The following is a 72,089-nucleotide window of genomic DNA, read 5'->3' on the forward strand; positions in this document are numbered from 1 at the left end:
TATATTCCGCACTGTACCTCTTCTATCTCATTATTATATACTCTGCACTGAACCTCTTCTATCTCATTATTATATACTCCACACTGTACCTCTTCTATCTCCTTATTATATACTCCACACTGTACCTCTAATATCTCCTTATTATATACTCCACACTGTACCTCTTCTACCTCCTTATTATATACTCCACACTGTACCTCTTCTATCTCCTTATTATATACTCCGCACTGTACCTCTTCTATCTCCATATTATATACTCCGCACTGTACCTCTTCTATCTCCTTATTATATACTCCGCACTGTACCTCTTCTATCTCCTTATTATATACTCCACACTGTACCTCTTCTATCTCCTTATTATATACTCCGCACTGTACCTCTTCTATCTCCTTATTATATACACCGCACTGTACCTCTTCTATCCCCTTATTATATACTCCGCACTGTACCTCTTATACCTCCTTATTATATACTCTGCACTGTACCTCTTATATCTCCTTATTATATACTCTGCACTGTACCTCTTCTATCTCCTTATTATATACTCCGCACTGTACCTCTTCTATCTCATTATATACTCCGCACTGTACCTCTTCTATCACCTTATTATATACTCCACACTGTACCTCTTCTATCTCCTTATTATATAGTCTGCACTGTACCTCTTCTCTCTCCCTATTATATACTCTGCACTGTACCTCTTCTATCTCATTATTATATACTCCGCACTATACCTCTTCTATCTCCTTATTATATTCTCCGCACTGTACCTCTACTATCTCCTTATTATATACTCCGCACTGTACCTCTTCTATCTCATTATTATATACTCCGCACTGTACCTCTTCTATCTCCTTATTATAGACTCCGCACTGTACCTCTTCTATCTCCTTATTATATACTCCGCACTGTACCTCTTCTATCTCCTTATTATATACTCCGCTCTGTACCTCTTCTATCTCATTATTATTAATTACTCCACACTGTACCTCTTCTATCTCCCTATTATATACTCTGCACTGTGCCTCTTCTATCTCATTATTATATACTCTGCACTATACCTCTTCTATCTCCGTATTATATACACCGCACTGTACCTCTTCTCTCTCATTATATACTCCGCACTGTACCTCTAATAACTCATTATATACTCCGCACTGTACCTCTTATATATCCTTATTATATACTCCACACTGTACCTCTTATATATCCTTATTATATACTCCAAACTGTACCTCTTCTGTCTCCCTATTACATACCCCGCACTGTACCTCTTCTATCTCCTTATTATATACTCCACACTGTACCTCTTATATCACCTTATTATATACACCGCACTGTATCTCTTCTATCTCCTTATTATATACTCCACACTGTACCTCTTCTATCTCCTTATTATATACACCGTACTGTACCTCTTCTATCTCCTTATTATATACTCCACACTGTACCTCTTCTATCTCCTAATTATATACTCCACACTGTATCTCTTCTATCTCCTTATTATATACTCCACACTGTACCTCTTCTATCTCCCTATTATATATTCCGCACTGTACCTCTTCAATCTCATTATTATATACTCTGCACTGTAAATCTTCTACCTCCTGATTATATACTCTGCACTGTACCTCTTCTATCTCATTATTATATACTCCACACTGTACCTCTTCTATCTCCTTATTATATACTCTGCACTGTACCTCTTATACCTCCTTATTATATACTCTGCACTGTACCTCTTATACATCCTCCTTATTATATACTCTGCACTGTACCTCTTATACCTCCTCCTTATTATATACTCTGCACTGTACCTCTTATACCTCCTTATTATATACTCTGCACTGTACCTCTTCTATCTCCTTATTATATACTGCACTGTACCTCTTATACCTCCTTATTATATACTCTACACTGTACCTCTTCTATCTCTTTATTATATACTCTGCACTGTACCTCTTATACCTCCTTATTATATACTCTGCACTGTACCTCTTATATATACACCACACTCTGTATGTACCTCTTCTATCTCCTTATTATATACTCCACACTCTGTATGTACCTCTTCTATCTCCTTATTATATACTCCACACTCTGTATGTACCTCTAATATCTACTTATTATATACTCCACACTCTGTAGGTACCTCTTCTATCTTCTTATTATATACTCCACACTCTGTATGTACCTCTAATATCTCCTTATTATATACACCACACTCTGTATGTACCTCTTCTATCTCCTTATTATATACACCACACTCTGGATGTTCCTCTAATATCTCCTTAATATATACTCCACACTCTGTATGTACCTATTCTATCTCCTTATTATATACTCCACACTCTGTATGTACCTCTTCTATCTCCTTATTATATACTCCACACTCTGTATGTACCTCTTATATCTCCTTATTATATACTCCACACTCTGTATATACCTCTAATATCTCCTTATTATATACTCCACACTCTGTATGTACCTCTTATATCTCCTTATTATATACACCACACTCTGTATGTACCTCTTCTACCTCCTTATTATATACTCCACACTCTGTATGTACCTCTTCTATCTCCTTATTATATACACCACATTCTGTATGTACCTCTAATATCTCCTTATTATATACACCACACTCTGTATGTACCTCTTCTATCTCCTTAATATATACTCCACACTCTGTATGTACCTCTAATATCTCCTTATTATATACTCCACACTCTGTATGTACCTCTTCTATCACCTTATTATATACTCCACACTCTGTATGTACCTCTTCTATCTCCTTATTATATACACCACACTCTGTATGTATCTCTTCTGTCTCAATATTATATACTCCAAACTCTGTATGTACCTCTTCTAACTCCTTATTATATATTCCACACTCTGTATGTATCTCTTCTATCTCCTTATTATATACTCCACACTCTGTATGTAGTACCTCTTCTATCTCCTTATTATATACACCACACTCTGTATGTACCACTTCTACCTCCTTATTATATATTCCACACTCTGTATGTACCTCTTCTATCTCCTTATTATATACTCCACACTCTGTATGTACCTCTAATATCTCTTTATTATATACTCCACACTGTACCTCTTCTATCTCCTTATTATATACACCACACTCTGTATGTTCCTCTTCTATCTCCTTATTATATACACCACACTCTGTTTGTACATCTTCTATCTCCTTAATATATTCTCCACACTCTGTTTGTACCTCTTCTATCTCCTTATTATATACACCACACTCTGTATGTACCTCTTATATCTCCTTATTATATACACCACACTCTGTATGTACCTCTAATATCTCCTTATTATATACTCCACACTCTGTATGTACCTCTAGTATCTCCTTATTATATACACCACACTCTGTATGTACCTTTAATATCTCCTTATTATATACTCCACACTCTGTATGTACCTCTTCTATCTCATTATTATATACACCACACTCTGTATGTACCTCTTATATCTCCTTATTATATACTCCACACTCTGTATGTACCTCTTCAATCTCCTTATTATATACACCACACTCTGTATGTACCTCTTATATCTCCTTATTATATACTCCACACTCTGTATGTACTTCTTCTATCTCCTTATAATATACTCCACACTCTGTATGTACCTCTTCTATCTCCTTATTATATACACCACACTGTACCTCTTCAACCTCCTTATTATATACACCACACTCTGTATGTACATCTTATATCTCCTTTTTATATACTCCACACTCTGTATGTACCTCTTCTATCTCCTTATTATATACACCACACTCTGTATGTACCTCTTATATCTCCTTATTATATACACCACACTCTGTATGTACCTCTAATATCTCCTTATTATATACTCCACACTCTGTATGTACCTCTTCTATCTCCTTATTATATACACCACACTCTGTATTTACCTCTAATATCTCCTTATTATACACACCACACTCTGTATGTACCTCTAATATCTCCTTATTATATACTCCACACTCTGTATGTACCTCTAATATCTCCTTATTATATACTCCACACTCTGTATGTACCTCTAATATCTCCTTATTATACACACCACACTCTGTATGTACCTCTTGTATGTCCTTATTATATACACCACACTCTGTATGTACCTCTTCTATCTCCTTATTATATACACCACACTCTGTATGTACCTCTAATATCTCCTTATTCTATACTCCACACTCTGTATGTACCTCTTCTATCTCCTTATTATATACTCCACACTCTGTATGTAACTCTTCTATCTCCTTATTATATACACCACACTCTGTATGTACCTCTTATATCTCCTTATTATATACTCCACACTCTGTTTGTACCTCTTCTACCTCCTTATTATATATTCCACACTCTGTATGTACCTCTTCTATCTCCTTATAATATACTCCACACTCTGTATGTACCTCTTCTATCTCCTTAGTATATACACCACACTGTACCTCTTCTACCTCCTTATTATATACACCACACTCTGTATGTACCTCTTATATCTCCTTTTTATATACTCCACACTCTGTATGTACCTCTTCTATCTCCTTATTATATACACCACACTCTGTATGTACCTCTTATATCTCCTTATATACACCACACTCTGTATGTACCTCTTCTATCTCCTTATTATATACACCACACTCTGTATTTACCTCTAATATCTCCTTATTATACACACCACACTCTGTATGTACCTCTAATATCTCCTTATTATATACTCCACACTCTGTATGTACCTCTAATATCTCATTATATACTCCACACTCTCTATGTACCTCTAATATCTCCTTATTATACACACCACACTCTGTATGTACCTCTTCTATGTCCTTATTATATACACCACACTCTGTATGTACCTCTTCTATCTCCTTATTATATACACCACACTCTGTATGTACCTCTAATATCTCCTTATTATATACTCCACACTCTGTATGTACCTCTTCTATCTCCTTATTATATACTCCACACTCTGTATGTAACTCTTCTATCTCCTTATTATATACACCACACTCTGTATGTACCTCTTATATCTCCTTATTATATACTCCACACTCTGTTTGTTCCTCTTCTATTTCCTTATTATATATTCCACACTCTGTATGTACCTCTTCTCTCTTCTTATTATATACTCCACACTCTGTATGTACCTCTTCTATCTCCTTATTACATACACCACACTCTGTATGTACCTCTTCTATCTCCTTATTATATACTCCACACTCTGTATGTACCTCTAATATCTCCTTATTATATACACCACACTCTGTATGTACCTCTTCTATCTCCTTATTATATACTCCACACTCTGTATGTACCTCTTCTACCTCCTTATTATATATTCCACACTCTGTATGTACCTCTTCTATCTCCTTATTATATACTCCACACTCTGTATGTACCTCTTCTATCTCCTTATTATATACTCCACACTCTGTATGTACCTCTTCTACCTCCTTATTATATATTCCACACTCTGTATGTACCTCTTCTATCTCCTTATTATATACTCCACACTCTGTATGTACCTCTTCTTTCTCCTTATTATATACTCCACACTCTGTATGTACCTCTTCTATCTCCTTATTATATACACCACACTCTGTATGTACCTCTTCTACCTCCTTATTATATACACCACACTCTGTATGTACCTCTTCTATCTCCTTATTATATACACCACACTCTGTATGTACCTCTTCTACCTCCTTATTATATACACCACACTCTGTATGTACCTCTGCTATATCCTTATTATATACACCACACTCTGTATGTACCTCTTATATCTCCTTATTATATACACCACAGTCTGTATGTACCTCTTCTATCTCCTTATTATATACTCCACACTCTGTATGTACCTCTTCTATCTCCTTATTATATACTCCACACTCTGTATGTACCTCTTATATCTCCTTATTATATACTCCACACTCTGTATGTACCTCTTCTATCTCCTTATTATATATTCCACACTCTGTATGTACCTCTTCTATCTCCTTATTATATACTCCACACTGTACCTCTTCTATCTCCCTATTATATACTCCACACTGTACCTCTTCTATCTCCCTATTATATACTCCACACTGTACCTCTTTTATCTCCTTATTATAAACACCACACTGTACCTCTTCTATCTCCTTATTATATACTCCACACTGTACCTCTTATATATCCTTATTATATACTCCACACTGTACCTCTTCTATCTCCCTATTATATACTCCGCACTGTACATCTTCAATCTCCTTATTATATACTCCGCACTGTACCTCTTCTATCTCATTATTATATACACCACACTCTGTATGTACCTCTTCTACCTCCTTATTATATACACCACACTCTGTATGTACCTCTAATATCTCCTTATTAAATACACCACACTCTGTATGTACCTCTTCTATCTCCTTATTATATACTCTACAGTGTACCTCTTCTATCTCCTTATTATATACTCCACACTCTGTATGTACCTCTTCTGTCTCCTTATTATATACACCACACTCTGTGTGTACCTCTTCTACCTCCTTATTATATACTCCACACTCTGTATGTACCTCTTCTACCTCCTTATTATATACTCCACACTCTGTATGTACCTCTTCTATCTCCTTATTATATACACTACACTCTGTATGTACCTCTTATATCTCCTTATTATATACACCACAGTCTGTATGTACCTCTTCTATCTCCTTATTATATACTCCAAACTCTGTATGTACCTCTTCTATCTCCTTATTATATACTCCAAACTCTGTATGTACCTCTTCTATCTCCTTATTATATACTCAACACTCTGTATGTACCTCTAATATCTCCTTATTATATTCTCCACACTCTGTATGTACCTCTTCTATCTCCTTATTATATACTCCACACTCTGTATGTACCTCTTATATCTCCTTTTTATATACTCCACACTCTGTATGTACCTCTTCTATCTCCTTATTATATACACCACACTCTGTATGTACCTCTTATATCTCCTTATTATATACACCACACTCTGTATGTACCTCTAATATCTCCTTATTATATACTCCACACTCTGTATGTACCTCTTCTATCTCCTTATTATATACACCACACTCTGTATTTACCTCTAATATCTCCTTATTATACACACCACACTCTGTATGTACCTCTAATATCTCCTTATTATATACTCCACACTCTGTATGTACCTCTAATATCTCCTTATTATATACTCCACACTCTGTATGTACCTCTAATATCTCCTTATTATACACCCCACACTCTGTATGTACCTCTTCTATGTCCTTATTATATACACCACACTCTGTATGTACCTCTTCTATCTCCTTATTATATACTCCACACTCTGTATGGACCTCTAATATCTCCTTATTATATACTTCACACTCTGTATGTACCTCTTCTATCTCCTTATTATATACTCCACACACTGTATGTAACTCTTCTATCTCCTTATTATATACACCACACTCTGTATGTACCTCTTATATCTCCTTATTATATACTCCACACTCTGTTTGTACCTCTTCTACCTCCTTATTATATATTCCACACTCTGTATGTACCTCTTCTATCTCCTTATAATATACTCCACACTCTGTATGTACCTCTTCTATCTCCTTATTATATACACCACACTGTACCTCTTCTACCTCCTTATACACCACACTCTGTATGTACCTCTTATATCTCCTTTTTATATACTCCACACTCTGTATGTACCTCTTCTATCTCCTTATTATATACACCACACTCTGTATGTTCCTCTTATATCTACTTATTATATACACCACACTCTGTATGTACCTCTAATATCTCCTTATTATATACTCCACACTCTGTATGTACCTCTTCTATCTCCTTATTATATACACCACACTCTGTATTTACCTCTAATATCTCCTTATTATACACACCACACTCTATATGTACCTCTAATATCTCCTTATTATATACTCCACACTCTGTATGTACCTCTAATATCTCCTTATTATACACACAACACTCTGTATGTACCTCTTCTATGTCCTTATTATATACACCACACTCTGTATGTACCTCTTCTATCTCCTTATTATATACACCACACTCTGTATGTACCTCTAATATCTCCTTATTATATACTCCACACTCTGTATGTACCTCTTCTATCTCCTTATTATATACTCCACACTCTGTATGTAACTCCTCTATCTCCTTATTATATACACCACACTTTGTATGTACCTCTTATATCTCCTTATTATATACTCCACACTCTGTTTGTACCTCTTCTACCTCCTTATTATATATTCCACACTCTGTATATACCTCTTCTATCTTCTTATTATATACTCCACACTCTGTATGTACCTCTTCTATCTCCTTATTATATACTCCACACTCTGTATGTACCTCTTCTATCTCCTTATTATATATTCCACACTCTGTATGTACCTCTTCTATCTCCTTATTATATACTCCACACTCTGTATGTACCTCTTCTATCTCCTTATTATATACTGCACACTCTGTATGTACCTATTCTATCTCCTTATTATATACACCACACTCTGTATGTACCTCTTCTATCTCCTTATTATATACACCACACTCTGTATGTACCTCTTCTATCTCCTTATTATATACTCCACACTCTGTATGTACCTCTTCTATCTCCTTATTATATACTCCACACACTGTTTGTACCTCTTCTACCTCCTTATTATATATTCCACACTCTGTATGTACCTCTTCTATCTCCTTATTATATACTCCACACTCTGTATGTACCTCTTCTATCTCCTTATTATATACTGCACACTCTGTATGTACCTCTTCTATCTCCTTATTATATACACCACACTCTGTATGTACCTCTTCTATCTCCTTATTATATACACCACACTCTGTATGTACCTCTTCTATCTCCTTATTATATACTCCACACTCTGTATGTACCTCTTCTATCTCCTTATTATATACTCCACACTCTGTATGTACCTGTAATATCTACTTATTATATACTCCACACTCTGTAGGTACCTCTTCTATCTCCTTATTATATACTCCACACTCTGTATGTACCTCTAATATCTCCTTATTATATACACCACATTCTGTATGTACCTCTTCTATCTCCTTATTATATACACCACACTCTGGATGTACCTCTAATATCTCCTTAATATATACTCCACACTCTGTATGTACCTCTTCTATCTCCTTATTATATACTCCACACTCTGTATGTACCTCTTCTATCTCCTTATTATATACTCCACACTCTGTATGTACCTCTTATATCTCCTTATTATATACTCCACACTCTGTATATACCTCTAATATCTCCTTATTATATACTCCACACTCTGTATGTACCTCTTCTACCTCCTTATTATATACTCCACACTCTGTATGTACCTCTTCTATCTCCTTATTATATACACCACATTCTGTATGTACCTCTAATATCTCCTTATTATATACTCCACACTCTGTATGTACCTCTTCTATCTCCTTATTATATACTCCACACTCTGTATGTACCTCTAATATCTCCTTATTATATACACCACATTCTGTATGTACCTCTAATATCTCCTTATTATATACTCCACACTCTGTATGTACCTCTTCTATCTCCTTAATATATACTCCACACTCTGTATGTACCTCTAATATCTCCTTATTATATACTCCACACTTTGTATGTACCTCTTCTATCACCTTATTATATACTCCACACTCTGTATGTACCTCTTCTATCTCCTTATTATATACACCACACTCTGTATGTACCTCTTCTGTCTCAATATTATATACTCCAAACTCTGTATGTACCTCTTCTAACTCCTTATTATATATTCCACACTCTGTATGTATCTCTTCTATCTCCTTATTATATACTCCACACTCTGTATGTAGTACCTCTTCTATCTCCTTATTATATACACCACACTCTGTATGTACCACTTCTACCTCCTTATTATATATTCCACACTCTGTATGTACCTCTTCTATATCCTTATTATATACTCCACACTCTGTATGTACCTCTAATATCTCTTTATTATATGCTCCACACTGTACGTCTTCTATCTCCTTATTATATACACCACACTCTGTATGTTCCTCTTCTATCTCCTTATTATATACACCACACTCTGTTTGTACCTCTTCTATCTCCGTAATATATTCTCCACACTCTGTTTTTACCTCTTCTATCTCCTTATTATATACTCCACACTCTGTATGTACCTCTTATATCTCCTTATTATATAACCCACACTCTGTATGTACCTCTAATATCTCCTTATTATATACTCCACACTCTGTATGTACCTCTAGTATCTCCTTATTATATACACCACACTCTGTATGTACCTTTAATATCTCCTTATTATATACTCCACACTCTGTATGTACCTCTTCTATCTCATTATTATATACACCACACTCTGTATGTACCTCTTATATCTCCTTATTATATAGTCCACACTCTGTATGTACCTCTTCAATCTCCTTATTATATACACCACACTCTGTATGTACCTCTTATATCTCCTTATTATATACTCCACACTCTGTATGTACCTCTTCTATCTCCTTATAATATACTCCACACTCTGTATGTACCTCTTCTATCTCCTTATTATATACACCACACTGTACCTCTTCAACCTCCTTATTATATACACCACACTCTGTATGTACCTCTTATATCTCCTTTTTCTATACTCCACACTCTGTATGTACCTCTTCTATCTCCTTATTATATACACCACACTCTGTATGTACCTCTTATATCTCCTTATTATATACACCACACTCTGTATGTACCTCTAATATCTCCTTATTATATACTCCACACTCTGTATGTACCTCTTCTATCTCCTTATTATATACACCACACTCTGTATTTACCTCTAATATCTCCTTATTATACACACCACACTCTGTATGTACCTCTAATATCTCCTTATTATATACTCCACACACTGTATGTACCTCTAATATCTCCTTATTATATACTCCACACTCTGTATGTACCTCTAATATCTCCTTATTATACACACCACACTCTGTATGTACCTCTTCTATGTCCTTATTATATACACCACACTCTGTATGTACCTCTTCTATCTCCTTATTATATACACCACACTCTGTATGTACCTCTAATATCTCCTTATTATATACTCCACACTCTGTATGTACCTCTTCTATCTCCTTATTATATACTCCACACTCTGTATGTACCTCTTCTATCTCCTTATTATATACACCACACTCTGTATGTACCTCTTATATCTCCTTATTATATACTCCACACTCTGTTTGTACCTCTTCTACCTCCTTATTATATATTCCACACTCTGTATGTACCTCTTCTATCTTCTTATTATATACTCCACACTCTGTATGTACCTCTTCTATCTCCTTATTACATACACCACACTCTGTATGTACCTCTTCTATCTCCTTATTATATACTCCACACTCTGTATGTACCTCTAATATCTCCTTATTATATACACCACACTCTGTATGTACCTCTTCTATCTCCTTATTATATACTCCACACTCTGTATGTACCTCTTCTACCTCCTTATTATATACTCCACACTCTGTATGTACCTCTTCTATCTCCTTATTATATACTCCACACTCTGTATGTACCTCTTCTATCTCCTTATTATATACTCCACACTCTGTATGTACCTCTTCTACCTCCTTATTATATATTCCACACTCTGTATGTACCTCTTCTATCTCCTTATTATATACTCCACACTCTGTATGTACCTCTTCTATCTCCTTATTATATACGCCACACTCTGTATGTACCTCTTCTATCTCCTTATTATATACACCACACTCTGTATGTACCTCTTCTACCTCCTTATTATATACACCACACTCTGTATGTACCTCTTCTATCTCCTTATTATATACACCACACTCTGTATGTACCTCTTCTACCTCCTTATTATATACACCACACTCTTTATGTACCTCTGCTATATCCTTATTATATACACCACACTCTGTATGTACCTCTTATATCTCCTTATTATATACACCACAGTCTGTATGTATCTCTTCTATCTCCTTATTATATACTCCACACTCTGTATGTAGTACCTCTTCTATCTCCTTATTATATACACCACACTCTGTATGTACCACTTCTACCTCCTTATTATATATTCCACACTCTGTATGTACCTATTCTATATCCTTATTATATACTCCACACTCTGTATGTACCTCTAATATCTCTTTATTATATGCTCCACACTGTACGTCTTCTATCTCCTTATTATATACACCACACTCTGTATGTTCCTCTTCTATCTCCTTATTATATACACCACACTCTGTTTGTACCTCTTCTATCTCCTTAATATATTCTCCACACTCTGTTTTTACCTCTTCTATCTCCTTATTATATACTCCACACTCTGTATGTACCTCTTATATCTCCTTATTATATAACCCACACTCTGTATGTACCTCTTATATCTCCTTATTATATACTCCACACTCTGTATGTACCTCTAGTATCTCCTTATTATATACACCACACTCTGTATGTACCTTTAATATCTCCTTATTATATACTCCACACTCTGTATGTACCTCTTCTATCTCATTATTATATACACCACACTCTGTATGTACCTCTTATATCTCCTTATTATATACTCCACACTCTGTATGTACCTCTTCAATCTCCTTATTATATACACCACACTCTGTATGTACCTCTTATATCTCCTTATTATATACTCCACACTCTGTATGTACCTCTTCTATCTCCTTATAATATACTCCACACTCTGTATGTACCTCTTCTATCTCCTTATTATATACACCACACTGTACCTCTTCAACCTCCTTATTATATACACCACACTCTGTATGTACCTCTTATATCTCCTTTTTCTATACTCCACACTCTGTATGTACCTCTTCTATCTCCTTATTATATACACCACACTCTGTATGTACCTCTTATATCTCCTTATTATATACACCACACTCTGTATGTACCTCTAATATCTCCTTATTATATACTCCACACTCTGTATGTACCTCTTCTATCTCCTTATTATATACACCACACTCTGTATTTACCTCTAATATCTCCTTATTATACACACCACACTCTGTATGTACCTCTAATATCTCCTTATTATATACTCCACACACTGTATGTACCTCTAATATCTCCTTATTATATACTCCACACTCTGTATGTACCTCTAATATCTCCTTATTATACACACCACACTCTGTATGTACCTCTTCTATGTCCTTATTATATACACCACACTCTGTATGTACCTCTTCTATCTCCTTATTATATACACCACACTCTGTATGTACCTCTAATATCTCCTTATTATATACTCCACACTCTGTATGTACCTCTTCTATCTCCTTATTATATACTCCACACTCTGTATGTAACTCTTCTATCTCCTTATTATATACACCACACTCTGTATGTACCTCTTATATCTCCTTATTATATATTCCACACTCTGTATGTACCTCTTCTATCTTCTTATTATATACTCCACACTCTGTATGTACCTCTTCTATCTCCTTATTACATACACCACACTCTGTATGTACCTCTTCTATCTCCTTATTATATACTCCACACTCTGTATGTACCTCTAATATCTCCTTATTATATACACCACACTCTGTATGTACCTCTTCTATCTCCTTATTATATACTCCACACTCTGTATGTACCTCTTCTACCTCCTTATTATATATTCCACACTCTGTATGTACCTCTTCTATCTCCTTATTATATACTCCACACTCTGTATGTACCTCTTCTATCTCCTTATTATATACTCCACACTCTGTATGTACCTCTTCTACCTCCTTATTATATATTCCACACTCTGTATGTACCTCTTCTATCTCCTTATTATATACTCCACACTCTGTATGTACCTCTTCTACCTCCTTATTATATATTCCACACTCTGTATGTACCTCTTCTATCTCCTTATTATATACTCCACACTCTGTATGTACCTCTTCTATCTCCTTATTATATACGCCACACTCTGTATGTACCTCTTCTATCTCCTTATTATATACACCACACTCTGTATGTACCTCTTCTACCTCCTTATTATATACACCACACTCTGTATGTACCTCTTCTATCTCCTTATTATATACACCACACTCTGTATGTACCTCTTCTACCTCCTTATTATATACACCACACTCTGTATGTACCTCTGCTATATCCTTATTATATACACCACACTCTGTATGTACCTCTTATATCTCCTTATTATATACACCACAGTCTGTATGTACCTCTTCTATCTCCTTATTATATACTCCACACTCTGTATGTACATCTTCTATCTCCTTATTATATACTCCACACTCTGTATGTACCTCTTATATCTCCTTATTATATACTCCACACTCTGTATGTACCTCTTCTATCTCCTTCTTATATATTCCACACTCTGTATGTACCTCTTCTATCTCCTTATTATATACTCCACACTGTACCTCTTCTATCTCCCTATTATATACTCCACACTGTACCTCTTCTATCTCCCTATTATATACTCCACACTGTACCTCTTTTATCTCCTTATTATATACTCCACACTGTACCTCTTCTATCTCCTTATTATATACTCCACACTGTACCTCTTATATATCCTTATTATATACTCCACACTTTACCTCTTCTATCTCCCTATTATATACTCCGCACTGCACCTCTTCAATCTCCTTATTATATACTCCGCACTGTACCTCTTCTATCTCATTATTATATACACCACACTCTGTATGAACCTCTTCTACCTCCTTATTATTAGGGGTGTGCACCGGCCACTTTTCGTGTTTTGTGTTTTGGTTTTGGATCTGGATCTTTCTTCGTGTTTTGGATCTGGATTGGTTTTGCCAAAACCACCCTTCCGTGTTTTGGGTTCTGGGTTTTGTGTTTTGGATCTGTATTTTTTTGAAAAAAAGCATAAAAACAGCTAAAATCACAGAATTTGTAGGTTTTTCTGCTCCTATGCTATTATTAACCTCAATAACCTTAATTTCCACTCATTTCCAGTCTATTCTGAACACCTCACACCTCACAATAGTGTTTTTATGTCCAAAAGGTTGCACCGAGGTAGCTGGATGACTATGCTAAGCGACACGAGTGGGCGGCACAAACACGTGACCCATCTAGGAGTGACACTGCAGTGGCAGGCAGGATGGCAGTTAGAAAAACTAGGCCCCAAACTGTACATAATGCAAAGAAAAAAAGAGGTGCAAGATGGAATTGTCCTTGGGCCCTCCCACCCACCCTTATGTTGTATAAACAGGACATGCACACTTTAACAAATCAATCATTTCAGCGCCAGGGTCTGCCACACAACTGTGGCTGAAATGATTGGTTCGTTTGGGCCCCCACAAAACAAGCTGGCAATTAATGTGTCCCTGCACAAACTGGCTCTACGGAGGCAAGATGTCATCCTCATCCTCCTCATCCACCGATTCCTCACCCTCTTCAGTGTGTACATCCTCATCCTCACAAAGTATTAACTCGTCCCCACTTGAATCCACCACCACAGGTCCCTCTGTACCTTCTGGAGGCTGGTCTCCCTGGAAGAGCTGATAATTCATTTTGATGAACATCATCTTCTCCACATTCTGTGGAAGCAACCTCCTACGCCTTTCGCTGACAAGGTTCCCGGCTGCACTAAACACTCTTTCGGAGTACACACTGGAGGGGGGGCAACTCAGGTAAAATAGAGCCAGTTTGTACAGGGGCCTCCAAATTGCCTCTTTTTCCTGCCAGTACAGGTATGGACTGTCTGACATGCCTACTTGGATGCTGTCACCGATGTAATCCTCCACCATTCTGTCAATGGTGACAGTATCATATGCAGTGACAGTAGACATGTCAGAAATTGTTGCCAGGTCCTTCAGTCCGGACCAGATGTCCAAACTTGGTCCTGCCTGCCCTGCATCACCGCCAGCGGGTTGCTTAGGATACCTAAGTTTTTTCCTGGCAGCCCCAGTTGCGGGAGAAAATGAAGAAGGAGCCGTTGACGTGTCACGTTCCGCTTCAGCTGACAGTGTGTTCACCAGCAGGTCTTTGCACCTCTGCAGGCTTGTGTCGGCCGGAAAGAGAGACACCACATAGGCTTTAAACCTAGGATCGAGCACGGTGGCCAAAATGTAGTGGTCTGATTTCAACAGATTGACCACCCTGGAATCCTGGCAAAGCGAATGAAGGGCTTCATCCACAAGTCCCACATGCCGAGCGGAATCGCTCCGTCTTAGCTCCTCCTTCACTTTCTCCAGCTGCTTCTGCAAAAGCCTGATGAGGGGAATGACCTGACTCAAGCTGGCAGTGTCTGAACTGACTTCACGTGTGGCAAGTTCGAAGGGCTGAAGAACCTTGCACAACACGGAAATCATTCTCCACTGCGCTTGAGTCAGGTGCATACCCCCTCCTTTGCCTATGTCATAGGTGGATGTATAGGCTTGTATGGCCTTTTGCTGCTCCTCCATCCTCTGAAGCATATAGAGGGTTGAGTTCCACCGCGTCACAACCTCTTGCTTCAGGTGATGGCGGGGCAGGTTCAAGAGTGTTTGCTGGCGCTCCAGTCTTCGGCACGCAGTCGCTGAATGGCGAAAGTGGCCAGAAATTTTTCGGGCCACCCAAAGCGTCTCCTGCACGCCCCTGTCGCTTTTCAGAAAATTCTGCACCACCAAGTTTATTGTGTGAGCAAAACATGGGACGTGCTGGAATTTGCCCAGATGTAATGCCCGCACAATATTGGTGGCGTTGTCAGATATCACAAATCCCCAGGAGAGTCTAAGTGGGGTAAGCCACTGGGCGATGATTTCCCTCAGTTTCTCTAAGAGGTTGTCGGCGGTGTGCCTCTTACTGAAACCGGTGATACACAGCGTAGCCTGCCTTGTAACGAGCTGGCGTTTCTGAGATGCTGCTACTGGTGACGCTGCTGCTGTTGCTGCGTAAGGTGATACATCTACCCAGTGGGCTGTCACAGTCATATACTCCTTAGTCTGCCCTGTTCCACTTGTCCACATGTCCGTGGTTAAGTGGACATTGTGTACAACGGCATTTTTCAGGACACTGAGGACACTTTTTCTGACGTTTCTGTACAGTCTCGGTATCGCCTGCCTAGTGAAGTGGAATCTAGACGGGATTTGGAACCGGGGACACACTACCTCCATCAATTGTCTAAATCCCACTGCACTAATTGCGGATACCGGACGCACGTCTAACACCAACATAGCAGTCAAGGCCTCAGTTATACGTTTTGCTTCAGGATGACTGCTGTCGTACTTCATCCTCCTCGCTAAGGACTGTTGGAGGGTCAATTGTTTAGTAAAAGTAGTGGTGTTCCTACTTCCTCTCTGGGATGATGAACGACTCCCAGCAGCAGCAGCAACAGCAGCAGCGGCAGCAGTAGGCGTAGCAATGCAGGATCCTCCGGAGGAATCCCGGATAGGAGAGTCAGTCATGCCAGTGATATGGCCTGCAGGACTACTTCCGATCCTGACTAAGGAGGAAATTGACGAGGAGGGAGTTGACGGTGTGGTTTGCAGGCGCTTGGATACAACAGGACAACGGGATTTAGGTGTCCCTGGACTGCTTACGGTCTGAGCCAAAGTTTCTGAACTTGACAGTAACTTTTTATGAACGCGCTGCAGGTGCCGTATAAGGGAGGATGTTCCTAGGTGGTTGACGTCCCTACCCCTACTTATTTCACCTTTACATATGGTACATATGGCAAGACAGTTGTTGTCCGGATTTGGATAGAAATATTGCCAGACCAAAGAGGTGGAATGTTTGGTCTTCTGCCCAGGCATGACCGTGATGGGCTTTTTCATCCCACGGACAACAACTGTCTCCCCCGGAGCCTGATTTAAACAAACCACATCACCATCAGAATCCTCCTCGCCAACTTCCTCCTCAGCGCCAGCTACACCAGTATCCTCATCCTGTTGTACTTCAACAGTGACATCTTCAATTTGCATATCAGCAAGTGGACTGTGGGTGCTCCTTTCAGCACTTGCAGGGGGCGTGCAAATGGTGGAAAGAGCCACCTCTTCCCGTCCAGTGCTGGGAAGGTCAGGCATCGCAACCACCACCACACTTGGACTCTCTTTGGGGATTTGTGATATCTTCTTAGAAAGCACAGTTCTTCGCTGTGCTTTTGCCAGCTTAACTCTTTTGATTTTTTTAGTGGGAGGAGTGCTTCCATCGTCATGTGAAGCTGAACCACTAGTCATGAACATACTAGGGATCGACCTTAGCCGTTCCTTGCCACTCCGTGTCGTAAATGGCATATTGGCAAGTTTACGTTTCTCTTCAGCTGATTTAAATGTCTTTTTCAAGGTCATTTTCCTGAACTTTGCCATTTGGGATTGTATGTGCCCTCTACTATGACATTGGGCATCGGCCTTGGCAGACGACGTTGATGGCATGTTATCGTCTATGTCATGACTAGTGGCAGCAGCTTCAGCACTAGGAGGAAGTGGTTCTTGATCTTTCTCTATTTTATTTTTATCGGAGAAAGTTTGGTCCTCCATTTATGTTATAATATCGATTTGATATATACGTGCGGCTAAACACAGAAAATAAATTTTTTTTTGGTTCGGACTGGAGTGTACTTTGTGGGTTACAGCACCCTTTAACGGTCAAGCCAGCCGGCCCTTTACTTATGACACAGGCGCACTCTTGGCACTACTTTGTTGATGCACGTGCGGCTACTGCGCACACAATTCACAAACACAGAAAATAATTTTTTTTTGGTTTGGACTGGAGTGTACTTTGGGGGTTACAGCACCCTTTAACGGTCAAGCCAGCCGGCCCTTTACTTATGACACAGGCGCACGCTTGGCACTACTTTGTTGATGCACGTGCGGCTACTGCGCACACAATTCACAAACACAGAAAATAATTTTTTTTTGGTTTGGACTGGAGTGTACTTTCGGGGGTTACAGCACCCTTAACGGTCAAGCCAGCCGGCCCTTTACTTATGACACAGGCGCACGCTTGGCACTACTTTGTTGATGCACGTGCGGCTACTGCGCACACAATTCACAAACACAGAAAATAATTTTTTTTTGGTTTGGACTGGAGTGTACTTTCGGGGGTTACAGCACCCTTTAACGGTCAAGCCAGCCGGCCCTTTACTTATGACACAGGCGCACGCTTGGCACTACTTTGTTGATGCACGTGCGGCTACTGCGCACACAATTCACAAACACAGAAAATAATTTTTTTTTAGGTTTGGACTGGAGTGTACTTTCGGGGGTTACAGCACCCTTAACGGTCAAGCCAGCCGGCCCTTTACTTATGACACAGGCGCACGCTTGGCACTACTTTGTTGATGCACGTGCGGCTACTGCGCACACAATTCACAAACACAGAAAATAATTTTTTTTTTGGTTTGGACTGGAGTGTACTTTCGGGGGTTACAGCACCCTTAACGGTCAAGCCAGCCGGCCCTTTACTTATGACACAGGCGCACGCTTGGCACTACTTTGTTGATGCACGTGCGGCTACTGCGCACACAATTCACAAACACAGAAAATATATTATTTTTTTGGTTTGGACTGGAGTGTACTTTCGGGGGTTACAGCACCCTTAACGGTCAAGCCAGCCGGCCCTTTACTTATGACACAGGCGCACGCTTGACACTACTTTGTTGATGCACGTGCGGCTACTGCGCACACAATTCACAAACACAGAAAATAATTTTTTTTTGGTTTGGACTGGAGTGTACTTTCAGGGGTTACAGCACCCTTTAACGGTCAAGCCAGCCGGCCCTTTACTTATGACACAGGCGCACGCTTGGCACTACTTTGTTGATGCACGTGCGGCTACTGCGCACACAATTCACAAACACAGAAAATAATTTTTTTTTGGTTTGGACTGGAGTGTACTTTCGGGGGTTACAGCACCCTTTAACGGTCAAGCCAGCCGGCCCTTTACTTATGACACAGGGGCACTCTTGGCACTACTTTGTTGATGCACGTGCGGCTACTGCGCACACAATTCACAAACACAGAAAATAATTTTTTTTTAGGTTTGGACTGGAGTGTACTTTCGGGGGTTACAGCACCCTTAACGGTCAAGCCAGCCGGCCCTTTACTTATGACACAGGCGCACGCTTGGCACTACTTTGTTGATGCACGTGCGGCTACTGCGCACACAATTCACAAACACAGAAAATAATTTTTTTTTGGTTTGGACTGGAGTGTACTTTCGGGGGTTACAGCACCCTTTAACGGTCAAGCCAGCCGGCCCTTTACTTATGACACAGGCGCACGCTTGGCACTACTTTGTTGATGCACGTGCGGCTACTGCGCACACAATTCACAAACACAGAAAATAATTTTTTTTTAGGTTTGGACTGGAGTGTACTTTCGGGGGTTACAGCACCCTTAACGGTCAAGCCAGCCAGCCCTTTACTTATGACACAGGCGCACGCTTGGCACTACTTTGTTGATGCACGTGCGGCTACTGCGCACACAATTCACAAACACAGAAAATAATTTTTTTTTGGTTTGGACTGGAGTGTACTTTCGGGGGTTACAGCACCCTTTAACGGTCAAGCCAGCCGGCCCTTTACTTATGACACAGGCGCACGCTTGGCACTACTTTGTTGATGCACGTGCGGCTACTGCGCACACAATTCACAAACACAGAAAATAATTTTTTTTTAGGTTTGGACTGGAGTGTACTTTCGGGGGTTACAGCACCCTTAACGGTCAAGCCAGCCGGCCCTTTACTTATGACACAGGCGCACGCTTGGCACTACTTTGTTGATGCACGTGCGGCTACTGCGCACACAATTCACAAACACAGAAAATAATTTTTTTTTTGGTTTGGACTGGAGTGTACTTTCGGGGGTTACAGCACCCTTAACGGTCAAGCCAGCCGGTCCTTTACTTATGACACAGGCGCACGCTTGGCACTACTTTGTTGATGCACGTGCGGCTACTGCGCACACAATTCACAAACACAGAAAATATATTATTTTTTTAGCACTTGGGGGGAGCACCCCTGATGGACAGAGCACCCCCTGGACAACACTACAGCACCCCTTTAGGACTGGGACACTGCACAGGACTTTGGAGTGGACACAGCCCCTATGGAGAACTGACTGCACAACACAGTCCAGCCAGCCCCTATGGACTTTGAAGTAGTGGACACAGCCCCTATTAACAACAGCAGCACAGCACAACACAGCCAGCCCCTATGGACTTTGAAGTAGTGGACAACAGCAGCACTACACTACACTACACTACACAGCACTAACTCCCACCCTCCCTCTTCACTGTCCACAGCCGAGTGAGAAAATGGCGCCGACGCGGGTACCTTATATAGGATCCAAAACCCGCGAGACTCGGAAGGCGGGATGATGACGTTTTGCCTCGATGTCAGATCCGAGTCAGGCGGGAAAAGTCGAGCCTGACTCGGATCGGACTCGGATCGGGGGGGCTCGGGGGGGTTTGGATTTCAGAAATCCGAACCCGCTCACCCCTACTTATTATATACACCACACTCTGTATGTACCTCTAATATCTCCTTATTATGTACACCACACTCTGTATGTACCTCTTCTATCTCCTTATTATATACTCCACACTCTGTATTTACCTCTTCTTTCTCCTTATTATATACTCCACACTATACCTCTTCAATCTCCTTATTATATACTCCACACTGTACCTCTTCTATCTCCCTATTATATACTCCACATTGTACCTCTTCTATCTCCTTGTTATATACTCCACACTGTACCTCTTTTATCTCCTTATTATATACTCCACACTGTACCTCTTCTATCTCCTTATTATATACTCCACACTGTACCTCTTATATATCCTTATTATATACTCCACACTATACCTCTTCTATCTCCCTATTATATTCTCTGCACTGTGCCTCTTCAATCTCCTTATTATATACTCCGCACTGTACCTCTTCTATCTCATTATTATATACTCCGCACTGTACCTCTTCTATCTCATTATTATATACTCCACACTGTACCTCTTCTATCTCCTTATTATATACTCCACACTGTACCTCTTCTTACTCCTTATTATATACTCCACACTCTGTATGTACCTCTTCTACCTCCTTATTATATACACCACACTCTGTATGTACCTCTAATATCTCCTTAATATATACTCCACACTCTGTATGTACCTCTTCTATCTCCTTATTATATACTCCACACTCTGTATGTACCTCTTCTATCTCCTTTTTATATACACCACACTCTGTATGTACTTCTTATATCTCCTTATTGTATACTCCACACTCTGTATGTACCTCTTCTATCTCCTTATTATATACACCACACTCTGTATGTACCTCTTCTATCTCCTTATTATATACTCCACACTGTACCTCTTCTATCTCCCTATTATATACTCCACACTGTACCTCTTCTATCTCCCTATTATATACTCCACACTGTACTTCTTCTATCTCCTTATTATATACTCCACACTGTACCTCTTCTATCTCCTTATTATATACTCCACACTGTACCTCTTCAATCTTCCTATTATATACTCCACACTGTACCTCTTCTATCTCCTTATTATATACTCCACACTGTACATCTTCTATCTCCTTATTATATACTCCACACTGTACCTCATTTATCTCCTTATTATATACTCCACTGTACCTCCTATCTCCTTATTATATACTCCACACTGTACCTCTTCTATCTCCTTATTATATACTCCACACTGTACCTATTTTATCTCCTTATTATATACTCCACACTGTACCTCTTCTATATCCTTATTATATACTCCTCACTGTACCTCTTATATATCCTTATTATATACTCCACACTGTACCTCTTCTATCTCTCTTTTATATACTCCACGCTGTACCTCTTCTATCTCATTATTATATACTCCACACTGTACCTCTTCTATCTCATTATTATATACTCCACACTGTACCTCTTCTATCTCCTTATTATATACTCCACACTGTACCTTTTGTTACTCCTTATTATATACTCCACACTCTGTATGTACCTCTAATATCTCCTTATTATGTACACCACACTCTGTATGTACCTCTTCTATCTCCTTATTATATACTCCACACTCTGTATTTACCTCTTCTATCTCCTTTTTATATACTCCACAGTGTACCTCTTCTATCTCCTTATTATATACTCCACACTGTACCTCTTCTATCTCCCTATTATATACTCCACACTGTACCTCTTCTATCTCCCTATTATATACTCCACACTGTACCTCTTCTATCTCCTTATTATATACTCCACACTGTACCTCTTCTATCTCCCTATTATATACTCCACACTGTACCTCTTCTATCTCCTTGTTATATACTCCACACTGTACCTCTTATATCTCCTTATTATATACTCCACACTGTACCTCTTCTATCTCTCTATTATATACTCCACACTGTACCTCTTTTATCTCCGTATTATATACTCCACACTGTACCTCTTCTATCTCCTTATTATATACTCCACACTGTACCTCTTATATACCCTTATTATATTCTCCACACTGTACCTCTTCTATCTCCCTATTATATACTCTGCACTGTACCTCTTCAATCTCCTTATTTTATACTCCGCACTGTACCTCTTCTATCTCATTATTATATACTCTGCACTGTACCTCTTCTATCTCATTATTATATACTCCACACTGTACCTCTTCTATCTCCTTATTATATACTCCACACTGTACCTCTTCTTACTCCTTATTATATACTCCACACTGTACCTCTTCTATCTCCTTATTATATACTCCACACTGTACCTATTTTATCTCCTTATTATATACTCCACACTGTACCTCTTCTATCTCCTTATTATATACTCCACATTGTACCTCTTATATATCCTTATTATATACTCCACACTGTACCTTTTCTATCTCTCTTTTATATACTCCGCACTGTACCTCTTCTATCTCATTATTATATACTCCACACTGTACCTCTTCTATCTCATTATTATATACTCCACACTGTACGTCTTCTATCTCCTTATTATATACTCCACACTGTACCTCTTCTATCTCCTTATTATATACTCCACACTCTGTATGTACCTCTTCTACCTCCTTATTATATACTCCACACTCTGTATGTACCTCTAATATCTCCTTATTATATACACCACACTCTGTATTTACCTCATCTATCTCCTTATTATATACACCACACTCTGTATTTACCTCATCTATCTCCTTGTTATATACACCACACTGTACCTCATTTATCTTATTATTATATACTCCACTGTACCTCCTATCTCCTTTTTATATACTCCACACTTTACCTCTTCTATCTCCTTATTATATAGTCCACACTGTACCTATTTTATCTCCTTATTATATACTCCACACTGTACCTCTTCTATATCCTTATTATATACTCCACACTGTACCTCTTATATATCCTTATTATATACTCCACACTGTACCTCTTCTATCTCTCTTTTATATACTCCACGCTGTACCTCTTCTATCTCATTATTATATACTCCACACTGTACCTCTTCTATCTCATTATTATATACTCCACACTGTACCTCTTCTATCTCCTTATTATATACTCCACACTGTACCTCTTGTTACTCCTTATTATATACTCCACACTCTGTATGTACCTCTAATATCTCCTTATTATGTACACCACACTCTGTATGTACCTCTTCTATCTCCTTATTATATACTCCACACTCTGTATTTACCTCTTCTATCTCCTTATTATATACTCCACAGTGTACCTCTTCTATCTCCTTATTATATACTCCACACTGTACCTCTTCTATCTCCCTATTATATACTCCACACTGTACCTCTTCTATCTCCCTATTATATACTCCACACTGTACCTCTTCTATCTCCTTATTATATACTCCACACTGTACCTCTTCTATCTCCCTATTATATACTCCACACTGTACCTCTTCTATCTCCTTGTTATATACTCCACACTGTACCTCTTCTATCTTCCTATTATATACTCCACACTGTACCTCTTTTATCTCCTTATTATATACTCAACACTGTACCTCTTCTATCTCCTTATTATATACTCCACACTGTACCTCTTATATACCCTTATTATATACTCCACACTGTACCTCTTCTATCTCCCTATTATATACTCTGCACTGTACCTCTTCAATCTCCTTATTATATACTCCGCACTGTACCTCTTCTATCTCATTATTATATACTCCGCACTGTACCTCTTCTATCTCATTATTATATACTCCGCACTGTACCTCTTCTATCTCCTTATTATATACTCCACACTGTACCTCTTCTTACTCCTTATTATATACTCCACACTGTACCTCTTCTATCTCCTTATTATATACTCCACACTGTACCTATTTTATCTCCTTATTATATACTCCACACTGTACCTCTTCTATCTCCTTATTATATACTCCACATTGTACCTCTTATATATCCTTATTATATACTCCACACTGTACCTCTTCTATCTCTCTTTTATATACTCCGCACTGTACCTCTTCTATCTCATTATTATATACTCCACACTGTACGTCTTCTATCTCCTTATTATATACTCCACACTGTACCTCTTCTATCTCCTTATTATATACTCCGCACTCTGTATGTACCTCTTCTACCTCCTTATTATATACTCCACACTCTGTATGTACCTCTAATATCTCCTTATTATATACACCACACTCTGTATTTACCTCATCTATCTCCTTATTATATACACCACACTCTGTATTTACCTCATCTATCTCCTTGTTATATACACCACACTCTGTATGTACTTCTTATATCTCCTTATTGTATACTCCACACCCTGTATGTACCTCTTCTATCTCCTTATTATATACACCACACTCTGTATGTACCTCTTCTATCTCCTTATTATATACACCACACTCTGTATGTACCTCTTATATCTCCTTATTATATACTCCACACTCTGTATGTACCTCTAATATCTCCTTATTATATACACCACACTCTGTATGTACCTCTTCTATCTCCTTTTTATATACTCCACACTCTGTATGTACCTCTTCTGTCTCCTTATTATATACTCCACACTCTGTATGTACCTCTTCAATCTCCTTATTATATACACCACACTCTGTATGTACCTCTTATATCTCCTTATTATATACTCCACACTCTGTATGTACCTCTTCTATCTCCTTATAATATACTCCACACTCTGTATGTACCTCTTCTATCTCCTTATTATATACACCACACTGTACATCTTCAACCTCCTTATTATATACACCACACTCTGTATGTACCTCTTATATCTCCTTTTTCTATACTCCACACTCTGTATGTACCTCTTCTATCTCCTTATTATATACACCACACTCTGTATGTACCTCTTATATCTCCTTATTATATACACCACACTCTGTATGTACCTCTAATATCTCCTTATTATATACTCCACACTCTGTATGTACCTCTTCTATCTCCTTATTATATACACCACACTCTGTATTTACCTCTAATATCTCCTTATTATACACACCACACTCTGTATGTACCTCTAATATCTCCTTATTATATACTCCACACACTGTATGTACCTCTAATATCTCCTTATTATATACTCCACACTCTGTATGTACCTCTAATATCTCCTTATTATACACACCACACTCTGTATGTACCTCTTCTATGTCCTTATTATATACACCACACTCTGTATGTACCTCTTCTATCTCCTTATTATATACACCACACTCTGTATGTACCATTAATATCTCCTTATTATATACTCCACACTCTGTATGTACCTCTTCTATCTCCTTATTATATACTCCACACTCTGTATGTAACTCTTCTATCTCCTTATTATATACACCACACTCTGTATGTACCTCTTATATCTCCTTATTATATACTCCACACTCTGTTTGTACCTCTTCTACCTCCTTATTATATATTCCACACTCTGTATGTACCTCTTCTATCTTCTTATTATATACTCCACACTCTGTATGTACCTCTTCTATCTCCTTATTACATACACCACACTCTGTATGTACCTCTTCTATCTCCTTATTATATACTCCACACTCTGTATGTACCTCTAATATCTCCTTATTATATACACCACACTCTGTATGTACCTCTTCTATCTCCTTATTATATACTCCACACTCTGTATGTACCTCTTCTACCTCCTTATTATATACACCACACTCTGTATGTACCTCTTCTACCTCCTTATTATATATTCCACACTCTGTATGTACCTCTTCTATCTCCTTATTATATACTCCACACTCTGTATGTACCTCTTCTATCTCCTTATTATATACTCCACACTCTGTATGTACCTCTTCTACCTCCTTATTATATATTCCACACTCTGTATGTACCTCTTCTATCTCCTTATTATATACTCCACACTCTGTATGTACCTCTTCTATCTCCTTATTATATACGCCACACTCTGTATGTACCTCTTCTATCTCCTTATTATATACACCACACTCTGTATGTACCTCTTCTACCTCCTTATTATATACACCACACTCTGTATGTACCTCTTCTATCTCCTTATTATATACACCACACTCTGTATGTACCTCTTCTACCTCCTTATTATATACACCACACTCTGTATGTACCTCTGCTATATCCTTATTATATACACCACACTCTGTATGTACCTCTTATATCTCCTTATTATATACACCACAGTCTGTATGTACCTCTTCTATCTCCTTATTATATACTCCACACTCTGTATGTACATCTTCTATCTCCTTATTATATACTCCACACTCTGTATGTACCTCTTATATCTCCTTATTATATACTCCACACTCTGTATGTACCTCTTCTATCTCCTTCTTATATATTCCACACTCTGTATGTACCTCTTCTATCTCCTTATTATATACTCCACACTGTACCTCTTCTATCTCCCTATTATATACTCCACACTGTACCTCTTCTATCTCCCTATTATATACTCCACACTGTACCTCTTTTATCTCCTTATTATATACTCCACACTGTACCTCTTCTATCTCCTTATTATATACTCCACACTGTACCTCTTATATATCCTTATTATATACTCCACACTGTACCTCTTCTATCTCCCTATTATATACTCCGCACTGCACCTCTTCAATCTCCTTATTATATACTCCGCACTGTACCTCTTCTATCTCATTATTATATACACCACACTCTGTATGAACCTCTTCTACCTCCTTATTATATACACCACACTCTGTATGTACCTCTAATATCTCCTTATTATGTACACCACACTCTGTATGTACCTCTTCTATCTCCTTATTATATACTCCACACTCTGTATTTACCTCTTCTTTCTCCTTATTATATACTCCACACTATACCTCTTCAATCTCCTTATTATATACTCCACACTGTACCTCTTCTTTCTCCCTATTATATACTCCACATTGTACCTCTTCTATCTCCTTGTTATATACTCCACACTGTACCTCTTTTATCTCCTTATTATATACTCCACACTGTACCTCTTCTATCTCCTTATTATATACTCCACACTGTACCTCTTATATATCCTTATTATATACTCCACACTATACCTCTTCTATCTCCCTATTATATACTCTGCACTGTGCCTCTTCAATCTCCTTATTATATACTCCGCACTGTACCTCTTCTATCTCATTATTATATACTCCGCACTGTACCTCTTCTATCTCATTATTATATACTCCACACTGTACCTCTTCTATCTCCTTATTATATACTCCACACTGTACCTCTTCTTACTCCTTATTATATACTCCACACTCTGTATGTACCTCTTCTACCTCCTTATTATATACACCACACTCTGTATGTACCTCTAATATCTCCTTAATATATACTCCACACTCTGTATGTACCTCTTCTATCTCCTTATTATATACTCCACACTCTGTATGTACCTCTTCTATCTCCTTTTTATATACACCACACTCTGTATGTACTTCTTATATCTCCTTATTGTATACTCCACACTCTGTATGTACCTCTTCTATCTCCTTATTATATACACCACACTCTGTATGTACCTCTTCTATCTCCTTATTATATACTCCACACTGTACCTCTTCTATCTCCCTATTATATACTCCACACTGTACCTCTTCTATCTCCCTATTATATACTCCACACTGTACTTCTTCTATCTCCTTATTATATACTCCACACTGTACCTCTTCTATCTCCTTATTATATACTCCACACTGTACCTCTTCTATCTTCCTATTATATACTCCACACTGTACCTCTTCTATCTCCTTATTATATACTCCACACTGTACATCTTCTATCTCCTTATTATATACTCCACACTGTACCTCATTTATCTCCTTATTATATACTCCACTGTACCTCCTATCTCCTTATTATATACTCCACACTGTACCTCTTCTATCTCCTTATTATATACTCCACACTGTACCTATTTTATCTCCTTATTATATACTCCACACTGTACCTCTTCTATATCCTTATTATATACTCCTCACTGTACCTCTTATATATCCTTATTATATACTCCACACTGTACCTCTTCTATCTCTCTTTTATATACTCCACGCTGTACCTCTTCTATCTCATTATTATATACTCCACACTGTACCTCTTCTATCTCATTATTATATACTCCACACTGTACCTCTTCTATCTCCTTATTATATACTCCACACTGTACCTTTTGTTACTCCTTATTATATACTCCACACTCTGTATGTACCTCTAATATCTCCTTATTATGTACACCACACTCTGTATGTACCTCTTCTATCTCCTTATTATATACTCCACACTCTGTATTTACCTCTTCTATCTCCTTTTTATATACTCCACAGTGTACCTCTTCTATCTCCTTATTATATACTCCACACTGTACCTCTTCTATCTCCCTATTATATACTCCACACTGTACCTCTTCTATCTCCCTATTATATACTCCACACTGTACCTCTTCTATCTCCTTATTATATACTCCACACTGTACCTCTTCTATCTCCCTATTATATACTCCACACTGTACCTCTTCTATCTCCTTGTTATATACTCCACACTGTACCTCTTATATCTCCTTATTATATACTCCACACTGTACCTCTTCTATCTCTCTATTATATACTCCACACTGTACCTCTTTTATCTCCGTATTATATACTCCACACTGTACCTCTTCTATCTCCTTATTATATACTCCACACTGTACCTCTTATATACCCTTATTATATTCTCCACACTGTACCTCTTCTATCTCCCTATTATATACTCTGCACTGTACCTCTTCAATCTCCTTATTTTATACTCCGCACTGTACCTCTTCTATCTCATTATTATATACTCTGCACTGTACCTCTTCTATCTCATTATTATATACTCCACACTGTACCTCTTCTATCTCCTTATTATATACTCCACACTGTACCTCTTCTTACTCCTTATTATATACTCCACACTGTACCTCTTCTATCTCCTTATTATATACTCCACACTGTACCTATTTTATCTCCTTATTATATACTCCACACTGTACCTCTTCTATCTCCTTATTATATACTCCACATTGTACCTCTTATATATCCTTATTATATACTCCACACTGTACCTTTTCTATCTCTCTTTTATATACTCCGCACTGTACCTCTTCTATCTCATTATTATATACTCCACACTGTACCTCTTCTATCTCATTATTATATACTCCACACTGTACGTCTTCTATCTCCTTATTATATACTCCACACTGTACCTCTTCTATCTCCTTATTATATACTCCACACTCTGTATGTACCTCTTCTACCTCCTTATTATATACTCCACACTCTGTATGTACCTCTAATATCTCCTTATTATATACACCACACTCTGTATTTACCTCATCTATCTCCTTATTATATACACCACACTCTGTATTTACCTCATCTATCTCCTTGTTATATACACCACACTGTACCTCATTTATCTTATTATTATATACTCCACTGTACCTCCTATCTCCTTTTTATATACTCCACACTTTACCTCTTCTATCTCCTTATTATATACTCCACACTGTACCTATTTTATCTCCTTATTATATACTCCACACTGTACCTCTTCTATATCCTTATTATATACTCCACACTGTACCTCTTATATATCCTTATTATATACTCCACACTGTACCTCTTCTATCTCTCTTTTATATACTCCACGCTGTACCTCTTCTATCTCATTATTATATACTCCACACTGTACCTCTTCTATCTCATTATTATATACTCCACACTGTACCTCTTCTATCTCCTTATTATATACTCCACACTGTACCTCTTGTTACTCCTTATTATATACTCCACACTCTGTATGTACCTCTAATATCTCCTTATTATGTACACCACACTCTGTATGTACCTCTTCTATCTCCTTATTATATACTCCACACTCTGTATTTACCTCTTCTATCTCCTTATTATATACTCCACAGTGTACCTCTTCTATCTCCTTATTATATACTCCACACTGTACCTCTTCTATCTCCCTATTATATACTCCACACTGTACCTCTTCTATCTCCCTATTATATACTCCACACTGTACCTCTTCTATCTCCTTATTATATACTCCACACTGTACCTCTTCTATCTCCCTATTATATACTCCACACTGTACCTCTTCTATCTCCTTGTTATATACTCCACACTGTACCTCTTCTATCTCCCTATTATATACTCCACACTGTACCTCTTTTATCTCCTTATTATATACTCCACACTGTACCTCTTCTATCTCCTTATTATATACTCCACACTGTACCTCTTATATACCCTTATTATATACTCCACACTGTACCTCTTCTATCTCCCTATTATATACTCTGCACTGTACCTCTTCAATCTCCTTATTATATACTCTGCACTGTACCTCTTCTATCTCATTATTATATACTCCGCACTGTACCTCTTCTATCTCATTATTATATACTCCGCACTGTACCTCTTCTATCTCCTTATTATATACTCCACACTGTACCTCTTCTTACTCCTTATTATATACTCCACACTGTACCTCTTCTATCTCCTTATTATATACTCCACACTGTACCTATTTTATCTCCTTATTATATACTCCACACTGTACCTCTTCTATCTCCTTATTATATACTCCACATTGTACCTCTTATATATCCTTATTATATACTCCACACTGTACCTCTTCTATCTCTCTTTTATATACTCCGCACTGTACCTCTTCTATCTCATTATTATATACTCCACACTGTACCTCTTCTATCTCATTATTATATACTCCACACTGTACGTCTTCTATCTCCTTATTATATACTCCACACTGTACCTCTTCTATCTCCTTATTATATACTCCACACTCTGTATGTACCTCTTCTACCTCCTTATTATATACTCCACACTCTGTATGTACCTCTAATATCTCCTTATTATATACACCACACTCTGTATTTACCTCATCTATCTCCTTATTATATACACCACACTCTGTATTTACCTCATCTATCTCCTTGTTATATACACCACACTCTGTATGTACTTCTTATATCTCCTTATTGTATACTCCACACCCTGTATGTACCTCTTCTATCTCCTTATTATATACACCACACTCTGTATGTACCTCTTCTATCTCCTTATTATATACACCACACTCTGTATGTACCTCTTATATCTCCTTATTATATACTCCACACTCTGTATGTACCTCTAATATCTCCTTATTATATACACCACACTCTGTATGTACCTCTTCTATCTCCTTTTTATATACTCCACACTCTGTATGTACCTCTTCTGTCTCCTTATTATATACTCCACACTCTGTATGTACCTCTTCTACCTCCTTATTATGTACTCCACACTCTGTATGTACCTCTTCTATCTCCTTATTATATACACCACACTCTGTATGTACCTCTTATATCTCCTTATTATATACACCACAGTCTGTATGTACCTCTTCTATCTCCTTATTATATACTCCAAACTCTGTATATACCTCTTCTATCTCCTTATTATATACTCCACACTCTGTATGTACCTCTTCTATCTCCTTATTATATACTCCACACTCTGTATGTACCTCTAATATCTCCTTATTATATTCTCCACACTCTGTATGTACCTCTTCTATCTCCTTATTATATACTCCACACTCTGTATGTACCTCTGCTATCTCCTTATTATATACTCCACACACTGTATGTACCTCTTCTATCTCCTTATTATATACTCCACACTCTGTATGTACCTCTTCTATCTCCTTATTATATACACCACACTCTGTATGTAACTCTTCTATCTCCTTATTATATACTCCACACTCTGTATGTACCTCTTCTATCTCCTTATTATATACTCCACACTCTGTATGTACCTCTTCTATCTCCTTATTATATACACCACACTCTGTATGTACCTCTTCTATCTCCTTATTATATACTCCACTCTCTGTATGTACCTCTTCTATCTCCTTATTATATACTCCACACTCTGTATGTACCTCTAATATCTACTTATTATATACTCCACACTCTGTAGGTACCTCTTCTATCTCCTTAATATATACTCCACACTCTGTATGTACCTCTTATATCTCCTTATTATATACACCACAGTCTGTATGTACCTCTTCTATCTCCTTATTATATACTCCACACTCTGTATGTACCTCTTCTATCTCCTTATTATATACTCCACACTCTGTATGTACCTCTTATATCTCCTTATTATATACTCCACACTCTGTATGTACCTCTTCTATCTCCTTATTATATATTCCACACTCTGTATGTACCTCTTCTATCTCCTTATTATATACTCCACACTGTACCTCTTCTAATTCCCTATTATATACTCCACACTGTACCTCTTCTATCTCCCTATTATATACTCCACACTGTACCTCTTCTATCTCCTTATTATATACTCCACACTGTACCTCTTATATATCCTTATTATATACTCCACACTGTACCTCTTCTATCTCCCTATTATATACTCCGCACTGTACCTCTTCAATCTCCTTATTATATACTCCGCACTGTACCTCTTCTATCTCATTATTATATACACCACACTCTGTATGTACCTCTTCTACCTCCTTATTATATACACCACACTCTGTATGTACCTCTAAGATCTCCTTATTATGTACACCACACTCTGTATGTACCTCTTCTATCTCCTTATTATATACTCCACACTCTGTATTTACCTCTTCTATCTCCTTATTATATACTCCACAGTGTACCTCTTCTATCTCCTTATTATATACTCCACACTGTACCTCTTCTATCTCCCTATTATATACTCCACACTGTACCTCTTCTATCTCCTTATTATATACTCCACACTATACCTCTTCTATCTCCATATTATATACTCCACACTGTACCTCTTCTATCTCCCTATTATATAATCCATATTGTACCTCTTATATCTCCTTATTTTATACTCCACACTGCACCTCTTCTATCTCCCTATTATATACTCTGCACTGTACCTCTTCAATCTCCTTATTATATACTCCACACTGTACCTCTTCTATCTCCTTATTATATACTCCACACTGTACCTCTTATATATCCTTATTATATACTCCACACTGTACCTCTTCTATCTCCCTATTATATACTCTGCACTGTACCTCTTCAATCTCCTTATTATATACTCCGCACTGTACCTCTTCTATCTCATTATTATATACTCCGCACTGTACCTCTTCTATCTCATTATTATATACTCCACACTGTACCTCTTCTATCTCCTTATTATATACTCCACACTGTACCTCTTCTTACTCCTTATTATATACTCCACACTGTACCTCTTCTATCTCCTTATTATATACTCCACACTGTACCTATTTTATCTCCTTATTATATACTCCACACTGTACCTCTTCTATCTCCTTATTATATACTCCACACTGTACCTCTTATATATCCTTATTATATACTCCACACTGTACCTCTTCTATCTCTCTTTTATATACTCCGCACTGTACCTCTTCTATCTCATTATTATATACTCCACACTGTACCTCTTCTATCTCATTATTATATACTCCACACTGTACGTCTTCTATCTCCTTATTATATACTCCACACTGTACCTCTTCTATCTCCTTATTATATACTCCACACTCTGTATGTACCTCTTCTACCTCCTTATTATATACTCCACACTCTGTATGTACCTCTAATATCTCCTTATTATATACACCACACTCTGTATTTACCTCATCTATCTCCTTATTATATACACCACACTCTGTATGTACCTCTAATATCTCCTTATTATATACACCACACTCTGTATTTACCTCATCTATCTCCTTATTATATACTCCACACTGTACCTCTTATATATCCTTATTATATACTCCACACTGTACCTCTTCTATCTCCCTATTATATACTCCGCACTGTACCTCTTCAATCTCCTTATTATATACTCCGCACTGTACCTCTTCTATCTCATTATTATATACACCACACTCTGTATGTACCTCTTCTACCTCCTTATTATATACACCACACTCTGTATGTACCTCTAAGATCTCCTTATTATGTACACCACACTCTGTATGTACCTCTTCTATCTCCTTATTATATACTCCACACTCTGTATTTACCTCTTCTATCTCCTTATTATATACTCCACAGTGTACCTCTTCTATCTCCTTATTATATACTCCACACTGTACCTCTTCTATCTCCCTATTATATACTCCACACTGTACCTCTTCTATCTCCTTATTATATACTCCACACTATACCTCTTCTATCTCCATATTATATACTCCACACTGTACCTCTTCTATCTCCCTATTATATAATCCATATTGTACCTCTTATATCTCCTTATTTTATACTCCACACTGCACCTCTTCTATCTCCCTATTATATACTCTGCACTGTACCTCTTCAATCTCCTTATTATATACTCCACACTGTACCTCTTCTATCTCCTTATTATATACTCCACACTGTACCTCTTATATATCCTTATTATATACTCCACACTGTACCTCTTCTATCTCCCTATTATATACTCTGCACTGTACCTCTTCAATCTCCTTATTATATACTCCGCACTGTACCTCTTCTATCTCATTATTATATACTCCGCACTGTACCTCTTCTATCTCATTATTATATACTCCACACTGTACCTCTTCTATCTCCTTATTATATACTCCACACTGTACCTCTTCTTACTCCTTATTATATACTCCACACTGTACCTCTTCTATCTCCTTATTATATACTCCACACTGTACCTATTTTATCTCCTTATTATATACTCCACACTGTACCTCTTCTATCTCCTTATTATATACTCCACACTGTACCTCTTATATATCCTTATTATATACTCCACACTGTACCTCTTCTATCTCTCTTTTATATACTCCGCACTGTACCTCTTCTATCTCATTATTATATACTCCACACTGTACCTCTTCTATCTCATTATTATATACTCCACACTGTACGTCTTCTATCTCCTTATTATATACTCCACACTGTACCTCTTCTATCTCCTTATTATATACTCCACACTCTGTATGTACCTCTTCTACCTCCTTATTATATACTCCACACTCTGTATGTACCTCTAATATCTCCTTATTATATACACCACACTCTGTATTTACCTCATCTATCTCCTTATTATATACACCACACTCTGTATGTACCTCTAATATCTCCTTATTATATACACCACACTCTGTATTTACCTCATCTATCTCCTTATTATATACTCCACACTGTACCTCTTATATATCCTTATTATATACTCCACACTGTACCTCTTCTATCTCCCTATTATATACTCCGCACTGTACCTCTTCAATCTCCTTATTATATACTCCGCACTGTACCTCTTCTATCTCATTATTATATACACCACACTCTGTATGTACCTCTTCTACCTCCTTATTATATACACCACACTCTGTATGTACCTCTAAGATCTCCTTATTATGTACACCACACTCTGTATGTACCTCTTCTATCTCCTTATTATATACTCCACACTCTGTATTTACCTCTTCTATCTCCTTATTATATACTCCACAGTGTACCTCTTCTATCTCCTTATTATATACTCCACACTGTACCTCTTCTATCTCCCTATTATATACTCCACACTGTACCTCTTCTATCTCCTTATTATATACTCCACACTATACCTCTTCTATCTCCATATTATATACTCCACACTGTACCTCTTCTATCTCCCTATTATATAATCCATATTGTACCTCTTATATCTCCTTATTTTATACTCCACACTGCACCTCTTCTATCTCCCTATTATATACTCTGCACTGTACCTCTTCAATCTCCTTATTATATACTCCACACTGTACCTCTTCTATCTCCTTATTATATACTCCACACTGTACCTCTTATATATCCTTATTATATACTCCACACTGTACCTCTTCTATCTCCCTATTATATACTCTGCACTGTACCTCTTCAATCTCCTTATTATATACTCCGCACTGTACCTCTTCTATCTCATTATTATATACTCCGCACTGTACCTCTTCTATCTCATTATTATATACTCCACACTGTACCTCTTCTATCTCCTTATTATATACTCCACACTGTACCTCTTCTTACTCCTTATTATATACTCCACACTGTACCTCTTCTATCTCCTTATTATATACTCCACACTGTACCTATTTTATCTCCTTATTATATACTCCACACTGTACCTCTTCTATCTCCTTATTATATACTCCACACTGTACCTCTTATATATCCTTATTATATACTCCACACTGTACCTCTTCTATCTCTCTTTTATATACTCCGCACTGTACCTCTTCTATCTCATTATTATATACTCCACACTGTACCTCTTCTATCTCATTATTATATACTCCACACTGTACGTCTTCTATCTCCTTATTATATACTCCACACTGTACCTCTTCTATCTCCTTATTATATACTCCACACTCTGTATGTACCTCTTCTACCTCCTTATTATATACTCCACACTCTGTATGTACCTCTAATATCTCCTTATTATATACACCACACTCTGTATTTACCTCATCTATCTCCTTATTATATACACCACACTCTGTATTTACCTAATCTATCTCCTTATTATATACACCACACTCTGTATGTACTTCTTATATCTCCTTATTGTATACTCCACACTCTGTATGTACCTCTTCTATCTCCTTATTATATACACCACACTCTGTTTGTACCTCTTCTATCTCCTTATTATATACACCACACTCTGTATGTACCTCTTATATCTCCTTATTATATACTCCACACTCTGTATGTACCTCTAATATCTCCTTATTATATACACCACACTCTGTATGTACCTCTTCTATCTCCTTATTATATACTCCACACTCTGTGTGTACCTCTTCTGTCTCCTTATTATATACACCACACTCTGTGTGTACCTCTTCTACCTCCTTATTACATACTCCACACTCTGTATGTACCTCTTCTACCTCCTTATTATATACTCCACACTCTGTATGTACCTCTTCTATCTCCTTATTATATACACCACACTCTGTATGTACCTCTTCTATCTCCTTATTATATACTCCACACTCTGTATGTACCTCTAATATCTCCTTTTTATATTCTCCACACTCTGTATGTACCTCTTCTATCTCCTTATTATATACTCCACACTCTGTATGTACCTCTGCTATCTCCTTATTATATACTCCACAATCTGTATGTACCTCTTCTATCTCCTTATTATATACTCCACACTCTGTATGTACCTCTTCTATCTCCTTATTATATACACCACACTCTGTATGTACCTCTTCTATCTCCTTATAATATACTCCACACTCTGTATGTACCTCTTCTATCTCCTTATTATATACACCACACTGTACCTCTTCTACCTCCTTATTATATACACCACACTCTGTATGTACCTCTTCTATCTCCTTATTATATACTCCACACTCTGTATGTACCTCTAATATCTCCTTATTATATACACCACACTCTGTATGTACCTCTTCTATCTCCTTATTATATACACCACACTCTGGATGTACCTCTAATATCTCATTAATATATACTCCACACTCTGTATTTACCTTTTCTATCTCCTTATTATATACTCCACACTCTGTATGTACCTCTTATATCTCCTTATTATATACTCCACACTCTGTATATACCTCTAATATCTCCTTATTATATACTCCACACTCTGTATGTATCTCTGATATCTCCTTATTATATACACCACACTCTGTATGTACCTCTTCTACCTCCTTATTATATACTCCACACTCTGTATGTACCTCTTCTATCTCCTTATTATATACACCACACTCTGTATGTACCTCTAATATCTCCTTATTATATACTCCACACTCTGTATGTACCTCTTCTATCTCCTTATTATATACTCCACACTCTGTATGTACCTCTAATATCTCCTTATTATATACTCCACACTCTGTATGTACCTCTTCTATCTCCTTATTATATACTCCACACTCTGTATTTACCTCTTCTATCTCCTTATTATATACACCACACTCTGTATGTACCTCTTTTGTCTCAATATTATATACTCCAAACTCTGTATGTACCTCTTCTAACTCCTTATTATATATTCCACACTCTGTTTGTATCTCTTCTATCTCCTTATTATATACTCCACACTCTGTATGTAGTACCTCTTCTATCTCCTTATTATATACACTACACTCTGTATGTACCACTTCTACCTCCTTATTATATATTCCACACTCTGTATGTACCTCTTCTATCTCCTTATTATATACACCACACTCTGTATGTACCTCTAATATCTCTTTATTATATACGCCACACTGTACCTCTTCTATCTCCTTATTATATACACCACACTCTGTATGTTCCTCTTCTATCTCCTTGTTATATACACCACACTCTGTTTGTACCTCTTCTATCTCCTTAATATATTCTCCACACTCTGTTTGTACCTCTTCTATCTCCTTATTATATACACCACACTCTGTATGTACCTCTAATATCTCCTTATTATATACACCACACTCTGTATGTACCTCTAATATCTCCTTATTATATACTCCACACTCTGTATGTACCTCTTCTATCTCATTATTATATACACCACACTCTGTATGTACCTCTTATATCTCCTTATTATATACTCCACACTCTGTATGTACCTCTTCTATCTCCTTATTATATACACCACACTCTGTATGTACCTCTTATATATCCTTATTATATACTCCACACTCTGTATATACCTCTTCTATCTCCTTATAATATACTCCACACTCTGTATGTACCTCTTCTATCTCCTTATTATATACACCACACTGTACCTCTTCTACCTCCTTATTATATACACCACACTCTGTATGTACCTCTTATATCTCCTTTTTATATACTCCACACTCTGTATGTACCTCTTCTATCTTCTTATTATATACACCACACTCTGTATGTACCTCTTATATCTCCTTATTATATACACCACACTCTGTATGTACCTCTAATATCTCCTTATTATATACTCCACACTCTGTATGTACCTCTTCTATCTCCTTATTATATACACCACACTCTGTATTTACCTCTAATATCTCCTTATTATATACACCACACTCTGTATGTACCTCTAATATCTCCTTATTATATACTCCACACTCTGTGTGTACCTCTAATATCTCCTTATTATATACTCCACACTCTGTATGTACCTCTAATATCTCCTTATTATATACACCACACTCTGTATGTACCTCTTCTATGTCCTTATTATATATACCACACTCTGTATGTACCTCTTCTATCTCCTTATTATATACACCACACTCTGTATGTACCTCTAATATCTCCTTATTATATACTCTACACTCTGTATGTACCTCTTCTATCTCCTTATTATATACTCCACACTCTGTATGTACCTCTTCTATCTCCTTATTATATACACCACACTCGGTATGTACCTCTTATATCTCCTTATTATATACTCCACACTCTGTATGTACCTCTTCTATCTCCTTATTATATACACCACACTCTGTATGTACCTCTAATATCTCTTTATTATATACTCCACGCTGTACCTCTTCTATCTCCTTATTATATACACCACACTCTGTATGTTCCTCTTCTATCTCCTTATTATATACACCACACTCTGTTTGTACCTCTTCTATCTCCTTAATATATTCTCCACACTCTGTTTGTACCTCTTCTATCTCCTTATTATATACTCCACGCTCTGTATGTACCTCTTATATCTCCTTATTATATACACCACACTCTGTATGTACCTCTAATATCTCCTTATTATATACACCACACTCTGTATGTACCTCTTCTATCTCATTATTATATACACCACACTCTGTATGTACCTCTTATATCTCCTTATTATATACTCCACACTCTGTATGTACCTCTTCTATCTCCTTATTATATACACCACACTCTGTATGTACCTCTTATATCTCCTTATTATATACTCCACACTCTGTATGTACCTCTTCTATCTCCTTATAATATACTCCACACTCTGTATGTACCTCTTCTATCTCCTTATTATATACACCACACTGTACCTCTTCTACCTCCTTATTATATACACCACACTCTGTATGTACCTCTTATATCTCCTTTTTATATACTCCACACTCTGTATGTACCTCTTCTATCTCCTTATTATATACACCACACTCTGTATGTACCTCTTATATCTCCTTATTATATACACCAAACTCTGTATGTACCTCTAATATCTCCTTATTATATACTCCACACTCTGTATGTACCTCTTCTATCTCCTTATTATATACACCACACTCTGTTTTTACCTCTAATATCTCCTTATTATATACACCACACTCTGTATGTACCTCTAATATCTCCTTATTATATACTCCACACTCTGTATGTACCTCTAATATCTCCTTATTATATACTCCACACTCTGTATGTACCTCTAATATCTCCTTATTATATACACCACACTCTGTATGTACCTCTTCTATCTCCTTATTATATACTCCACACTCTGTATGTACCTCTTCTATCTCCTTATTATATACACCACACTCTGTATGTACCTCTTATATCTCCTTATTATATACTCCACACTCTGTTTGTACCTCTTCTACCTCCTTATTATATACTCCACACTCTGTATGTACCTCTTCTATCTCCTTATTATATACACCACACTGTACCTCTTCTACCTCCTTATTATATACACCACACTCTGTATGTACCTCTTATATCTACTTTTTATATACTCCACACTCTGTATGTACCTCTTCTATCTCCTTATTATATACACCACACTCTGTATGTACCTCTTATATCTCCTTATTATATACACCAAACTCTGTATGTACCTCTAATATCTCCTTATTATATACTCCACACTCTGTATGTACCTCTTCTATCTCATTATTATATACACCACACTCTGTATTTACCTCTAATATCTCCTTATTATATACACCACACTCTGTATGTACCTCTAATATCTCCTTATTATATACTCCACACTCTGTATGTACCTCTAATATCTCCTTATTATATACTCCACACTCTGTATGTACCTCTAATATCTCCTTATTATATACACCACACTCTGTATGTACCTCTTCTATCTCCTTATTATATACTCCACACTCTGTATGTACCTCTTCTATCTCCTTATTATATACACCACACTCTGTATGTACCTCTTATATCTCCTTATTATATAATCCACACTCTGTTTGTACCTCTTCTACCTCCTTATTATATATTCCACACTCTGTATGTACCTCTTCTATCTTCTTATTATATACTCCACACTCTGTATGTACCTCTTCTATCTCCTTATTATATACACCACACTCTGTATGTACCTCTAATATCTCCTTATTATATACTCCACACTCTGTATGTACCTCTTCTATCTCCTTATTATATACTCCACACTCTGTATGTACCTCTAATATCTCCTTATTATATACTCCACACTCTGTATGTACCTCTTCTATCTCCTTATTATATACTCCACACTCTGTATTTACCTCTTCTATCTCCTTATTATATACACCACACTCTGTATGTACCTCTTTTGTCTCAATATTATATACTCCAAACTCTGTATGTACCTCTTCTAACTCCTTATTATATATTCCACACTCTGTTTGTATCTCTTCTATCTCCTTATTATATACTCCACACTCTGTATGTAGTACCTCTTCTATCTCCTTATTATATACACTACACTCTGTATGTACCACTTCTACCTCCTTATTATATATTCCACACTCTGTATGTACCTCTTCTATCTCCTTATTATATACACCACACTCTGTATGTACCTCTAATATCTCTTTATTATATACGCCACACTGTACCTCTTCTATCTCCTTATTATATACACCACACTCTGTATGTTCCTCTTCTATCTCCTTGTTATATACACCACACTCTGTTTGTACCTCTTCTATCTCCTTAATATATTCTCCACACTCTGTTTGTACCTCTTCTATCTCCTTATTATATACACCACACTCTGTATGTACCTCTAATATCTCCTTATTATATACACCACACTCTGTATGTACCTCTAATATCTCCTTATTATATACTCCACACTCTGTATGTACCTCTTCTATCTCATTATTATATACACCACACTCTGTATGTACCTCTTATATCTCCTTATTATATACTCCACACTCTGTATGTACCTCTTCTATCTCCTTATTATATACACCACACTCTGTATGTACCTCTTATATATCCTTATTATATACTCCACACTCTGTATATACCTCTTCTATCTCCTTATAATATACTCCACACTCTGTATGTACCTCTTCTATCTCCTTATTATATACACCACACTGTACCTCTTCTACCTCCTTATTATATACACCACACTCTGTATGTACCTCTTATATCTCCTTTTTATATACTCCACACTCTGTATGTACCTCTTCTATCTTCTTATTATATACACCACACTCTGTATGTACCTCTTATATCTCCTTATTATATACACCACACTCTGTATGTACCTCTAATATCTCCTTATTATATACTCCACACTCTGTATGTACCTCTTCTATCTCCTTATTATATACACCACACTCTGTATTTACCTCTAATATCTCCTTATTATATACACCACACTCTGTATGTACCTCTAATATCTCCTTATTATATACTCCACACTCTGTGTGTACCTCTAATATCTCCTTATTATATACTCCACACTCTGTATGTACCTCTAATATCTCCTTATTATATACACCACACTCTGTATGTACCTCTTCTATGTCCTTATTATATATACCACACTCTGTATGTACCTCTTCTATCTCCTTATTATATACACCACACTCTGTATGTACCTCTAATATCTCCTTATTATATACTCTACACTCTGTATGTACCTCTTCTATCTCCTTATTATATACTCCACACTCTGTATGTACCTCTTCTATCTCCTTATTATATACACCACACTCGGTATGTACCTCTTATATCTCCTTATTATATACTCCACACTCTGTATGTACCTCTTCTATCTCCTTATTATATACACCACACTCTGTATGTACCTCTAATATCTCTTTATTATATACTCCACGCTGTACCTCTTCTATCTCCTTATTATATACACCACACTCTGTATGTTCCTCTTCTATCTCCTTATTATATACACCACACTCTGTTTGTACCTCTTCTATCTCCTTAATATATTCTCCACACTCTGTTTGTACCTCTTCTATCTCCTTATTATATACTCCACGCTCTGTATGTACCTCTTATATCTCCTTATTATATACACCACACTCTGTATGTACCTCTAATATCTCCTTATTATATACACCACACTCTGTATGTACCTCTTCTATCTCATTATTATATACACCACACTCTGTATGTACCTCTTATATCTCCTTATTATATACTCCACACTCTGTATGTACCTCTTCTATCTCCTTATTATATACACCACACTCTGTATGTACCTCTTATATCTCCTTATTATATACTCCACACTCTGTATGTACCTCTTCTATCTCCTTATAATATACTCCACACTCTGTATGTACCTCTTCTATCTCCTTATTATATACACCACACTGTACCTCTTCTACCTCCTTATTATATACACCACACTCTGTATGTACCTCTTATATCTCCTTTTTATATACTCCACACTCTGTATGTACCTCTTCTATCTCCTTATTATATACACCACACTCTGTATGTACCTCTTATATCTCCTTATTATATACACCAAACTCTGTATGTACCTCTAATATCTCCTTATTATATACTCCACACTCTGTATGTACCTCTTCTATCTCCTTATTATATACACCACACTCTGTTTTTACCTCTAATATCTCCTTATTATATACACCACACTCTGTATGTACCTCTAATATCTCCTTATTATATACTCCACACTCTGTATGTACCTCTAATATCTCCTTATTATATACTCCACACTCTGTATGTACCTCTAATATCTCCTTATTATATACACCACACTCTGTATGTACCTCTTCTATCTCCTTATTATATACTCCACACTCTGTATGTACCTCTTCTATCTCCTTATTATATACACCACACTCTGTATGTACCTCTTATATCTCCTTATTATATACTCCACACTCTGTTTGTACCTCTTCTACCTCCTTATTATATACTCCACACTCTGTATGTACCTCTTCTATCTCCTTATTATATACACCACACTGTACCTCTTCTACCTCCTTATTATATACACCACACTCTGTATGTACCTCTTATATCTACTTTTTATATACTCCACACTCTGTATGTACCTCTTCTATCTCCTTATTATATACACCACACTCTGTATGTACCTCTTATATCTCCTTATTATATACACCAAACTCTGTATGTACCTCTAATATCTCCTTATTATATACTCCACACTCTGTATGTACCTCTTCTATCTCATTATTATATACACCACACTCTGTATTTACCTCTAATATCTCCTTATTATATACACCACACTCTGTATGTACCTCTAATATCTCCTTATTATATACTCCACACTCTGTATGTACCTCTAATATCTCCTTATTATATACTCCACACTCTGTATGTACCTCTAATATCTCCTTATTATATACACCACACTCTGTATGTACCTCTTCTATCTCCTTATTATATACTCCACACTCTGTATGTACCTCTTCTATCTCCTTATTATATACACCACACTCTGTATGTACCTCTTATATCTCCTTATTATATAATCCACACTCTGTTTGTACCTCTTCTACCTCCTTATTATATATTCCACACTCTGTATGTACCTCTTCTATCTTCTTATTATATACTCCACACTCTGTATGTACCTCTTCTATCTCCTTATTATATACACCACACTCTGTATGTACCTCTAATATCTCCTTATTATATACTCCACACTCTGTATGTACCTCTTCTATCTCCTTATTATATACTCCACACTCTGTATGTACCTCTAATATCTCCTTATTATATACTCCACACTCTGTATGTACCTCTTCTATCTCCTTATTATATACTCCACACTCTGTATTTACCTCTTCTATCTCCTTATTATATACACCACACTCTGTATGTACCTCTTTTGTCTCAATATTATATACTCCAAACTCTGTATGTACCTCTTCTAACTCCTTATTATATATTCCACACTCTGTTTGTATCTCTTCTATCTCCTTATTATATACTCCACACTCTGTATGTAGTACCTCTTCTATCTCCTTATTATATACACTACACTCTGTATGTACCACTTCTACCTCCTTATTATATATTCCACACTCTGTATGTACCTCTTCTATCTCCTTATTATATACACCACACTCTGTATGTACCTCTAATATCTCTTTATTATATACGCCACACTGTACCTCTTCTATCTCCTTATTATATACACCACACTCTGTATGTTCCTCTTCTATCTCCTTGTTATATACACCACACTCTGTTTGTACCTCTTCTATCTCCTTAATATATTCTCCACACTCTGTTTGTACCTCTTCTATCTCCTTATTATATACTCCACACTCTGTATGTACCTCTTATATCTCCTTATTATATACACCACACTCTGTATGTACCTCTAATATCTCCTTATTATATACACCACACTCTGTATGTACCTCTAATATCTCCTTATTATATACTCCACACTCTGTATGTACCTCTTCTATCTCATTATTATATACACCACACTCTGTATGTACCTCTTATATCTCCTTATTATATACTCCACACTCTGTATGTACCTCTTCTATCTCCTTATTATATACACCACACTCTGTATGTACCTCTTATATCTCCTTATTATATACTCCACACTCTGTATGTACCTCTTCTATCTCCTTATAATATACTCCACACTCTGTATGTACCTCTTCTATCTCCTTATTATATACACCACACTGTACCTCTTCTACCTCCTTATTATATACACCACACTCTGTATGTACCTCTTATATCTCCTTTTTATATACTCCACACTCTGTATGTACCTCTTCTATCTCCTTATTATATACACCACACTCTGTATGTACCTCTTATATCTCCTTATTATATACACCACACTCTGTATGTACCTCTAATATCTCCTTATTATATACTCCACACTCTGTATGTACCTCTTCTATCTCCTTATTATATACTCCACACTGTATCTCTAATATCTCCTTATTATATACTCCGCACTGTACCTTTTCTATCTCCTTATTATATACTCCACACTGTACCTCTTCTGTCTCCTTATTATATACTCCACACTGTACCTCTTCTATCTCCTTATTATATACTCTGCACTGTACCTCTTATACCTCCTTATTATATACTCTGCACTGTACCTCTTCTGTCTCATTATATATTCTGCTCTGTACCTCTTCTATCTCCTTATTATATACTCCACACTGTACCTCTTCTATCTCCTTATTATACACTCCACACTGTACCTCTTTTATCTCCTTATTATATACTCTGTACTGTACCTCTTCTACCTCCTTATTATATACTCTGCACTGTACCTCTTCTATCTCATTATTATATACTCCGCACTGTACCTCTTCTACCTCCTTATTATATACGCTGCACTGTACCTCTTATACCTCCTTATTATATACTCCACACTGTACCTCTTCTATCTCATTATTATATACTCCGCACTGTACCTCTTCTATCTCCTTATTATATACTCCTCACTGTACCTCTTCTATCTCCTTATTATATACTCCACACTGTACCTCTTCTATCACCTTATTATATACTCCACACTGTACCTCTTCTATATAATTATTATATACTCCACACTGTACCTCTTCTATCTCATTATTATATACTCCACACTGTAGCTCTTCTATCTCCCTATTATATACTCCACACTGTACCTCTTCTATCTCCTTATTATATATTCCACACTGTACCTCTTCTATCTCCCTATTATATACTCCACACTGTACCTCTTATACCTCCTTATTATATACTCTGCACTGTACCTCTTCTATCTCCTTATTATATACTCTGCACTGTACCTTTTCTATCTCCTTATTATATACTCCACACTGTACCTCTTCTATCTCCTTATTATATACTCCACACTGTACCTCTTCTGTCTCCCTATTATATACTCCACACTGTACCTCTTCTATCTCCCTATTATATACTACACACTGTACCTCTTTTATCTCCTTATTATATACTCCACACTGTACCTCTTATATCTCTCTATTATATACTCCACACTGTACCTCTTCTATCTCCCTATTATATACTCCACACTGTACCTCTTCTATCTCCTTGTTATATACTCCACACTGTACCTCTTATATCTCCCTATTATATACTCCACACTGTACCTCTTCTATCTCCCTATTATATACTCCACACTGTACCTCTTTTATCTCCTTATTATATACTCCACACTGTACCTCTTCTATCTCCCTATTATATACTCCACACTGTACCTCTTTTATCTCCGTATTATATACTCCACACTGTACCTCTTCTATCTCCTTATTATATACTCCACACTGTTCCTCTTATATATCCTTATTATATACTCCACACTGTACCTCTTCTATCTCCCTATTATATACTCCGCACTGTACCTCTTCAATCTCCTTATTATATACTCCGCACTGTAACTCTTCTATCTCATTATGATATACACCTCACTCTGTATGTACCTCTTCTACCTCCTTATTATATACACCACACTCTGTATGTACCTCTAATATCTCCTTATTATGTACACCAGACTCTGTATGTACCTCTTCTATCTTCTTATTATATACTCCACACTCTGTATTTACCTCTTCTATCTCCTTATTATATACTCCACAGTGTACCTCTTCTATCTCCTTATTATATACTCCACACTGTACCTCTTCTATCTCCCTATTATATACTCCACACTGTACCTCTTCTATCTCCCTATTATATACTCCACACTGTACCTCTTCTATCTCCTTATTATATACTCCACACTGTACCTCTTCTATCTCCTTATTATATACTCCACACTGTACCTCTTCTATCTCCTTGTTATATACTCCACACTGTACCTCTTATATCTCCTTATTATATACTCCACACTGCACCTCTTCTATCTCCCTATTATATACTCCACACTGTACCTCTTTTATCTCCTTATTATTTACTCCACACTGTACCTCTTCTATTTCCTTATTATATACTCCACACTGTACCTCTTATATATCCTTATTATATACTCCACACTGTACCTCTTCTATCTCCCTATTATATACTCCGCACTGTACCTCTTCAATCTCCTTATTATATACTCCGCACTGTACCTCTTCTATCTCATTATTTTATACTCCGCACTGTACCTCTTCTATCTCATTATTATATACTCCACACTGTACCTCTTCTATCTCCTTATTATATACTCCACACTGTACCTCTTCTTACTCCTTATTATATACTCCACACTCTGTATGTACCTCTTCTACCTCCTTATTATATACACCACACTCTGTATGTACCTCTAATATCTCCTTAATATATACTCCACACTCTGTATGTACCTCTTCTATCTCCTTATTATATACTCCACACTCTGTATGTACCTCTTCTATCTCCTTTTTATATACACCACACTCTGTATGTACTTCTTATATCTCCTTATTGTATACTCCACACTCTGTATGTACCTCTTCTATCTCCTTAGTATATACACCACACTCTGTATGTACCTCTTCTATCTCCCTATTATATACTCCACACTGTACTTCTTCTATCTCCTTATTATATACTCCACACTGTACCTCTTCTATCTCCTTATTATATACTCCACACTGTACCTATTTTATCTCCTTATTATATACTCCACACTGTACCTCTTCTATTTCCTTATTATATACTCCACACTGTACCTCTTCTATCTCATTATTATATACTCCACACTGTACCTCTTCTATCTCCTTATTATATACTCCACACTGTACCTCTTGTTACTCCTTATTATATACTCCACACTCTGTATGTACCTCTTCTACCTCCTTATTATATACACCACACTCTGTATGTACCTCTTCTATCTCCTTAATATATACTCCACACTCTGTATTTACCTCTTCTATCTCCTTATTATATACTCCACAGTGTACCTCTTCTATCTCCTTATTATATACTCCACACTGTACCTCTTCTATCTCCCTATTATATACTCCACACTGTACCTCTTCTATCTCCCTACTATATACTCCACACTGTACCTCTTCTATCTCCTTATTATATACTCCACACTGTACCTCTTCTATCTCCTTATTATATACTCCACACTGTACCTCTTCTATCTCCCTATTATATACTCCACACTGTACCTCTTCTATCTCCTTGGTATATACTCCACACTGTACCTCTTATATCTCCTTATTATATACTCCACACTCTGTATTTACCTAATCTATCTCCTTATTATATACACCACACTCTGTATGTACCTCTTCTATCTCCTTATTATATACACCACACTCTGTATGTACCTCTTATATCTCCTTATTATATACTCCACACTCTGTATGTACCTCTAATATCTCCTTATTATATACACCACACTCTGTATGTACCTCTTCTATCTCCTTATTATATACTCCACACTCTGTATGTACCTCTTCTGTCTCCTTATTATATACTCCACACTCTGTGTGTACCTCTTCTACCTCCTTATTATATACTCCACACTCTGTATGTACCTCTTCTACCTCCTTATTATATACTCCACACTCTGTATGTACCTCTTCTATCTCCTTATTATATACACCACACTCTGTATGTACCTCTTATATCTCCTTATTATATACACCACAGTCTGTATATACCTCTTCTATCTCCTTATTATATACTCCAAACTCTGTATGTACCTCTTCTATCTCCTTATTATATACTCCACACTCTGTATGTACCTCTTCTATCTCCTTATTATATACTCCACACTCTGTATTTACCTCTTCTATCTCCTTATTATATACTCCACAGTGTACCTCTTCTATCTCCTTATTATATACTCCACACTGTACCTCTTCTATCTCCCTATTATATACTCCACACTGTACCTCTTCTATCTCCCTACTTTATACTCCACACTGTACCTCTTCTATCTCCTTATTATATACTCCACACTGTACCTCTTCTATCTCCTTATTATATACTCCACACTGTACCTCTTCTATCTCCCTATTATATACTCCACACTGTACCTCTTCTATCTCCTTGGTATATACTCCACACTGTACCTCTTATATCTCCTTATTATATACTCCACACTCTGTATTTACCTAATCTATCTCCTTATTATATACACCACACTCTGTATGTACCTCTTCTATCTCCTTATTATATACACCACACTCTGTATGTACCTCTTATATCTCCTTATTATATACTCCACACTCTGTATGTACCTCTAATATCTCCTTATTATATACACCACACTCTGTATGTACCTCTTCTATCTCCTTATTATATACTCCACACTCTGTATGTACCTCTTCTGTCTCCTTATTATATACTCCACACTCTGTGTGTACCTCTTCTACCTCCTTATTATATACTCCACACTCTGTATGTACCTCTTCTACCTCCTTATTATATACTCCACACTCTGTATGTACCTCTTCTATCTCCTTATTATATACACCACACTCTGTATGTACCTCTTATATCTCCTTACTATATACACCACAGTCTGTATATACCTCTTCTATCTCCTTATTATGTACTCCAAACTCTGTATGTACCTCTTCTATCTCCTTATTATATACTCCACACTCTGTATGTACCTCTTCTATCTCCTTATTATATACTCCACACTCTGTATGTACCTCTAATATCTCCTTATTATATTCTCCACACTCTGTATGTACCTCTTCTATCTCCTTATTATATACTCCACACTCTGTATGTACCTCTGCAATCTCATTATTATATACTCCACACTCTGTATGTACCTCTTCTATCTCCTTATTATATACTCCACACGCTGTATGTACCTCTTCTATCTCCTTATTATATACAACACACTCTGTATGTACCTCTTCTATCTCCTTATTATATACTCCACACTCTGTATGTACCTCTTCTATCTCCTTATTATATACTCCACACTCTGTATGTACCTCTTCTATCTCCTTATTATATACACCACACTCTGTATGTACCTCTTCTATCTCCCTATTATATACTCCACACTGTACTTCTTCTATCTCCTTATTATATACTCCACACTGTACCTCTTCTATCTCCTTATTATATACTCCACACTGTACCTATTTTATCTCCTTATTATATACTCCACACTGTACCTCTTCTATTTCCTTATTATATACTCCACACTGTACCTCTTCTATCTCATTATTATATACTCCACACTGTACCTCTTCTATCTCCTTATTATATACTCCACACTGTACCTCTTGTTACTCCTTATTATATACTCCACACTCTGTATGTACCTCTTCTACCTCCTTATTATATACACCACACTCTGTATGTACCTCTTCTATCTCCTTAATATATACTCCACACTCTGTATTTACCTCTTCTATCTCCTTATTATATACTCCACAGTGTACCTCTTCTATCTCCTTATTATATACTCCACACTGTACCTCTTCTATCTCCCTATTATATACTCCACACTGTACCTCTTCTATCTCCCTACTATATACTCCACACTGTACCTCTTCTATCTCCTTATTATATACTCCACACTGTACCTCTTCTATCTCCTTATTATATACTCCACACTGTACCTCTTCTATCTCCCTATTATATACTCCACACTGTACCTCTTCTATCTCCTTGGTATATACTCCACACTGTACCTCTTATATCTCCTTATTATATACTCCACACTGTACCTCTTCTATCTCCCTATTATATACTCCACACTATACCTCTTTTATCTCCTTATTATATACTCCACACTGTACCTCTTCTATCTCCTTATTATATACTCCACACTGTACCTCTTATATATCCTTATTATATACTCCACACTGTACCTCTTCTATCTCCCTATTATATACTCTGCACTGTACCTCTTCAATCTCCTTATTATATACTCCGCACTGTACCTCTTCTATCTCATTATTATATACTCCGCACTGTACCTCTTCTATCTCATTATTATATTCTCCACACTGTAGCTCTTCTATCTCCTTATTTTATACTCCACACTGTACCTCTTCTTACTCCTTATTATATACTCCACACTCTGTATGTACCTCTTCTACCTCCTTATTATATACACCACACTCTGTATGTACCTCTAATATCTCCTTATTATATACACCACACTCTGTATGTACCTCTTCTATCTACTTATTATATACTCCACACTCTGTATGTACCTCTTCTATCTCCTTATTATATACACCACACTCTGTATGTACCTCTTATATCTCCTTATTATATACTCCACACTCTGTATGTACCTCTTCTATCTCCTTATAATATACTCCACACTCTGTATGTACCTCTTCTATCTCCTTATTATATACACCACACTGTACCTCTTCTACCTCCTTATTATATACACCACACTCTGTATGTACCTCTTATATCTCCTTTTTATATACTCCACACTCTGTATGTACCTCTTCTATCTCCTTATTATATACACCACACTCTGTATGTACCTCTTATATCTCCTTATTATATACACCAAACTCTGTATGTACCTCTAATATCTCCTTATTATATACTCCACACTCTGTATGTACCTCTTCTATCTCCTTATTATATACACCACACTCTGTATTTACCTCTAATATCTCCTTATTATATACACCACACTCTGTATGTACCTCTAATATCTCCTTATTATATACTCCACACTCTGTATGTACCTCTAATATCTCCTTATTATATACTCCACACTCTGTATGTACCTCTAATATCTCCTTATTATATACACCACACTCTGTATGTACCTCTTCTATCTCCTTATTATATACTCCACACTCTGTATGTACCTCTTCTATCTCCTTATTATATACACCACTCTCTGTATGTACCTCTTATATCTCCTTATTATATACTCCACACTCTGTTTGTACCTCTTCTACCTCCTTATTATATACTCCACACTCTGTATGTACCTCTTCTATCTCCTTATTATATACACCACACTGTACCTCTTCTACCTCCTTATTATATACACCACACTCTGTATGTACCTCTTATATCTCCTTTTTATATACTCCACACTCTGTATGTACCTCTTCTATCTCCTTATTATATACACCACACTCTGTATGTACCTCTTATATCTCCTTATTATATACACCAAACTCTGTATGTACCTCTAATATCTCCTTATTATATACTCCACACTCTGTATGTACCTCTTCTATCTCCTTATTATATACACCACACTCTGTATTTACCTCTAATATCTCCTTATTATATACACCACACTCTGTATGTACCTCTAATATCTCCTTATTATATACTCCACACTCTGTATGTACCTCTAATATCTCCTTATTATATACTCCACACTCTGTATGTACCTCTAATATCTCCTTATTATATACACCACACTCTGTATGTACCTCTTCTATCTCCTTATTATATACTCCACACTCTGTATGTACCTCTTCTATCTCCTTATTATATACACCACACTCTGTATGTACCTCTTATATCTCCTTATTATATAATCCACACTCTGTTTGTACCTCTTCTACCTCCTTATTATATATTCCACACTCTGTATGTACCTCTTCTATCTTCTTATTATATACTCCACACTCTGTATGTACCTCTTCTATCTCCTTATTATATACACCACACTCTGTATGTACCTCTAATATCTCCTTATTATATACTCCACACTCTGTATGTACCTCTTCTATCTCCTTATTATATACTCCACACTCTGTATGTACCTCTAATATCTCCTTATTATATACTCCACACTCTGTATGTACCTCTTCTATCTCCTTATTATATACTCCACACTCTGTATTTACCTCTTCTATCTCCTTATTATATACACCACACTCTGTATGTACCTCTTTTGTCTCAATATTATATACTCCAAACTCTGTATGTACCTCTTCTAACTCCTTATTATATATTCCACACTCTGTTTGTATCTCTTCTATCTCCTTATTATATACTCCACACTCTGTATGTAGTACCTCTTCTATCTCCTTATTATATACACTACACTCTGTATGTACCACTTCTACCTCCTTATTATATATTCCACACTCTGTATGTACCTCTTCTATCTCCTTATTATATACACCACACTCTGTATGTACCTCTAATATCTCTTTATTATATACGCCACACTGTACCTCTTCTATCTCCTTATTATATACACCACACTCTGTATGTTCCTCTTCTATCTCCTTGTTATATACACCACACTCTGTTTGTACCTCTTCTATCTCCTTAATATATTCTCCACACTCTGTTTGTACCTCTTCTATCTCCTTATTATATACTCCACACTCTGTATGTACCTCTTATATCTCCTTATTATATACACCACACTCTGTATGTACCTCTAATATCTCCTTATTATATACACCACACTCTGTATGTACCTCTAATATCTCCTTATTATATACTCCACACTCTGTATGTACCTCTTCTATCTCATTATTATATACACCACACTCTGTATGTACCTCTTATATCTCCTTATTATATACTCCACACTCTGTATGTACCTCTTCTATCTCCTTATTATATACACCACACTCTGTATGTACCTCTTATATCTCCTTATTATATACTCCACACTCTGTATGTACCTCTTCTATCTCCTTATAATATACTCCACACTCTGTATGTACCTCTTCTATCTCCTTATTATATACACCACACTGTACCTCTTCTACCTCCTTATTATATACACCACACTCTGTATGTACCTCTTATATCTCCTTTTTATATACTCCACACTCTGTATGTACCTCTTCTATCTCCTTATTATATACACCACACTCTGTATGTACCTCTTATATCTCCTTATTATATACACCACACTCTGTATGTACCTCTAATATCTCTTTATTATATACTCCACACTCTGTATGTACCTCTTCTATCTCCTTATTATATACACTACACTCTGTATTTACCTCTAATATCTCCTTATTATATATACCACACTCTGTATGTACCTCTAATATCTCCTTATTATATACTCCACACTCTGTGTGTACCTATAATATCTCCTTATTATATACTCCACACTGTATCTCTAATATCTCCTTATTATATACTCCGCACTGTACCTTTTCTATCTCCTTATTATATACTCCACACTGTACCTCTTCTGTCTCCTTATTATATACTCCACACTGTACCTCTTCTATCTCCTTATTATATACTCTGCACTGTACCTCTTATACCTCCTTATTATATACTCTGCACTGTACCTCTTCTGTCTCATTATATATTCTGCTCTGTACCTCTTCTATCTCCTTATTATATACTCCACACTGTACCTCTTCTATCTCCTTATTATATACTCTGTACTGTACCTCTTCTACCTCCTTATTATATACTCTGCACTGTACCTCTTCTATCTCATTATTATATACTCCGCACTGTACCTCTTCTACCTCCTTATTATATACGCTGCACTGTACCTCTTATACCTCCTTATTATATACTCCACACTGTACCTCTTCTATCTCATTATTATATACTCCGCACTGTACCTCTTCTATCTCCTTATTATATACTCCTCACTGTACCTCTTCTATCTCCTTATTATATACTCCACACTGTACCTCTTCTATCACCTTATTATATACTCCACACTGTACCTCTTCTATATCATTATTATATACTCCACACTGTACCTCTTCTATCTCATTATTATATACTCCACACTGTAGCTCTTCTATCTCCCTATTATATAATCCACACTGTACCTCTTCTATCTCCTTATTATATTTTCCACACTGTACCTCTTCTATCTCCCTATTATATACTCCACACTGTACCTCTTATACCTCCTTATTATATACTCTGCACTGTACCTCTTCTATCTCCTTATTATATACTCCACACTGTACCTCTTCTATCTCCTTATTATATACTCCACACTGTACCTCTTCTGTCTCCCTATTATATACTCCACACTGTACCTCTTCTATCTCCCTATTATATACTCCACACTGTACCTCTTTTATCTCCTTATTATATACTCCACACTGTACCTCTTATATCTCCCTATTATATACTCCACACTGTACCTCTTCTATCTCCCTATTATATACTCCACACTGTACCTCTTCTATCTCCTTGTTATATACTCCACACTGTACCTCTTATATCTCCCTATTATATACTCCACACTGTACCTCTTCTATCTCCCTATTATATACTCCACACTGTACCTCTTTTATCTCCTTATTATATACTCCACACTGTACCTCTTCTATCTCCCTATTATATACTCCACACTGTACCTCTTTTATCTCCGTATTATATACTCCACACTGTACCTCTTCTATCTCCTTATTATATACTCCACACTGTTCCTCTTATATATCCTTATTATATACTCCACACTGTACCTCTTCTATCTCCCTATTATATACTCCGCACTGTACCTCTTCAATCTCCTTATTATATACTCCGCACTGTACCTCTTCTATCTCATTATGATATACACCTCACTCTGTATGTACCTCTTCTACCTCCTTATTATATACACCACACTCTGTATGTACCTCTAATATCTCCTTATTATGTACACCAGACTCTGTATGTACCTCTTCTATCTTCTTATTATATACTCCACACTCTGTATTTACCTCTTCTATCTCCTTATTATATACTCCACAGTGTACCTCTTCTATCTCCTTATTATATACTCCACACTGTACCTCTTCTATCTCCCTATTATATACTCCACACTGTACCTCTTCTATCTCCCTATTATATACTCCACACTGTACCTCTTCTATCTCCTTATTATATACTCCACACTGTACCTCTTCTATCTCCTTATTATATACTCCACACTGTACCTCTTCTATCTCCTTGTTATATACTCCACACTGTACCTCTTATATCTCCTTATTATATACTCCACACTGCACCTCTTCTATCTCCCTATTATATACTCCACACTGTACCTCTTTTATCTCATTATTTACTCCACACTGTACCTCTTCTATTTCCTTATTATATACTCCACACTGTACCTCTTATATATCCTTATTATATACTCCACACTGTACCTCTTCTATCTCCCTATTATTTACTCCGCACTGTACCTCTTCAATCTCCTTATTATATACTCCGCACTGTACCTCTTCTATCTCATTATTTTATACTCCGCACTGTACCTCTTCTATCTCATTATTATATACTCCACACTGTACCTCTTCTATCTCCTTATTATATACTCCACACTGTACCTCTTCTTACTCCTTATTATATACTCCACACTCTGTATGTACCTCTTCTACCTCCTTATTATATACACCACACTCTGTATGTACCTCTAATATCTCCTTAATATATATTCCACACTCTGTATGTACCTCTTCTATCTCCTTATTATATACTCCACACTCTGTATGTACCTCTTCTATCTCCTTTTTATATACACCACACTCTGTATGTACTTCTTATATCTCCTTATTGTATACTCCACACTCTGTATGTACCTCTTCTATCTCCTTAGTATATACACCACACTCTGTATGTACCTCTTCTATCTCCCTATTATATACTCCACACTGTACTTCTTCTATCTCCTTATTATATACTCCACACTGTACCTCTTCTATCTCCTTATTATATACTCCACACTGTACCTATTTTATCTCCTTATATATTCCACACTGTACCTCTTCTATTTCCTTATTATATACTCCACACTGTACCTCTTCTATCTCATTATTATATACTCCACACTGTACCTCTTCTATCTCCTTATTATATACTCCACACTGTACCTCTTGTTACTCCTTATTATATACTCCACACTCTGTATGTACCTCTTCTACCTCCTTATTATATACACCACACTCTGTATGTACCTCTTCTATCTCCTTAATATATACTCCACACTCTGTATTTACCTCTTCTATCTCCTTATTATATACTCCACAGTGTACCTCTTCTATCTCCTTATTATATACTCCACACTGTACCTCTTCTATCTCCCTATTATATACTCCACACTGTACCTCTTCTATCTCCCTACTTTATACTCCACACTGTACCTCTTCTATCTCCTTATTATATACTCCACACTGTACCTCTTCTATCTCCTTATTATATACTCCACACTGTACCTCTTCTATCTCCCTATTATATACTCCACAATGTACCTCTTCTATCTCCTTGGTATATACTCCACACTGTACCTCTTATATCTCCTTATTATATACTCCACACTCTGTATTTACCTAATCTATCTCCTTATTATATACACCACACTCTGTATGTACCTCTTCTATCTCCTTATTATATACACCACACTCTGTATGTACCTCTTATATCTCCTTATTATATACTCCACACTCTGTATGTACCTCTAATATCTCCTTATTATATACACCACACTCTGTATGTACCTCTTCTATCTCCTTATTATATACTCCACACTCTGTATGTACCTCTTCTGTCTCCTTATTATATACTCCACACTCTGTGTGTACCTCTTCTACCTCCTTATTATATACTCCACACTCTGTATGTACCTCTTCTATCTCCTTATTATATACACCACACTCTGTATGTACCTCTTATATCTCCTTATTATATACACCACAGTCTGTATATACCTCTTCTATCTCCTTATTATATACTCCAAACTCTGTATGTACCTCTTCTATCTCCTTATTATATACTCCACACTCTGTATGTACCTCTTCTATCTCCTTATTATATACTCCACACTCTGTATTTACCTCTTCTATCTCCTTATTATATACTCCACAGTGTACCTCTTCTATCTCCTTATTATATACTCCACACTGTACCTCTTCTATCTCCCTATTATATACTCCACACTGTACCTCTTCTATCTCCCTACTTTATACTCCACACTGTACCTCTTCTATCTCCTTATTATATACTCCACACTGTACCTCTTCTATCTCCTTATTATATACTCCACACTGTACCTCTTCTATCTCCCTATTATATACTCCACACTGTACCTCTTCTATCTCCTTGGTATATACTCCACACTGTACCTCTTATATCTCCTTATTATATACTCCACACTCTGTATTTACCTAATCTATCTCCTTATTATATACACCACACTCTGTATGTACCTCTTCTATCTCCTTATTATATACACCACACTCTGTATGTACCTCTTATATCTCCTTATTATATACTCCACACTCTGTATGTACCTCTAATATCTCCTTATTATATACACCACACTCTGTATGTACCTCTTCTATCTCCTTATTATATACTCCACACTCTGTATGTACCTCTTCTGTCTCCTTATTATATACTCCACACTCTGTGTGTACCTCTTCTACCTCCTTATTATATACTCCACACTCTGTATGTACCTCTTCTACCTCCTTATTATATACTCCACACTCTGTATGTACCTCTTCTATCTCCTTATTATATACACCACACTCTGTATGTACCTCTTATATCTCCTTATTATATACACCACAGTCTGTATATACCTCTTCTATCTCCTTATTATATACTCCAAACTCTGTATGTACCTCTTCTATCTCCTTATTATATACTCCACACTCTGTATGTACCTCTTCTATCTCCTTATTATATACTCCACACTCTGTATGTACCTCTAATATCTCCTTATTATATTCTCCACACTCTGTATGTACCTCTTCTATCTCCTTATTATATACTCCACACTCTGTATGTACCTCTGCAATCTCATTATTATATACTCCACACTCTGTATGTACCTCTTCTATCTCCTTATTATATACTCCACACGCTGTATGTACCTCTTCTATCTCCTTATTATATACAACACACTCTGTATGTACCTCTTCTATCTCCTTATTATATACTCCACACTCTGTATGTACCTCTTCTATCTCCTTATTATATACTCCACACTCTGTATGTACCTCTTCTATCTCCTTATTATATACACCACACTCTGTATGTACCTCTTCTATCTCCTTATTATATACTCCACACTCTGTATGTACCTCTTCTATCTCCTTATTATATACTCCACACTCTGTATGTACCTCTTCTATCTCCTTATTATATACTCCACACTCTGTATGTACCTCTAATATCTACTTATTATATACTCCACACTCTGTAGGTACCTCTTCTATCTCCTTATTATATACTCCACACTCTGTATGTACCTCTAATATCTCCTTATTATATACACCACACTCTGTATGTACATCTTCTATCTCCTTATTATATACACCACACTCTGGATGTACCTCTAATATCTCCTTAATATATACTCCACACTCTGTATGTACCTCTTCTATCTCCTTATTATATACTCCACACTCTGTATGCACCTCTTCTATCTCCTTATTATATACTCCACACTCTGTATGTACCTCTTATATCTCCTTATTATATACTCCACACTCTGTATATACCTCTAATATCTCCTTATTATATACTCCACACTCTGTATGTACCTCTTATATCTCCTTACTATATACACCACACTCTGTATGTACCTCTTCTACCTCCTTATTATATACTCCACACTCTGTATGTACCTCTTCTATCTCCTTATTATATACACCACATTCTGTATGTACCTCTAATATCTCCTTATTATATACTCCACACTCTGTATGTACCTCTTCTATCTCCTTAATATATACTCCACACTCTGTATGTACCTCTAATATCTCCTTATTATATACTCCACACTCTGTATGTACCTCTTCTATCTCCTTATTATATACTCCACACTCTGTATGTACCTCTTCTATCTCCTTATTATATACACCACACTCTGTATGTACCTCTTCTGTCTCAATATTATATACTCCAAACTCTGTATGTACCTCTTCTAACTCCTTATTATATATTCCACACTCTGTATGTATCTCTTCTATCTCCTTATTATTTACTCCACACTCTGTATGTAGTACCTCTTCTATCTCCTTATTATATACACCACACTCTGTATGTACCACTTCTACCTCCTTATTATATATTCCACACTCTGTATGTACCTCTTCTATCTCCTTATTATATACTCCACACTCTGTATGTACCTCTAATATCTCTTTATTATATACTCCACACTGTACCTCTTCTATCTCCTTATTATATACACCACACTCTGTATGTTCCTCTTCTATCTCCTTATTATTTACACCACACTCTGTTTGTACCTCTTCTATCTCCTTATTATATACACCACACTCTGTGTGTACCTCTTCTATCTCCTTAATATATTCTCCACACTCTGTTTGTACCTCTTCTATCTCCTTATTATATACACCACACTCTGTATGTACCTCTAATATCTCCTTATTATATACTCCACACTCTGTATGTACCTCTAGTATCTCCTTATTATATACACCACACTCTGTATGTACCTTTAATATCTCCTTATTATATACTCCACACTCTGTATGTACCTCTTCTATCTCATTATTATATACACCACACTCTGTATGTACCTCTTATATCTCCTTATTATATACTCCACACTCTGTATGTACCTCTTCAATCTCCTTATTATTAGGGGTGTGCACCGGCCACTTTTCGTGTTTTGTGTTTTGGTTTTGGATCTGGATCTTTCTTCGTGTTTTGGATCTGGATTGGTTTTGCCAAAACCACCCTTCCGTGTTTTGGGTTCTGGGTTTTGTGTTTTGGATCTGTATTTTTTTGAAAAAAAGCATAAAAACAGCTAAAATCACAGAATTTGTAGGTTTTTCTGCTCCTATGCTATTATTAACCTCAATAACCTTAATTTCCACTCATTTCCAGTCTATTCTGAACACCTCACACCTCACAATAGTGTTTTTATGTCCAAAAGGTTGCACCGAGGTAGCTGGATGACTATGCTAAGCGACACGAGTGGGCGGCACAAACACGTGACCCATCTAGGAGTGACACTGCAGTGGCAGGCAGGATGGCAGTTAGAAAAACTAGGCCCCAAACTGTACATAATGCAAAGAAAAAAAGAGGTGCAAGATGGAATTGTCCTTGGGCCCTCCCACCCACCCTTATGTTGTATAAACAGGACATGCACACTTTAACAAATCAATCATTTCAGCGCCAGGGTCTGCCACACAACTGTGGCTGAAATGATTGGTTCGTTTGGGCCCCCACAAAACAAGCTGGCAATTAATGTGTCCCTGCACAAACTGGCTCTACGGAGGCAAGATGTCATCCTCATCCTCCTCATCCACCGATTCCTCACCCTCTTCAGTGTGTACATCCTCATCCTCACAAAGTATTAACTCGTCCCCACTTGAATCCACCACCACAGGTCCCTCTGTACGTTCTGGAGGCTGGTCTCCCTGGAAGAGCTGATAATTCATTTTGATGAACATCATCTTCTCCACATTCTGTGGAAGCAACCTCCTACGCCTTTCGCTGACAAGGTTCCCGGCTGCACTAAACACTCTTTCGGAGTACACACTGGAGGGGGGGCAACTCAGGTAAAATAGAGCCAGTTTGTACAGGGGCCTCCAAATTGCCTCTTTTTCCTGCCAGTACAGGTATGGACTGTCTGACATGCCTACTTGGATGCTGTCACCGATGTAATCCTCCACCATTCTGTCAATGGTGACAGTATCATATGCAGTGACAGTAGACATGTCAGAAATTGTTGCCAGGTCCTTCAGTCCGGACCAGATGTCCAAACTTGGTCCTGCCTGCCCTGCATCACCGCCAGCGGGTTGCTTAGGATACCTAAGTTTTTTCCTGGCAGCCCCAGTTGCGGGAGAAAATGAAGAAGGAGCCGTTGACGTGTCACGTTCCGCTTCAGCTGACAGTGTGTTCACCAGCAGGTCTTTGCACCTCTGCAGGCTTGTGTCGGCCGGAAAGAGAGACACCACATAGGCTTTAAACCTAGGATCGAGCACGGTGGCCAAAATGTAGTGGTCTGATTTCAACAGATTGACCACCCTGGAATCCTGGCAAAGCGAATGAAGGGCTTCATCCACAAGTCCCACATGCCGAGCGGAATCGCTCCGTCTTAGCTCCTCCTTCACTTTCTCCAGCTGCTTCTGCAAAAGCCTGATGAGGGGAATGGCCTGACTCAAGCTGGCAGTGTCTGAACTGACTTCACGTGTGGCAAGTTCGAAGGGCTGAAGAACCTTGCACAACACGGAAATCATTCTCCACTGCGCTTGAGTCAGGTGCATACCCCCTCCTTTGCCTATGTCATAGGTGGATGTATAGGCTTGTATGGCCTTTTGCTGCTCCTCCATCCTCTGAAGCATATAGAGGGTTGAGTTCCACCGCGTCACAACCTCTTGCTTCAGGTGATGGCGGGGCAGGTTCAAGAGTGTTTGCTGGCGCTCCAGTCTTCGGCACGCAGTCGCTGAATGGCGAAAGTGGCCAGAAATTTTTCGGGCCACCCAAAGCGTCTCCTGCACGCCCCTGTCGCTTTTCAGAAAATTCTGCACCACCAAGTTTATTGTGTGAGCAAAACATGGGACGTGCTGGAATTTGCCCAGATGTAATGCCCGCACAATATTGGTGGCGTTGTCAGATATCACAAATCCCCAGGAGAGTCTAAGTGGGGTAAGCCACTGGGCGATGATTTCCCTCAGTTTCTCTAAGAGGTTGTCGGCGGTGTGCCTCTTACTGAAACCGGTGATACACAGCGTAGCCTGCCTTGTAACGAGCTGGCGTTTCTGAGATGCTGCTACTGGTGACGCTGCTGCTGTTGCTGCGTAAGGTGATACATCTACCCAGTGGGCTGTCACAGTCATATAGTCCTTAGTCTGCCCTGTTCCACTTGTCCACATGTCCGTGGTTAAGTGGACATTGTGTACAACGGCATTTTTCAGGACACTGAGGACACTTTTTCTGACGTTTCTGTACAGTCTCGGTATCGCCTGCCTAGTGAAGTGGAATCTAGACGGGATTTGGAACCGGGGACACACTACCTCCATCAATTGTCTAAATCCCACTGCACTAATGGCGGATACCGGACGCACGTCTAACACCAACATAGCAGTCAAGGCCTCAGTTATACGTTTTGCTTCAGGATGACTGCTGTCGTACTTCATCCTCCTCGCTAAGGACTGTTGGAGGGTCAATTGTTTAGTAAAAGTAGTGGTGTTCCTACTTCCTCTCTGGGATGATGAACGACTCCCAGCAGCAGCAGCAACAGCAGCAGCGGCAGCAGTAGGCGTAGCAATGCAGGATCCTCCGGAGGAATCCCGGATAGGAGAGTCAGTCATGCCAGTGATATGGCCTGCAGGACTACTTCCGATCCTGACTAAGGAGGAAATTGACGAGGAGGGAGTTGACGGTGTGGTTTGCAGGCGCTTGGATACAACAGGACAACGGGATTTAGGTGTCCCTGGACTGCTTACGGTCTGAGCCAAAGTTTCTGAACTTGACAGTAACTTTTTATGAACGCGCTGCAGGTGCCGTATAAGGGAGGATGTTCCTAGGTGGTTGACGTCCCTACCCCTACTTATTTCACCTTTACATATGGTACATATGGCAAGACAGTTGTTGTCCGGATTTGGATAGAAATATTGCCAGACCAAAGAGGTGGAATGTTTGGTCTTCTGCCCAGGCATGACCGTGATGGGCTTTTTCATCCCACGGACAACAACTGTCTCCCCCGGAGCCTGATTTAAACAAACCACATCACCATCAGAATCCTCCTCGCCAACTTCCTCCTCAGCGCCAGCTACACCAGTATCCTCATCCTGTTGTACTTCAACAGTGACATCTTCAATTTGCATATCAGCAAGTGGACTGTGGGTGCTCCTTTCAGCACTTGCAGGGGGCGTGCAAATGGTGGAAAGAGCCACCTCTTCCCGTCCAGTGCTGGGAAGGTCAGGCATCGCAACCACCACCACACTTGGACTCTCCTTGGGGATTTGTGATATCTTCTTAGAAAGCACAGTTCTTCGCTGTGCTTTTGCCAGCTTAACTCTTTTGATTTTTTTAGTGGGAGGAGTGCTTCCATCGTCATGTGAAGCTGAACCACTAGTCATGAACATACTAGGGATCGACCTTAGCCGTTCCTTGCCACTCCGTGTCGTAAATGGCATATTGGCAAGTTTACGTTTCTCTTCAGCTGATTTAAATGTCTTTTTCAAGGTCATTTTCCTGAACTTTGCCATTTGGGATTGTATGTGCCCTCTACTATGACATTGGGCATCGGCCTTGGCAGACGACGTTGATGGCATGTTATCGTCTATGTCATGACTAGTGGCAGCAGCTTCAGCACTAGGAGGAAGTGGTTCTTGATCTTTCTCTATTTTATTTTTATCGGAGAAAGTTTGGTCCTCCATTTATGTTATATCGATTTGATATATACGTGCGGCTAAACACAGAAAATAAATTTTTTTTTGGTTCGGACTGGAGTGTACTTTGTGGGTTACAGCACCCTTTAACGGTCAAGCCAGCCGGCCCTTTACTTATGACACAGGCGCACTCTTGGCACTACTTTGTTGATGCACGTGCGGCTACTGCGCACACAATTCACAAACACAGAAAATAATTTTTTTTTGGTTTGGACTGGAGTGTACTTTGGGGGTTACAGCACCCTTTAATGGTCAAGCCAGCCGGCCCTTTACTTATGACACAGGCGCACGCTTGGCACTACTTTGTTGATGCACGTGCGGCTACTGCGCACACAATTCACAAACACAGAAAATAATTTTTTTTTTGGTTTGGACTGGAGTGTACTTTCGGGGGTTACAGCACCCTTTAACGGTCAAGCCAGCCGGCCCTTTACTTATGACACAGGCGCACGCTTGGCACTACTTTGTTGATGCACGTGCGGCTACTGCGCACACAATTCACAAACACAGAAAATAATTTTTTTTTGGTTTGGACTGGAGTGTACTTTCGGGGGTTACAGCACCCTTTAACGGTCAAGCCAGCCGGCCCTTTACTTATGACACAGGCGCACTCTTGGCACTACTTTGTTGATGCACGTGCGGCTACTGCGCACACAATTCACAAACACAGAAAATAATTTTTTTTTTAGGTTTGGACTGGAGTGTACTTTCGGGGGTTACAGCACCCTTAACGGTCAAGCCAGCCGGCCCTTTACTTATGACACAGGCGCACGCTTGGCACTACTTTGTTGATGCACGTGCGGCTACTGCGCACACAATTCACAACCACAGAAAATAATTTTTTTTTGGTTTGGACTGGAGTGTACTTTCGGGGGTTACAGCACCCTTTAACGGTCAAGCCAGCCGGCCCTTTACTTATGACACAGGCGCACGCTTGGCACTACTTTGTTGATGCACGTGCGGCTACTGCGCACACAATTCACAAACACAGAAAATAATTTTTTTTTAGGTTTGGACTGGAGTGTACTTTCGGGGGTTACAGCACCCTTAACGGTCAAGCCAGCCGGCCCTTTACTTATGACACAGGCGCACGCTTGGCACTACTTTGTTGATGCACGTGCGGCTACTGCGCACACAATTCACAAACACAGAAAATAATTTTTTTTTTGGTTTGGACTGGAGTGTACTTTCGGGGGTTACAGCACCCTTAACGGTCAAGCCAGCCGGCCCTTTACTTATGACACAGGCGCACGCTTGGCACTACTTTGTTGATGCACGTGCGGCTACTGCGCACACAATTCACAAACACAGAAAATAATTTTTTTTTTTGGTTTGGACTGGAGTGTACTTTCGGGGGTTACAGCACCCTTAACGGTCAAGCCAGCCGGCCCTTTACTTATGACACAGGCGAACGCTTGACACTACTTTGTTGATGCACGTGCGGCTACTGCGCACACAATTCACAAACACAGAAAATTATTTTTTTTTGGTTTGGACTGGAGTGTACTTTCAGGGGTTACAGCACCCTTTAACGGTCAAGCCAGCCGGCCCTTTACTTATGACACAGGCGCACGCTTGGCACTACTTTGTTGATGCACGTGCGGCTACTGCGCACACAATTCACAAACACAGAAAATAATTTTTTTTTGGTTTGGACTGGAGTGTACTTTCGGGGGTTACAGCACCCTTTAACGGTCAAGCCAGCCGGCCCTTTACTTATGACACAGGGGCACTCTTGGCACTACTTTGTTGATGCACATGCGGCTACTGCGCACACAATTCACAAACACAGAAAATAATTTTTTTTTAGGTTTGGACTGGAGTGTACTTTCGGGGGTTACAGCACCCTTAACGGTCAAGCCAGCCGGCCCTTTACTTATGACACAGGCGCACGCTTGGCACTACTTTGTTGATGCACGTGCGGCTACTGCGCACACAATTCACAAACACAGAAAATAATTTTTTTTTGGTTTGGACTGGAGTGTACTTTCGGGGGTTACAGCACCCTTTAACGGTCAAGCCAGCCGGCCCTTTACTTATGACACAGGCGCACGCTTGGCACTACTTTGTTGATGCACGTGCGGCTACTGCGCACACAATTCACAAACACAGAAAATAATTTTTTTTTAGGTTTGGACTGGAGTGTACTTTCGGGGGTTACAGCACCCTTAACGGTCAAGCCAGCCGGCCCTTTACTTATGACACAGGCGCACGCTTGGCACTACTTTGTTGATGCACGTGCGGCTACTGCGCACACAATTCACAAACACAGAAAATAATTTTTTTTTTGGTTTGGACTGGAGTGTACTTTCGGGGGTTACAGCACCCTTAACGGTCAAGCCAGCCGGCCCTTTACTTATGACACAGGCGCACGCTTGGCACTACTTTGTTGATGCACGTGCGGCTACTGCGCACACAATTCACAAACACAGAAAATAATTTTTTTTTTGGTTTGGACTGGAGTGTACTTTCGGGGGTTACAGCACCCTTAACGGTCAAGCCAGCCGGCCCTTTACTTATGACACAGGCGCACGCTTGGCACTACTTTGTTGATGCACGTGCGGCTACTGCGCACACAATTCACAAACACAGAAAATATATTATTTTTTTAGCACTTGGGGGGAGCACCCCTGATGGACAGAGCACCCCCTGGACAACACTACAGCACCCCTTTAGGACTGGGACACTGCACAGGACTTTGGAGTGGACACAGCCCCTATGGAGAACTGACTGCACAACACAGTCCAGCCAGCCCCTATGGACTTTGAAGTAGTGGACACAGCCCCTATTAACAACAGCAGCACAGCACAACACAGCCAGCCCCTATGGACTTTGAAGTAGTGGACAACAGCAGCACTACACTACACTACACTACACAGCACTAACTCCCACCCTCCCTCTTCACTGTCCACAGCCGAGTGAGAAAATGGCGCCGACGCGGGTACCTTATATAGGATCCAAAACCCGCGAGACTCGGAAGGCGGGATGATGACGTTTTGCCTCGATGTCAGATCCGAGTCAGGCGGGAAAAGTCGAGCCTGACTCGGATCGGACTCGGATCGGGGGGGCTCGGGGGGGTTCGGATTTCAGAAATCCGAACCCGCTCACCCCTACTTATTATATACACCACACTCTGTATGTACCTCTTATATCTCCTTATTATATACTCCACACTCTGTATGTACCTCTTCTATCTCCTTATAATATACTGCACACTCTGTATGTACCTCTTCTATCTCCTTATTATATACACCACACTGTACCTCTTCTACCTCCTTATTATATACACCACACTCTGTATGTACCTCTTATATCTCCTTTTTATATACTCCACACTCTGTATGTACCTCTTATATCTCCTTATTATATACTCCACACTCTGTATGTACCTCTTATATCTCCTTATTATATACACCACACTCTGTATGTACCTCTAATATCTCCTTATTATATACTCCACACTCTGTATGTACCTCTTCTATCTCCTTATTATATACACCACACTCTGTATTTACCTCTAATATCTCCTTATTATACACACCACACTCTGTATGTACCTCTAATATCTCCTTATTATATACTCCACACTCTGTATGTACCTCTAATATCTCCTTATTATATACTCCACACTCTGTATGTACCTCTAATATCTCCTTATTATACACACCACACTCTGTATGTACCTCTTCTATGTCCTTATTATATACACCACACTCTGTATGTACCTCTAATATCTCCTTATTATATACTCCACACTCTGTATGTACCTCTTCTATCTCCTTATTATATACTCCACACTCTGTATGTAACTCTTCTACCTCCTTATTATATATTCCACACTCTGTATGTACCTCTTCTATCTCCTTATAATATACTCCACACTCTGTGTGTACCTCTTCTATCTCCTTATTATATACACCACACTGTACCTCTTCTACCTCCTTATTATATACACCACACTCTGTATGTACCTCTTATATCTCCTTTTTATATACTCCACACTCTGTATGTACCTCTTCTATCTCCTTATTATATACACCACACTCTGTATGTACCTCTTATATCTCCTTATTATATACACCACACTCTGCATGTACCTCTAATATCTCCTTATTATATACTCCACACTCTGTATGTACCTCTTCTATCTCCTTATTATATACACCACACTCTGTATTTACCTCTAATATCTCCTTATTATACACACCACACTCTGTATGTACCTCTAATATCTCCTTATTATATACTCCACACTCTGTATGTACCTCTAATATCTCCTTATTATATACTCCACACTCTGTATGTACCTCTAATATCTCCTTATTATACACACCACACTCTGTATGTACCTCTTCTATGTCCTTATTATATACACCACACTCTGTATGTACCTCTTCTATATCCTTATTATATACTCCACACACTGTTTGTACCTCTTCTACCTCCTTATTATATATTCCACACTCTGTATGTACCTTTTCTATCTCCTTATTATATACACCACACTCTGTATGTACCTCTAATATCTCTTTATTATATACGCCACACTGTACCTCTTCTATCTCCTTATTATATACACCACACTCTGTATGTTCCTCTTCTATCTCCTTGTTATATACACCACACTCTGTTTGTACCTCTTCTATCTCCTTAATATATTCTCCACACTCTGTTTGTACCTCTTCTATCTCCTTATTATATACTCCACACTCTGTATGTACCTCTTATATCTCCTTATTATATACACCACACTCTGTATGTACCTCTAATATCTCCTTATTATATACACCACACTCTGTATGTACCTCTAATATCTCCTTATTATATACTCCACACTCTGTATGTACCTCT

The sequence above is a fragment of the Taudactylus pleione genome, unplaced genomic scaffold, assembly GCF_031769625.1.
Source record: "Taudactylus pleione unplaced genomic scaffold, aTauple2 ptg000949l, whole genome shotgun sequence".
NCBI lineage: Eukaryota > Metazoa > Chordata > Amphibia > Anura > Myobatrachidae > Taudactylus > Taudactylus pleione.